The following is a 72,089-nucleotide window of genomic DNA, read 5'->3' on the forward strand; positions in this document are numbered from 1 at the left end:
GCCCTCATCTATTATTTGTAGCGTAATGTTTAGAATTTGCTACATTTTGACCCAGGCGCCAGCATGCAACGGCCTACTCGTTTTGAATGACGCAACAATAGTACGTTGTACATACACTGTTAAGCAGACGGTGCGTATTTGTAAAATAACTTCTTGTTAATACGATGTAACGTGATGCAGTCAATTTCGCTGCAGTAATTCAATGTTGTTAATATGCCTGTCAATGATTTAGAATGAATACTTGTCTGATTGTGCGCGTACATATAACATTTTGTCTGAGGGTCAAACATTGAATAAGTGATGTTAGGACAAAGTGTGTCTGGAAGTAACCTGTACAGAGAACTCGGGTGAGACCCGTTGTTCTTGTGATGCAGGTCAAAGGGTACTTTTGTGTTTCACGAAGCGTCTGCCTCTGGAGCAACTCATCGTCTTTGAAATATGGAGCACGCTCGGATCATTCATCAGTTACAAGGCATACCACTTGAAAGTTACACGTATAGGAGGAGGTACATTCTCTACAACACGAATTGTAGTTTTGTCTTACGTGTTGACGTAGAGTTTGTCTAACTGGGACTAGAAATGCTCCTTGCTGATTGACGTCTGGATGTTCGTACCTATCGGTTGAAGCAAACCCCACTGCTGTTGTTGAGACGCTGGGCACCAATAAGGGTCCAACACATTGACGACCTTCAGGCCAGGAAAGTCACAACATTTGCACACGAAGGACGCATTCACGCAAGTACCCCATGCTCCATTTTGAAGTTTTAAAATTAAGCATCTTTGAATTGTGTTGTGTTTTGAATTTGATTATTTTATTTCTTCATTAAAAGCTTGTATCAATTTACATCTGGAAGACTTCATTGAAAAGGACATTTCGTGTGAATTTTCTCTCGTCATTAAGTAGATGGCCTTGCCGGGGGTTCGGACACACACAGTGTACACACACAGTGTACACACACAATGTACACACACAGTGTACATACACAGTGTACACACTGTACACATACACAAGGTACACACAGTGTACACACAGTGTACACATACACAGGGTATACACTACACACACACAGTGTACACACACAGTGTATACACAGTGTACACAAACAGGGTACACACACAGTGTATATACACAGTGACACACAGTGACACACATAGTGTGCACACACAGTGTATACAGTGTATACAAACAGTGTACACAGTGTATACACACAGTGTACACACACACAGTGTATACACACAGTGTACACACAGTGTATACACAGTGTATGTACATACAGTGTATATACGTACACACAGTGTACACACACACACAGTGTATACACAATAATGTCTACGTTGTTGCTGAGCTCACACACCCAAGGGTGGGAGCAATGGAAAATTTATCTAAATCAACTTAAACTCCAACTCTGTGACGTCACCACTCTGCATCACCTCATCGGCGTGTAACGCCAGTGGGAGGTGTACCTCGCTAGTGACGTCATGTCACCACGGTATTCACCCCTCCCCCGTCCACCGCGCTCTTGAGCGTGAGGTCACCTCGCTTGGGTCACTGCCGACATCGCTCCAGTGGCAATCCTTATTTGGGCAAAGCTACGCCCAGTGACTGGTTGCTCATTAACATAATGTTTTCGTTAAAGCCGTCGCGAGTTTATTGCGACGGGTTCAGCGCCCACGCCCCCATCCCTCGACATATGAGCCGGCCTCATTAACATCATTTAATCAGTCAGCCGCTCGTGGGAGGGAAGTGACATCATACTACTTCCTGCTGTCGCGAGGTAACAGGAAGCTGCCGTGTGCGCGTGTGCACTGAAATCCGAGGTGAGAAATTCTCATCGTTGTGGTGGTGGTGGTCGTTGTGGTTGTGGTGGTTGTTGTTGTTGTTTACCAAGGTAGAGCCTCGCTCTCTCTCGTAGGGATGTCAGTTGAGTAGCAGCGAGCATGGGAATCGATGTCCAGGTTGGAACTTTACAACGCGGGGCCTAGCCACGCGGGGCCTTGCCTCCTGCCCTCGCCTGATTGCATTCACTTTAATTATCTCGCTTAAGTTTAATTTGCCTTCACCCGGCTCGCCACTTTGTAACTTTGTTTTATTGTAAATATTCACGCAGTTTTTATTTTCGTTCTTTTGTTAGCAGGCCAAGCCCGCTTGAGCTGCTATACCGCTCTTGTTATCAGAAGCGACCTGCCCACAACAACACAAGGTGAGGCTTTGTCAACGTGTGTGAATGTTTTGACTTAAAACTTTCGTGATTGCAGGAATTCATATTCTTGGTTTATTCGGTAAAGTCACGTAGATAGAAAATTAAATTAAAATAACATTGTAAAAATAATTAAGAATTGTAAATAAATCAAAAACCACGTCGTTTTGATCGCAACACAAGTGGTCTTTATCTTATTAAATTTAATCTGTTATTTTTATTTTCTATCTACGTGACTTTACTGAAAGAACCAACAATACGTGCGTCAATGTATCTATCGGTCAAAGACGCTAAGCGCGTGCCGCTGTTGACTCTGAATGTGTGGAGGGGAACACCTTCACGGGGAGAGAGAGACAGAGACACGGATAGCCTCGGCTATGTTGATTGATCCTCGATTCATTACTTGGTGGAGTGAGGAAGAATTAATGCTGAGCAGATGAAGGTGGCCAGGCATGGTGCTGGTCACACCACCACCTGTTTACTCATGGCAGTGTGTGACAGTGTGAAGTTTGTGTTTGCAGTAAAGTCTGTTAACTCTATTGCACACGGAGGTTATATCAAAACAATAGTTTATTTTTGTTTTCCTCTGGAACTCTTAATAAGAATGGAAACAGGAGGTGAACACAGCACACACATTCAGCTGAAGTCGGATCTGTTCATCCCAGCATTCAAGGACATCTTAGCCTGGATTCACACCTCTAAGTTGCGATTGAACATTAATTCATGCATTTATGCAAAACACAAATAGTATTGTTTTCAACACCCTTTGCTATGTCAGCTGAATTTAGCTTTCATAAATATTCATTTTGTAGTAAGACAGCCGAAATTGTGTGCTTAAGAGTTTTGGGTTAACATTCATCTTGAAGATATGAAGGCTTCCAGGCATATTTATGACATTTTCCCTCTCAATGCGTGCCATAACAGCCCGTTGAGAGAAACCCTTCAGGTGCACTCTGTACGTGAAGGCGTTTTCACGTTCATCAAATCTGATTAATTTGGGAAACTTTTTCACTACATCATGAATATATTAATAAGTATAGACGTGTAAGTCACGTGTGCATTCCTCTGTGCCTGACGTGTAGATGGTGTGGATATTCTTTTTTTCTGTCTGCAGCTGACGCTTCCTCTGCAGAATTGTTCTGATGGAGCAAAGGCACTCAGCGCAGCTTGGCACGACAAGTCAACAATGCGACCAGTGTGCATACAGCACGGACCGAACTGGAAATCTAACACGGCACCAGAGAAGTCACACAGGAGAGAAACCCTTCAAATGTACTGTGTGTAACAAGGCATTTTCATGGTCATCTGCTCTTAAAAAACACCAGAGAACACACACTGGAGAGAAACCCTTCAGGTGCACGATGTGCGGGATGGCGTTTAGACAGTTATGTAATCTTGTAACACACCAGAGAACACACACGGGAGAGAAACCCTTCAGGTGCACGATGTGCCGGATGGCGTTTACACAGTCATATAATCTTGTAACACACCAGAGAACACACACGGGAGAGAAACCCTTCAAGTGCAGTGTGTGCGTGAAGGCATTTGCACAGTCATCTGCTCTTGTAAAACACCAGAGAACACACACAGGAGAGAAACCCTTCAAGTGTACTCTGTGCGGCAAGGCGTTTTCAGATTCATGGCATCTTGTAATACACCAGAGAACACACACGGCAGAGAAACCCTTCAAGTGCACTGTGTGCGGGATGGCGTTTGCACAGTCACCACATCTTAAAGTACACCAGAGAACACACACGGGAGAGAAACCCTTCAAGTGCAGTGTGTGTGGGAAGGCATTTGCACAGTCATCTGATCTTGTAAAACACCAGAGAACACACACAGGAGAGAAACCCTTCAAGTGTGCTCTGTGCGGGAAGCTGTTTGCAGATTCATCAAATCTTCGAAGACACCAGAGTACAGCTTGTGAAAGTCAAAGTGCTGCAATGAGCCCATCCCTCATGAAACAAGAACCAGACGAAAATCCCAGCTTGGACACTTTTAAAGGTATCGAGGTGAAATATGAAGAGGTGATGGTGAAATGTGAAGAAGTGATGAGCGAAGAAGTGAAGGTAAAATGTGAAGATGAATATTCAACTCCAAAATGGGACTTTCACATCGTGAAGCAGGAGGAGAATTCTGACTGAGGCAGAGCGAGGCAACTCCCAGCAGTTTGTGGAAGTGGAGGTGTGGGTGGACTTGCTCCTAGACAATACAAAGTCAAGTGGAGACCCGGTAGATGTGTAAACCAGAGACGATGTCGCTACAATAGATGCACCTTTGTCACAGGCCTTTAATGACTAGAATGTCAAGTTGAACATCAGTTTCTAGGTTCATCCTGCAGGGTAAGAGCGGCCAGTCTTTGTGGGCCCGTGGGTTGGGTAGATCTCTAACCAGGAGCAAGAGCCAATAAGCTCCCAAGCATTCACTATGTTATAATAATTGCTTTTACATGGTGCTTGCTTAACCGCCTCAGCAACTCGGAGTTTTGTGTTGTACCTCGTCTGAAACACTCGAAGAGCATCCCCAAGTAGCAGCTGCCCCTGTGTGGAACAAGGTGGTGGCCCTGCACCGGCCTGCATGTGGACAAGAGCCTCTCAGTAGGGGGCGATGATTGATGTGTCATCTCAGTTGTGTAGTTTGTAGGTAATGCTTAGAATTTGCTACATTTTCACTCAGACGCCAGCATGCAATGGCCTACTCGTTTTGAATGACACAATAGTATGTTTTACATACACTGAAGCAGACTGTGCAACTTTTTTTTAAAAGCTTCTTGTTAATACGATGTAACGTGATGCAGTATATTTCACTGCAGTAATCCAATTTTGTTAATATGCCTGTCATTAATTTAGAATGTATACTTGTCTGGTTTTGTGCATACCTGTAACATTTGATCTGTAAGGGTCAAACATTGAATAAGTGATGTTAGGACAAAGTGTGTGTGTGTGTTTGAAAGTAACCTGTACAGAGAACTCAGGTGAGACCCGTTGTTCTTGTGATACAGGTCAAATGGTGTTTTTGTGTTCCACGAGGCATCTGGAGCAACTCATTGTCTTTTTAAATAGGTAGCACACTCGGATCATTCATCAGTTACAAGGCATACCACTTAAAAGTTACACGTTTAGGAGGAGGTACATTCTCTACAACACGAATTGTAGTTTTGTCTTACGTGTTGAGGCCACGTGATGTGTCGAAGGCTCTCTGCCAGCTCACAGGACAGACCCAAGTGCCGTGTGCTCAATAAGATGACTGACAGGCACCACTGCACCGACTTGGTGTGGTAGACGCTCCGCTCGTTGTCGTGAGCGTCGCTCATCCGCCCTCCGTTGTTACTGGAGGGCGACTGCCTCCAACTGCCCAGCAGTGTGCTTCACGAGCCTCCTCCACAGAGGCCGATCTTGACACCGCTGGCACCGGTCATCGGCAAGTCCACTCAGCTCCACATCCTTCTGTACAGCATCAGTCCATACATCTTTAAGAGGGTTATTGAATTGCCATGCTACAGACAGATGGGCAGATATGAACGAACAGAGCTAATGCATTAACATCTCAACCTTGGTTGGAAAGCGTTAAAAAGGAATGTTATTTGACCTGAACTGCATATTGTTTGATTTGAGTTAAGGACAATAAAAAAACTAATACAGAGATCGTGCACTCACATCAGTCTGGGTTAGCGCGTGAGAGGACCTGTAATACTATGATCTTACCAGATATGGAGACAAATTGGCATTAATGCAGATTTGAGGCTATGTGGATGGCTTTGAACCCAATGCACCCTTCAATGGTAATGCACATAATAGAGACATGCTTTGTTCACTTTTCTAAACCCATGCTTTTAAAATAATCTCAAGCAATTTTCTCTGCCAGTCATATTGCCTGATCTTATTGCACACTCACACACACAAAGATCCCCCGTACAGCCTTCAACAGACTGCTGGGGCAAGTGCTGTTGGTGAGCTCCTATAAACGCCGGCACGCACGGCACTCGAGGGGGAGGGTGGCCAACACCGCACCGGGCCGCCTTTGTCTCCCCTGATATTTACACCACGCTAGGAAGTCATTCAAGACTTCATCGATGTAGGGAAAACCCAGGACTGGTTTAAATATCTGCCACTGTTGTGTGTCATGAGCAGGAATCCAAGTTGGGTCACCGGGTTACGGAGTGCAGTGCGATAGCCACTAAATTACTGCTCCCCACTCGTACACAACAACAAGAACAAAGATAGAGATAGAGCATTAACAGACTCTAGGGGCAAGTGCTGTTAGCGAGCACCTATGAAGGCTGGCACGGCACACGAGGGGGGTGGGTAGCTAGCACCGTGCCTGGCCGTCTTTGTATCCCGAGTGGCGATGCTCACATCACACTGGGTACTCATTTTTAGGCTGAGTCGACCTAGGGAAGGCCCAGGACCGGTTCAAATAATTGTCACTGGCGGTGTTGGCCGTGAGCGGGAAACAAACCCGTGTCTCCGGGTTCGTAGCACAGCGTAGCGCTAACCGCTGCCCTACTGCTCGTACAAAGATACGTTTATACACGCGCACGCAAATATACATTCTGTTTGACTAACACTTCTTTCAAACCGTACGTAGCCAAGCATTTCCGTTGTTGAGTTTCTGGATAATGTTTGGAATTACCACAATTTTGACCGTGACACCAACATGCAATGTGCGTTGTGAGTGACACAATACTCTGTTTGACATCCGCCGTGAAGCAGAACAGCGCATATTGTGGTGAATGTTACTGGGGTAGCCAGGTGTGCCTGTCGGACTTGAACTTTGAACCTTTGCAACAAATAGAGAATGCGCTACCATATTCCTGGTTCTTTCGGTAAAGTCACGTAGATAGAAAACAAAAAATAAACAATAAAAGATAAAAAAATATACAAATAACAAATAAAAATAATACATTTTAAAAATAAATTGATAAGATGCCATGGGTCTACTGACTCAGATGACTGGCCAATGCCCCGCCTTTGCCCTCCACTACACACACTGTGTTTGTGTACATACACACACATAGTGTGTGTACGTACACACACTGTGTGTACGTACACACACTATGTGTACGTACACACACTGTACATACAATAATGTCCACGTTGTTGCTGAGCTCACACACCCAAGGGAGGGGGCAATGGAAAATGAAGCAAAATCAACTTAAACTCCATCTCCGCTCTGTGACGTCACCACTCAGCATGACCTCATCGGCATGAAGTTCCAGCGGGAGGTGTACCTCGCTAGTGACGTCATGTCACCAAGGTATTCACACTCCCCCAACCCCGTCCACAGCGCTCTTGAGCGTGACGTCACCTCCGCTTGGGTCTGCCGATATCAATCCAGTGCCAATCCTTATTTGGGCAAAGGTACGCCCAGTGACTGGCGGTCATTAACATAATGTATTCGTTGAAACCGTCGAGTGTTTATTGCGACGAGTTCAGCAGCCACGCCCCATCCCATGGACATTAGGCCCCGACTCATTAACATAATTTATTCTGTTGCAGAGCCGCTCCTTATGGGAGGGGCGTGTCTCTTACCCCGGAAGTGACGTCATGTTACCTGATTTACGCGCGTGACGTCGCGAGGTAACAGGAGGCTGCCGATCCGCGCTTGCACTGAAATCCGAGGTGAGAAATTCTCATGGTGGTCGTGGTGGTTGTTGTTGTTGTTTACCAAGGTAGAGCCTCTCTCTCTCTCTCAGGGATGTCAGTTGAGTAGCAGCGAGCATGGGAATCGATGTCCAGGTTGGAACTTTACAACGCGGGGCCTAGCCACGCGGGGCCTTGCCTCCTGCCCTCGCCTGATTGCATTCACTTTAATTATCTCGCTTAAGTTTAATTTGTCTTCACCCGGCTCGCCACTTTGTAACTTTGTTTTATTGTAAATATTCACGCAGTTTTTATGTTTCATTTTTTGTTAGCAGGCCAAGCCCGCTTGAGCTGCTATACCGCTCTTGTTATCAGAAGCGACCTACCCACAACAACACAAGGTGAGGCTTTGTCAAGGTGTGTGAATGTTTTGACTTAAAACTTTGGTGACTGCAGGAATTAATATTCTTGGTTCTTTTGGTAAAGTCAAGTAGATAGAAAATGAAATAATAAAAATAACAGATAATAATTTTTCTTTTTTACAATGAAGCAAAAAACCCCACAACGTTTCTATGTCAACATTAATGTTGAAGATGCGAGGGCTTACAGGAATATTTATGACATTTGCCCTCTCGTTGCGTGCCATGACAGTGCTGTTTGCACAGTCACACATAGTCACTGTAAGATGTTTTTCTCGGTCGTGTTTTTGTATTTTTGCTTGTTGTGGTTGCACCCGATTCAAGAGCCGAATGGCTCAGGGAACTATAACCAAAATAAATCAAACTGAAAATCAAAAAACTGAAACCGCGTGATGAATTTGGGAAAGTTTTTCACTGCATCTCCAAATATATATAAAAGGCAAAGTTGTGATTGTGTGTGTTGTCTGTTCAAAATGTTTAGCGTACTTCCCGACATGCAACAAATTGGAAATTTGCCATATGGGTACTTTCCAGACTGTACACCGTGCAAACATTATACAAATACACTTTTGTGTGTTTTTTTGTTGGGGGGGGGGGGAGCTCAATAATGTATAGATTTTATGCACGGCAAGTGAGCTGTGACGTCAAATCTGTCACGTGACCCGCGCATGTGGAAGCGTAACGCATTGCAGTGTAGCGGTTAGCGTTGTTTGTGTGTGTGTCTGTGTGTGTCTGTGTGTGTGTGTCTGTGTGTGTCTGTGTGTTTGTGTGTGTCTGTGTGTGTGTGTCTGTGCGTCTGTGTGTGTGTGGAAGCGTAATTCATTGCAGTGTAGCGGTTAGCGTTGTCTGTGTGTGTGTCTGTGTGTGTCTGTGTGTGTGTATCTGTGTGTGTCTGTGTGTGTCTGTGTGTGTCTGTCTGTGTGTCTGTGTGTGTGTCTGAGTGTGTGTGTCTGTGTGTGTCTGTGTGTGTGGAAGCGTAACGCATTGTAGTGTATCGGTTAGCGCTACGCCGCGCTACGAACCCGGCGACCCGAGTTCGATTCCCGCTCACGGCCACCACCGGCGACGATTATTTGAACCGCTTCTGGGCCTCCCCTAGGTCGACTCAGCCTCAAACGAGTAACTGCTGTGGTGTGAACATCGCCACTGGGGAGACAAAGGCGAGCCGACGTGGTGGATCCAAGTCCCGGGCGAAGCCGGGTAGTACAGCTAGTCATGAATACATGAATGAATATAGACGTGTAAGTCACGTGTGACTGTATATATTCATTCCTCCATGGCTCGATACTGACGTGTAGATGGTGTGGATATTCTTATTTTCTGTCTGCAGCTGACGCTGGTCTGATGGAGCAAAGGCCCTCAGCGCAGCAGCTTGGTACGACAAGTCAACAATGCGACCAGCGTGCATACAGCACGGATCGGACTGGAAATTTGACACGGCACCAGAGAAGTCACACAGGAGAGAAACCCTTCAAATGTACTGTGTGTGGGAAGGCATTTTCAGATTTATCTACTCTTAAAAAACACCAGAGAACACACACAGGAGAGAAACCCTTCAAGTGCACTGTGTGTGGAAAGGCATTTTCATGGTCATTTGCTCTTAAAAGACACCAGAGAACACACACGAGAGAGAAACCCTTCAAGTGCAGTGTGTGTGGGAAGACATTTTCAGATTTATCTACTCTTAAAAAACACCAGAGAACACACACGGGAGAGAAACCCTTCAGGTGCAGTGTGTGTGGGAAGACATTTTCAGATTTATCTACTCTTAAAAAACACCAGAGAACACACACGGGAGAGAAACCCTTCAAGTGCAGTGTGTGTGGGAAGGGATTTCCAAATTTATCTAATCTTCAAAGACACCAGAGAACACACACGGGAGAGAAACCCTTCAAGTGCACTGTGTGTGACAAGGCATTTGCATGGCCATCAGTTCTTGAGACCCACCAGAGAACACACACGGGAGAGAAACCCTTCAAGTGCAGTGTGTGTGGGAAGGCATTTTCACGGTCATCTACTCTTAAAATACACCAGAGAACACACACGGGAGAGAAACCCTTCAAGTGCACTGTGTGTGGGAAGGCATTTTCAGATTCATCTGCTCTTAAAACACACCAGAGAACACACACGGGAGAGAAACCCTTCAAGTGCAGTGTGTGTGGGAAGGCATTTCCAGATTCATCTACTCTTAAAAAACACCAGAGAACACACACGGGAGAGAAACCCTTCAAGTGCAGTGTGTGTGGGATGGCATTTTCATGGTCATCTGCTCTTAAAACACACCAGAGAACACACACAGGAGAGAAACCCTTCAAGTGCACTGTGTGTGGGAAGAAATTTTCAGATTTATCTACTCTTAAAAAACACCAGAGAACACACACGGGAGAGAAACCCTTCAAGTGCAGTGTGTATGGGAAGGCATTTCCAGATTCATCTAATATTAAAACACACCAGAGAACACACATGGGAGAGAAACCCTTCAAGTGCAGTGTGTGTGGGAAGGCATTTTCACGGTCATCTGCTCTTAAAAAACACCAGAAAACACAGACGGGAGAGAAACCCTTCAAGTGCAGTGTGTGTGTGAAGGCATTTTCAGATTCATCTGCTTTTAAAAAACACCAGAGAACACACACGGGAGAGAAACCCTTCAAGTGCAGTGTGTGTGGGAAGGCATTTCCAGATTCATCTACTCTTAAAAAACACCAGAGAACACACACGGGAGAGAAACCCTTCAAGTGCAGTGTGTGTGGGATGGCATTTTCATGGTCATCTGCTCTTAAAACACACCAGAGAACACACACAGGAGAGAAACCCTTCAAGTGCACTGTGTGTGGGAAGAAATTTTCAGATTTATCTACTCTTAAAAAACACCAGAGAACACACACGGGAGAGAAACCCTTCAAGTGCAGTGTGTATGGGAAGGCATTTCCAGATTCATCTAATATTAAAACACACCAGAGAACACACATGGGAGAGAAACCCTTCAAGTGCAGTGTGTGTGTGAAGGCATTTTCAGATTCATCTGCTTTTAAAACACCCCAGAGAACACACACGGGAGAAAAACCCTTCAAGTGCAGTGTGTGTGTGAAGGCATTTTCACAGTCATCTGCTCTTAAAACACACCAGAAAACACACACGGGAGAGAAACCCTTCAGGTGCACTGTGTGTGTGAAGGCATTTTCACGGTCATCTGGTCTTAAATCACACCAGAGAACACACGGGAGAGAAACCCTTCAAGTGCAGTGTGTGCGGGAAGGCATTTGCACATTCATCAAATCTTCAAGTACACCAGAGAACACACAAGCAATAGAAGATCCACAAGGAGTGCAGTCTGAAATCAGCTTGTGAAAGTCAAAGTGCCGCAATAAGCCCATCCCTCATGAAACAAGAACCGGACGAAAATCCCAGCTTGGACACTTTTAAAGGTATCGAGGTGAAATATGAAGAGGTGATGGTGAAATGTGACGAAGTGATGAGCGAAGAAGTGAAGGTAAAATGTGCAGATGAAGATTCAACTCCAAAATGGGACCTTCACATCGTGAAGCAGGGGGAGAATTCTGACTGAGGCAGAGCGAGGCAACTCCCAGCAGTTTGTGGAAGTGGAGGTGTGGGTGGACTTGCTCCTAGACAATACAAAGTCAAGTGGAGACCCGGTAGATGTGTAAGCCAGAGACGATGTCGCTACAATAGATGCACCTTTGTCACAGGCCTTTAATGTCAAGAATGTGAAGTTGAACACTTTATGGGCCTGTGGGTTGGGTAGATCTCTAACCAGGAGCAAGAGCCAATAAGCTCCCAAGCATTCACTGTTATCATAATAATTTATTTTACATCGTGCTTGCTTAATCGCCTCAGCAACTCGGAGTTTTGTGTCGTACCTCGTCCGAAACACTCGAAGAGCATCCCCAAGTAGCAGCTGCCCCTGTGTGGCACAAGGTGGTGGCCCTGCACCGGCCTGCATGTGTACAAGAGCCTGTCAGTGGGGGGCGATGATTGATGTGTCATCTCAGTTGTGTAGTTTGTAGGTAATGTTTAGAATTTGCTACATTTTCACTCAGACGCCAGCATGCAATGGCCTACTCGTTTTGAATGACAATATAGTATGTTTTACATACACTGTGAAGCAGAATATGCAACTTTTTAAAAAAGCTTCTTGTTAATACGATGTAACGTGATGCAGTATATTTCACTGCAGTAATCCAATTTTCTTAATATGCCTGTTAATAATTTAGAATGTATACTTGTCTGGTTTTGTGCATTCTTGTAACATTTGATCTATAAGGGTAAAACATTGAATAAGTGATGTTAGGACAAAGTGTGTGTGTTTTGGAAGTAACCTGTACAGAGAACTCAGGTGAGACCCGTTGTTCTTGTGATACAGGTCAAACGGTGTTTTTGTGTTCCACGAAGCATCTGGAGCAACTCATTGTCTTTGAAATAGGTAGCACGCTCGGATCATTCATCAGTTAAAAGGCATACCACTTAAAAGTTACACGTATAGGAGGAGGTACATTCTCTACAACACGAATTGTAGTTTTGTCTTACGTGTTGACGTAGATTTTGTCTAACTAGGACTAGAAATGCTCCTTGCTGATTCACGTCTGGATGTTCGTACCTATCGGTTGAAGCAAACCCCACTGCTGTTGAGACGCTGGGCACCAATTAATGGTCCAACACATTGACGGCCTTCAGGCCAGGAAAGTCACAACATTTGCACACGAAGGACGAATTCACGCAAGTATCCCATGCTCCATTTTGAAGTTTTAAAATGAAACATCTTTGAATTGTGTTGTGTTTTGAATTAGATGATTTTATTTCTTCATTAAAAGCTTGTATCAATTTACATCTGGAAGACTTCATTGAAAAGGACATTTCGTGTGAATTTTCTCTCGTCATTAAGTAGATGGCCTTGCCGGGGGTTCGGTTCGATGCGGACTTTCACCTGTTTGGGATTGCGGGATCGAGATAAGGTGACACGGAGCTGGCCGTGCGAGAAGACCGCCGTCTGCAGATCGATTCCAACGTAATCGAACGTCTGTCCCTGCGCCTCCGTTGTCCATGCAGGGGGTGCGTAGGTTTACAGCGCCCCCTGCATGAAAACAACGGAAAGTTCAGCGCTCATCACAGATGAAAGTTGTGCGCTTATATTTAAAATGTTATTATTTTATAAGTTGATGTTGAAATCGAAAAGTGTTTAGCCAGTTGATGATTTCAATCAGATTGATTCATTTATTATGCACCACATATCTGAGCTTTTGTTGTCCTGTTGAGCTAAAGTTGGAAAAAGTCCGTGACTATAACTTCGCTCAATAGTGTAAACGTGTTTCTATTATTTAGTTATTGTTTAATACAAACTACTTCAGATAATGGGTTTCAAGATGTACTTGAATGGCACGTTCGTTGTTCCGGTGTTTAATGGCTTGGACGTCATGGCAAATGGCTTCCATCGATGTGGAAGTCAATGGTGGATGATAATTTGACATTTCGGTGTTGATTTGGAGTAGATTGTTTAACTGTTGCATATCGGGTGGTGAAATGCTTTGCCGAGTACCTGAACTGTTTGACAGAGTGAATTCATGAAGAGTTCGATACGAGTTTGAGCGTTAATATTCTTGCGGAACGACAAAGGTCGGATATTTTAAAGATTCCTGATCATACGTTTATTGCGACAATGTTCACGGGGAACACGTGTGGGGGAGAGTTCCGGGTGAAGTCTCCCCTTACCTGGCAACCATGGTGGCTGTCTCACTCCGTCACAGCTACGAGCTGTAGGGACGGGACTCTCCACCCTGACGCTGTTTTAATTCACAGCACCAAGAGCGGAGAGCCTCATCCCTGCAGTTCCCTCCTGTTGTGCCGCAGCATTTACCGCGTAACGAGGCAACGTTTTCATGAGCAGTGCGTTCCACTACACACCCACACGAGCGAACCACGTGCAACAGTGTGCGTACATACAGACACGAACAAACACGCTGGTGCACATACACACACGAGCGCTTACTTGCAAACACGGACGAGTGGAGATGCACGCACGAGTGTGGTCACCACCTGGCTAGCTACACTAGTCACGTGATAACTAGTATACGAAACTATACACTACACTATACACTACTATACACTACACTATACACTACACTATACACTACACTATACACTACGCTAAACAATATTATACACTTCACTATACACTACTATACACTACACTATACACTACGCTACTATACACTACACTATACACTACTACTACACTATACACTACTATACACTACACTATACACTACAATATTCACTACTATATACTACACTATACACTACACTATACACTACTATACACTACAATATACACTACAATATGTACTACTATACACTACACTACTATACACTACACTATACACTACACTATACACTACACTACACACTAGTGCTGCACTTGTCCCCAAACTGCAAAGACAAAGGCTCCCCAATGTAGACTGACGCATCCACAGACCCACACATGGACCCACGGACTCGCACAGAAACCCACGGACTCATCGACTCCCACTGGGCGTGCGCTGTTAGCGAGCACCGGTGAGGGTCGCAATGGAACACCACCAGGGGCTGGTGTGGACAGAACCACGGCTGGCCGCTCGTCTCTCAAATTCTGATGTTAGCACCCCCACCCACCTCACCACCTCCTTAATTATGGCTGAGTCCACCTAAGTGACGCTCAGGACTGCTTCAGGTCAGGGGCCGACCTTAAATGACGTCACGCGATTTTAGAGGATTTTTGACCCCCGCCCCCATCGTCACACGACGTCACAAAAAGTCAGACCCCTCCCCCCTCAATTATGACGTCACAAAGCTCTGCCCCCGCCCCCCACAAAAAAATAAAACATGCTTCAAATCGCTTTCAACTATTGTTGTCATTGCAGTGCGTTGTTAATGTGGCGCTGCACTCTGATGTAGGTAGAAAACATTAAGTCTAATTAAGTAGAACATGTTTATATTTATTTAAAGTTGCGCAATTTGATGTGACGTCACATTTCTCAACCCCCCCCCCTTGTCACATCGTCACAAACGTCTGACCCCGCCCCCCCCCCCCAGGTGCGTGACGTCATTCACGGACGGCCCCAAATTGTCGCTGGCATTGGCCGTGAGCGAGAATGGCGCAGCGCCACTAACCGCTACGCCGTGATGGTGCCCTTACCTGCATGAACGGAGACGCGGTCAGACGATGGGTGAGCCGCTGGTGCGGGCAGGACGATTAATCTCGGGCGTACCTCCTGACGTGGAAGGCGAGGGAGGTCGGAGTGCGCGTGTGAAGAGAGACGGCAAGGGGCGGGAGGAGAGGGGGGCGATCGGACGGAGCGGAAGCAGGAGGACGAGGGCAGGAGAGGCAGCGGAGCCGTGGAGGAGTCTGGGCGCGCTTGATGGTGAAAGTTGACGTGGACGCACGCTGCAGAAGAGAAGAAAATCTTCACGCTCGGCGCCACACACAGCCAGACCTAGCTCACCTCATCCGTCTTGCTGACGATGTGTAGGACGACTAGACTCTGATTGTCTTGGAGCTCTGTGGAAAGAAGGAGAGGTGTCTTGGGTCAAACAAGGCCCTCTGTCACCGGGGGGTGGGGGGGTTACCCTAGTGGAGGGTTGAGCATGGGAGTGAGTCGAGGGGAGGGTGAGTGGTGGTTGACATGAATTTGAATTCTTATACATGCTATGTCTTGTAACATTTATTGTCGTATGGGTTTACATATGGTAGAACATATAGGCTATTAGACGAGGACCAATTCAGTGCTAACATCATTAACATGGACCCACATCGTCATCAGGGACCAACATCGTCAACAGGGATGCTCACCTCATCAATAGAGACCCACATCAAAAGGCACGCTCACCTCTTTAATCCGGACCCATATTTTCAATTGGGACCCACATCGTCAACAGCGACCCACAACATGAATATGGACACTCACCTCGTCAGTAGGGACCCACATCGTCAACAGTAACCCACAACATGAATATGGATACCTCGTCAGTAGGGACCCACATCGTCAACAGTGACCCACAACATGAATATGGACACCTCGTCAGTAGGGACCCACATCGTCAACAGTGACCCACAACATGAATATGTTCATGTTTTTGTTTGTTGCGGTTGCACCCGAGTCAAGGGCCGCACGGCTCACAGGGCTCTACACCTAACACATGAAACTTAAATTAAACTGAAGACGACGTCTCGCCAGCATGCATCTATCCTCCACGCGTGGCTTCTGTCACGCGACTTCCACGATTTCGCCTGAGAGTCTCCCGCCGCGTGCCCCCATAGGTCTACTCTATCGGTCGCTCGACTCGCGTAGACCATTCATCCGCGTGGTCCATGTGGTCAAAGAAGAAGTTGGTACCAGCCAAGGCAGCACAACGCCAGTCACAGACTTATGTAAATGGTCGACAAGAGTGAAGTACAGTACGTCATAACCCACTCATTTCAAATGCTTGCCACATTATTCGTTGCTATTCGTCACATAAAGAACTTGGAATTGCTAATGCTGTGCCACGTCAGGTTCTAAGGCAAAGGGAAATGTCTGCTCTGGGCCGGTCAAGGACACCATTTCTGGGATGAAACTATCACATTCACGACACGTGATAAAGCATTTAAGCAGTATGCATTGCTGTAACCTTAGCAGGTACCACCACGGTCAGTATGCACTGCTGTAGTGAAAGTAGGTACCACCACAGTATGCACTGATGTAATTATAGCAGGTACCACTAGTAAGTATGCCTGCTGTAATCATAGCAGGTACCACCACAGTATACACTGCTGTAATCATAGCAGGTACCACTACCGTCAGTATGCATTGCTGTAATCATAGCAGGTACCACCACAGCCAGTATGCACTGCTGTTATAGCATAAAAAATATAGTTCATTTAGTTCATAGTTCATTTATTTGGTATAGCCCTGTGAGCCATTCGGCTCTTGAATCGGGTGCAACCGCAACAAACAAAAAACATGAACAAGAAAACATCTTAAAGTGACTTTGTGACTGTGCAAACAGAAAATACAGGAAAAAATTTAAATATTCCTGAAATAGCACCGTACACCAACGCTGTGTGCAAAAATCCCAGTGGGATGGGAGTCAAATAACAACAACAACAACCACAAGACAACTAAGATTAAGGCCATCAGTCTAACTCCGTACTACAATAAACAAAAATATGGCCAAAACAAAAAAACTTTTCGAATCACCAAAATAAAAGCCATAAATCCAATGTAACAGTGATCATAGGGACTGTGACCGAATTTTTAACAATAAGCTACATAAATAAATTATAACACCAAAATCTAGAGCCATATTTTAGGCCACTGAATAGCAGTGGCAGCTAGGGGTGTACAACTCCTCTAGAGCAGTTTTGATCTCATAGGTAGTGATTCAAGTTGCAGTTTATTGGCAATAGCATTCCAGACCCTGGGGGCATCAATAGCAAAGGCCCTTCCTCCAGTTTTTGCACGGCAATAGGGAATGTGAAGCTGGTAAATGAGCGAAGACCTGAGGTCAAATTTGTTCTTTGAAACAGAGAGGAGATCCAGTAGGTAGTCTGCGGAATTTTTTGTAAGTACATCGTGAATAAATAAGATCTGGTGCACAAGCCGTCGAACATTAAGAGATGTTAAGTTTGACCCAATGTAGAGATCACAGTGGTGAGTCCTATATGGGCAGTTCAATGCAAATCTTAAGGCCGAGTGATAGATGGAATCAAGCTTCTTCAGTACAGTACTTGGGGCTGATTTATACACGATGTCACAGATAGTATATAACGATACTATCATAGAATGTTAACTAAACGAGCATAAATTTTTAACTAATTTAGGATAAACATTAAACTTAATGAGTATGGATAAATATACTGCATTAGCATTCAGATTAAAATTAATTAGCATACCAAAATTAGCATAGGACAACCGTTGACCAATCGCTGCGCACCATCGCCAGAGACGCTCCCAGGTTTGCCTCTCGACCAATCGGATCGCTGGCCCTCCCCCCCTCCCCACTTTGGCACGCGGCGACCAATCAGATCGCGGGAGGACGCTACCATTTTTAATGCCCTATACGCTGAACGCCGCGCGCCCATGTGCGTGTGAGTGTTTAGTTTTGTTTTAATTATTTTAATCATTAAAGTTCGCAAGTGTCAAGGTAAGCTACGTTGACTTTATTTTAAAGAATTTTCTCAAGAGAACCGTTGTTGCTGCTGCTGCTGCTGTTATTGTTGTGAAACGCCCGGTACACCCTGAGGCCTTGCCTAGACTAGGACAGCCTTGATGGCACGTGGGTCCACACTCTTTGCGTCTTTCGGTAAAGTCACGGAGGTAGAAAATAAAATTTATTTATTATTTAGTTTAATAAAAATTTATTTTATACCTAGGTTAAATTTAATTTAAAATTTTAATTAAGTTTGATTTTATACCTACGTATTTTTTTTATAAATTAATGAGTTTTTTTAATAATTTAAATTAAATTAATTTTATTTTATACCTACGTTAAATTTAATAAAAAATTGTAATAAATTAAATTTCATTTCATACATACGTTAAATTAAATTGAATTTTTAAAATAAATTAAATGAATTTTATTTAAATTAAATTTATTTTATACCTACGTTTAATTTTTTTTTATAAAATACATTTATTTTATTTAAATTAAATTAATGTTATTTTATACCTACGCTAAATTAAATTTTTAATAAGTTACATTTATTTCATTTAAATTAAATGTACTTTATACCTACGTTAAATTAAATTAATGTTTTTGGTAAATGTAATTAATTTAATTTAAATTAAAATTGATTGTATTTTATACCTACATTAAATTAAATGTTTTAATAAATAAAATTTATTTTATTTAAATTACATTTATTTTATTTAATACCTACACATGTACAGTCATTTTAATTGCTCTGACTGCTACAAGCTAAGTGCGACCTGGAAGCGTATTATTAAGTAATACATTTTACAATTCCTTATAGAGGAACCCCATACTAATGAACTGACTACGTATCTATATAATTAAAAGACCGCACGCAGATACCGCAAAAGCGGACCCCGTTGTCAGTGATATAATTTGATGTACGTTCAGCAGTTGCTGTACGTACATCATTAAAATTACACCGATTGCAATACGTCTCCAAAGACAATTTTAATTTGACCCCGGGTCTGATCGCGTTAACTGTGCAGGTGGCGGGTCGAGAGGTGACTTGCACGTGTGTGCAGCTTGTTGAATATTGACGTGCGATGACTTGTGGAGAGGAAGAATGATGATGGCGATGCAAGTCTTCAAGTCTGACGTTGTTCTCCGAGTCGTGTAGCCTACCGCGTGCGACTTTGGGGATTGCGTAATGTCATTTTAGTTTCCTCTGGAACTTTTTATTTTGTTGATTCTAACGATTTAACTGACGTAGGGCGGGCTTGGGAGCGGCGTTGACGATGTGTTTTGGCGTTACACCAACCAGCACCTTTGCATCAGAAGTTGGAGGTGCTTTGATTGTTACAGCGAGAGGTGGAATCATCACCGCCATCGTCATGGGTTTAAGTGGGCACGGAGCCCGTCAAGGGAATGGGTAGGTAGAGGAATGGGGTTGGAGAGTATACACAACTTGCATTTCTAGTCATTTCAACAATTTATGGGCATGCGCATCATTAACAGTGTCCTGATTGATGAGCTAAACAAAATCGCAATTTAATCGTGAATCTATTGTCATAAATGAGTCCGAAATATCAATAGTCATGCTCAAAACCACATTCCTATTATAAAAAAAAATCATTGTACCCCCATTCATGATGACAATTCCAATGTGGTCATTATGATGCTCAGAATTACACTTATATTCTCAGAATCATGAACATTTATTAAAACAGCAGTGTGCTCAAAATGCTCATTTAACAATTTCAACATGTACACAATCAATTCCAAGATTCTAATCAAAGTAAGTCCTATGTATCGTGGTGTTTTCATGCTTATCCATTATTGCGCCCCAAAAAAAATAAACAAAAGTCTATTTTGATTTAAAGCTTTCGTGACTGCAGTAATTCATATTCTTAGTTTTTTCGGTAAAGTCACGTTGAAGAGAAACAACAAAATAACAAAATATATATAAAACAATAAAAAATTCTCACGACGTTTCGACCATAACTCAAACGGTCATCATCAGGTGTGTTGGTTTGCATAAATTTATTTTTAAACGGCACATTTATTTATTTATAAAAAACGTTGGCGTCACGCGCAGCGATTGGCAGTTTGCCCAGGACTAGTCCATCTATTTTTTTTTGAAAAGAGGAGGGGGGAGACGAAATTTTTATAATGTATGCTGTCTGAAAGCCACTGTAAGCATGAACAATCAATCAAGAACTGAAATGATTTATCAAATCTTTCCAATGATTGCTAAGACAGAATCCATCTTCTCGGTTGAAATTGTCTCTGTGCTTGTATATGTGGATAGCCTCATGAACGAATCTCTCATGGAAGCCAGATGGCTTACAAAGAACCTCCGTCTTGGAAAAGTCAATGGCATGTGAGCCTACTGAATTAGAACAATGATCTGCTACGGCCGAGGTGTTGGTCCTACCTTGTTTAAGGTCTGCTTTATGTTCACGAATGCGGTCCGAGACATGGCGTTTGGTTTCTCCAATGTAACTACTACCACAGAGCCAACTTAGTTTGTAGACACCAGGGTATTGTATGTCCGGAACCACATCTTTTACAGACGGAACCAGATCACGGATTTTCTGTAATGTGTTGAAACGGACTTGGATCTTGTGTTTATTCAAGATTTTGGAGATCTTTTTTGTGATCCCAGCAATGTAGGGTAAAGTGATGGTTTTGAAAGGCTCCTCAAGAGGGTTCTTCTTCATGGTTTGAGTGATAGCTTTGCGGATTGTATAGTCGGAGTAACCATTAGCCCTAAGAGCTTGGTGTACGTGCTTGAGTTCACTGCTTATGTGTTCCTGGTCGGATATGCATTGGGCTCTATGATACAGAGTCTTGATGAGAGAATTCTTCTGTGATGGATGGTGGTGGGAATCCGGTTTCAGATAAGCATCCGTATGGGTAGCTTTCCTGTAGACAGAGTGGCTCATTGAACCATCAGGTCTCTTTTTAATTAGGACATCCAAAAAAGGTATCTTGCCATCTATTTCGACTTCCATGGTAAATCTGATGGCTGGGTGTATGGAATTGATGTGGTCGAAGAATTGGTCTAGAGCAGGCCGGCCATGTGGCCAGATGACAAAAGTGTCATCCACGTACCTCTTCCATAAGGTTGGGTGCAGAGTGGCAGTCTGGATGGCATCAGTCTCAAATTTCTCTATGAAAATGTTAGCTATAACTGGAGAAAGGGGGGAGCCCATTGGGGTGCCCTCAGTTTGTTTGTAGAAAGTTCCATTCCAAGTGAAGTATGTATTGGTTAAACAGTGTCTCACCAGGGGGGGTACCTCAGTGTTTAGTCCTTGATGAACCAAGTCTTCAATGATTGCAATGGTGTCAGGTACAGGAACCTTGGTGAATAAGGAAACTACATCAAAACTGACAAGCAGGTCGTCTGGGGACAGGGAAATACCCTTGATTGTTGATACCAGGTGAGTAGAATTTTGTACCGCAGAGGTGGTCTTTCCAGTGAAAGGACGCAGTATTTCAGACAAAAAACGAGCTAGTTTGTAGGTGGGGGAGCTGATAGTAGAGACTATGGGACGAAGAGGTGTATCAACTTTATGTATTTTTGGTAAGCCGTATAATCTTGGTGGCCTGGCAGCAGAAGGTTTCAACGAAAACTGTTTAGATTGATCAATTAATGCGGTTGAATCAGAAATTATTTTGTTGGTTTGTGTGACGAGGCTGTTGGTGGGATCTCTTTTTATTTTTGTATAACTACCATCGTCGAGTAATTCTTTAATTTTGTTGTTGTATTCTATTTTATCCATGATGACAGTAGCATTGCCTTTGTCAGCTGAGAGAACTACAATATCATTCCTCTTTTTTAATTTATATAATTCAAAACGCTCATCTTTGCTGAGGTTGCTAGCTGGCATCTTAGCGTTTTTGAGGGTTGCAGCGATTTCAGATCTTGCTACGTCTGCAGCGATGTGACCCAGGCCCCTGAGAGCAACGTCTACTTGGGAGGTTCTTTGTAAGCCATCTGGCTTCCATGAGAGATTCGTTCATGAGGCTATCCACATATACAAGCACAGAGACAATTTCAACCGAGAAGATGGATTCTATCTTAGCAATCATTGGAAAGATTTGATAAATAATTTCAGTTCTTGATTGATTGTTCACGCTTACAGTGGCTTTCAGACAGCATACATTATAAAAATTTCGTCTCCCCCCTCCTCTTTTCAAAAAAAAAATAGATGGACTAGTCCTGGGCAAACTGCCAATCGCCGCGCGTGACGCCAACGTTTTTTTATAAATAAATAAATGTACCGTTTAAAAATAAATTTATGCAAACCAACACACCTGATGATGACCGTTTGAGTTATGGTCGAAACGTCGTGAGAATTTTTTATTGTTTTATATATATTTTGTTATTTTGTTGTTTCTCTTCAACGTGACTTTACCGAAAAAACTAAGAATATGAAAAGTCTATTTGTATAATGTTTGCATGGTGTACAGTCTGGAAATTACCCACATCGCAAATTTCAAGCTTGGTGCGTGTCGGGAAGTACGCTAACCATTTTGAACAGACACACACATTCACAACTTTGCCTTTGATATATATGGAGATTAGTAATAAATTGTTAATTTAACTACTTTCATGTTGACGGATTGGAAATAGGAATAGCACTGGCTCACCACAGGGCTTATCGCGTGGTATCTGGGCACTTTATTTGAAACGTAAACCCCACAGTTTGTGAGTACAATTCCTCGCAAGTTGCGTCCACAGAGACAGACAGACAATGACGTTTCTAGGTAAGAGCAAGAAATGAATCTACGTGTCGAGGAGAGACGAGAGAGCCAAGAGGTCACCTCGGGAGACGGGGCGGCGCGTCAACCTTAGTCACGTGACTGAAGGAGTGTGGGCGTGCCGTGCGTACGCGTGTGTACTGTGTGTGTGTACTGTGTGTGTGTGTACCGTGTGTGTGTACTGTGCGTGTGTGTGTACTGTGCGTGTGTGTGTTTACTGTGTGTCTACTGTGCGTGTGTGTGTACCGTGTGTGTGTACCGTGTGTGTGTACTGTGTGTGTGTACTGTGTGTGTGTACTGTGAGTGTGTGTGAGTACCGTGCGTGTGTGTGTACCGTGCGTGTGTGTGTGTGTACAGTGTGTGTGTGTGTACCGTGCGTGTGTGTGCGTGCGTACCGTGCGTGTGTGTACCGTGAGTGTGTGTGTACCGTGCGTGTGTGTACCGTGCGTGTGCGTGTAACGTGCGTGTGTGTGTGTAACGTGCGTGTGTGTACCGTGCGTGTGTGTGTACTGTGTGTGTACTGTGCGTGTGTGTACTGTGCGTTTGTGTGTGTACCGTGTGTGTGTGCACCGTGTGTGTGTACTGTGCGTGTGTGTCGTGCGTGTGTGTGCACCGTGTGTGTGTACTGTGCGTGTGTGTGTGTACTGTGCGTGTGTGTGTACTGTGTGTGTACTGTGTGTGTGTGTACTGTGTGTGTGTGTACTGTGTGTGTGTACTGTGCGTGTGTGTGTGTAACGTGTGTGGCGGTAGTCTAGCGGTTAGTATGCTGCTCTACGAACATAACGACCCGAGTTTGATTTCCGCTCACAGCCAACACCCAGTGACGATTATTTGAACCGGTTCTGGGCCTCCCCTAGGTCGACTCAGCCTCAAATGTGTGTGTGTACGTACACACACTGTGTACGTACACACAATCATGTCCACGTTGTTGTTGCTGAGTTCACGCACTCAAGGGAGGGGGCAATGGAAACTGAATCTAAATCAACTTAAACTCCATCTAGATTTAAAGCTTTCGTGACTGCTAGGATCCATACTCTTTGGTTCTATTGGGTAAATAGAACCAAAGAGTATTAAACTCCATCCCCATGACCTCATCGGCATGAAGTAGCAGCTAGTGACGTCATGTCACCAAGGTATTCAGCCCTCCCCCGTCCACAGCGCTCTTGAGCGTGACGTCACCTCCGCTTGGGTCACTGCCGATATCAATCCAGTAGCAAGCCTTATTTGGGCAAAGCTACGCCCAGTGACTGGCGGTTCATTAACATAATGTGTTCATTGAAGCCGTCGAGAGTTTATTGCGACGGGTTCAGCAGCCACGCCCCTTCCCTCGACATATGGGCCGGGCTCATTAACATAATTTATTCAGTTACAGAGCCGCTCGTTGTGGGAGGGGCGTGTCTCTTGCCCCGGAAGTGACGTCATGTTACCTGCTTACCCGCGTGACGTCGCGAGGTAACAGGAGGCTGCCGATCCGCGCTTGCACTGAAATCCGAGGTGAGAAATTCTCATGGTGGTGGTTGTTGTTGTTTACCAAGGTAGAGCCTCTCTCTCTCGTAGGGATGTCAGTTGAGTAGCAGCGAGCATGGGAATCGATGTCCAGGTTGGAACTTTACAACGCGGGGCCTAGCCACGCGGGGCCTTGCCTCCTGCCCTCGCCTGATTGCGTTTACTTTAATTATCTCGCTTAAGTTTAATTTGTCTTCACCCGGCTCGCCACTTTGTAACTTTGTTTTATTGCAAATATTCACGCAGTTTTTATTTTCTTTTGTTACCAGGCCATGCCCGCTTGAGCTGCTATAGCGCTCTTGTTATCAGAAGCGACCTGCCCACAACAACACAAGGTGAGGCTTTGTCAATGTGTGTGAATGTTTTGACTTTAAACTTTGGTGATTGTAGGAATTAATATTCATGGTTCTTTCGGTAAAGTCAAGTAGATAGAAAATTAAATAAAAATAACATGGTAAAAATAATTAATAATTGTAAATAAAGCAAAAAAACTCACGTCGTTTCGATCGCAACACAAGTTGTCTTTATTTAATTCAATTGTATTATCTGTTATTGTTATTTTCTGTCTACGTAACTTTACCGAAAGAAACAAGAATACGTGTGTCAATGTCTATCGGTCAAAGACGATAGACGGAGAGACGCGCAAACTCCAAATATACAGCAGGCGTCAGGGTCGGGATCAAACCCACGACTTCCTGTACACCAGGTGAGGTAGTTAAAATCTCACCACGGAGAGAGACACACAAACTCCAGTTAGCCTCGGCTATGTTCATTGATCCTCGATTAATTACTTGGTGGAGTGAGAAAGCATTAATGCCGAGCAGATGAAGGTGGCCAGGCATGATTCTAGACACCCCACTGCCAGTGTGTGACAGTGTCAAGTTTGTGTTTGAAGTAAAGTCTATTAACTCTTTTGAACACGGAAGTTATATCAAAACAATAGTTTATTTTTGTTTTCCTCTGGAACTCTTTGTAAGAATGGAAACAGGAGGTGAACACAGCACACACATTCAGCTGAAGTCGGAACTGTTCATCCCCAGCATTCAAGGACATCTGAGCCTGGATTCACACCTCTAAGTTGCGATTGAACATTAATTTATGCATAACACAAATGGTATTGTTTTCAACACCCTTTGCTATGTCAGCTGAATTTAGCTCTTATAAATATTCCTTTTGTAGCCAGACAGCCAAAATTGTGTACTCGGAGTTTTGAGTTAACATTCATTTTGAAGATACGAAGACTTCCAGGCATGTTTATAACCATTTTCCCTCTCATTGTGTGCCATAACAGCCCTGTGATGAATTTGGGAAACTTTTTCACTACATGAATATATGAATAAGTATAGACGTTTAAGTCACATGTGACTGTATATATGCATTCCTCTGTGCCTTGATACTGACGTGAAGATGGTGTGGATATTCTTATTTTTTGTCTGCAGCTGACGCTGGTCTGATGGAGCAAAGGCCCTCAGCACAGCAGCTCGGTACGACAAGTCAACAATGCGACCAGCGTGCATACAGCACGGATCGGACTGGAAATTTGACACAGCACCAGAGAACTCACACAGGAGAGAAACCCTTCAAGTGCACTGTGTGTGACAAGGCATTTTCATGGCCATCAGTTCTTGAGACCCACCAGAGAACACACACAGGAGAGAAACCCTTCAAGTGCACTGTGTGTGGGAAGGCATTTTCACAGTCATCTACTCTTGTAAAACACCAGAGAACACACACGGGAGAGAAACCCTTCAAGTGCACTGTGTGTGGGGAGGCATTTTCACAGTCATATAATCATAAAGTACACCAGAGAACACACACAGGAGAGAAACCCTTCAAGTGCAGTGTGTGTGGGAAGGCGTTTGCACATTCATCTGCTCTTGTAGTACACCAGAGAACATACACGGGAGAGAAACCCTTCAAGTGTACTCTGTGCAGGCAGATGTTTGCAAATTCATCAAATCTTCAAGTACACCAGAGAACACAGAAGCATCAGAAGATCCACGAGGAGTGGAGTCTGAAATCAGCTTGTGAAAGTCAAAGTGCTGCCATGAGCCCATCCCTCATGAAACAGTAACCGGAAATCCCAGCTTGGACACTTTTAAAGTTATGAAGGTGAAATATGAAGAGGTGAAGGTGAAGAGGGAAGAAGTGATGGTGAAGAGCAAAGAAGTGAAGGTAAAATGTGAAGATGAAGATTCAATTTCGATTTAAAGCTTTCGTGACTGCAATGATTCATCTTCTTTGGTTCTTTCGGTAAAGTCTTCTGGGATGCCTCATCAAGACTCTATACCATAGAGCCCAATGCATTTCCGACCAGGAACACATTACCAGTGAACTCAAACACGTACACCAGGCTCTCAGGGCTAATGGCTACTCCGACTACACAATCCGCAAAGCCATCACTCCAGTCATGAAGAAGGATCCTCTTGTGGAGCCACTCAAAACCATCACCTTACCCTACATTGCAGGGGTCACTAAAAAGATCTCCAAAATCCTGAATAAACACAAGATCCAGGTCCGATTCAACACAGTACACAAAATCCGTGATTTAGTTCCATCTGTAAAAGATGCTCTTCCAGACATACAGTACCCGGGCGTTTACAAACTAAAGTGCCTCTGTGGTAGTAGCTACATTGGAGAAACCAAAAGACATATCTCGGATCGCATCCGCGAACATAAAGCAGACTTGAAACACGGTAAGACGAACTCCTCTGCCGTGGCAGATCACTGTTACAATTCAGTGGGCTCACATGACATTGACTTCTCCAAGACGGAGGTTCTTTGCAAACCAACTGGCTACCATGAGAGATTCGTTCATGAGGCCATTCACATATACAAGCACAGAGACAATTTCAACCGAGAAGATGGATTCAGGCTCAGTAACCACTGGAAAGATGTGTTAAATCATTTCTGTTCTTAATTAATTGTAATTTTACGATGACCTTCAGACCGCAGCTCTTTCGCCAGCATTGCCTCTTAATACCTCTCACACCACGGTTAATGGTATGGTTTACAACATGGAGTATACTAGGGCTTCGCAGCTGTCTCTCTCCCCCTCCTCTGTTCCGACCATGGACGAACTCGTCCGTCTGAACGGGGCCCGTAGCTATCCGTGGTACGGAAATTTGAGGGTAAGAATCCACCCATTTTTTCGCCATATAGCATTGTGATATATAACGACTTATGGTTGGTAGCTTAGCTGATTGGAGAATATAGAGTTTATTGATAACATGAAGATAATTTATATTTTAGTTTTTATTGGTTCACTATATAGTACTGTGAATAGCTCAGTTTTGTAGTCATTTCTGTGACCAGTCACTAGCAAATCACCCAGTTATTTCAATGCTAAATTCGCCTAGTTATTTCAATGCTAAATTCTCCTGTTTTGATTTGTACTAAGTGCCTCGGTGAATGTGTATGCTCTGACTTCAACGTAACTATTTCTGTAGCAGTTACAAGCGAATGCCTTAATTTAGCTATTTCAATGCTAAATTCTATGCTAATTCCTTTTAACAATGGGTGCCTCTGCGGATGTGTATGCTTTAACTTTTAACATAGCTATTTCTGTGACCAGTCACAAGCTAATCATTCAGCCTTTTCAATGCTAAATTTTATGCTAATTCCTTCGTCAAGGCTCTTTGTTCCTCTCACACAGCTTAAAAGCCGTGATCTGAACGTGGCTCTCTCACTCCAGCGCTGTCCTACCAGACAGTCTCACTCCCTTCACCTGATGAAGGCCGCTTGTGTTGTGGCCGAAACGTCGTGAGAATATTATTGTGTTATTTTATTTTATCAATTTATTATTTTATTCTCATTCTACGTGACTTTACCGAAAGAACCAAAGAAGATGAAGATTCAACTCCAAAATGGGACCTTCACATCATAAAGCAGGAGGAGAATTCTGACTGAGGCAGAGCGAGGCAACTCCCAGCAGTTTGTAGAAGTGGAGGTGTGGGTGGACTTCCTAGACAATCCAAAGTCAAGTGGAGACCCGGTAGATGTGTAAGCCAGAGACGATGTCGCTACAATAGATGCACCTTTGTCACAGGCCTTTAATGACAAGAATGTGAAGTTGAACACTCAATTCCTAGGTTCAACCTGCAGAGTAAGAGTGGCCAGTCTTTGTGGACCTGTGGGTTGGGTAGATCTCTAACCAGGAGCGAGAGACAATAAGCTCCCAAGCATTCACTATGTTATAATAATTGCATTTACTCGGCGCTTGCTTAACCGCCTCGGCATCTCCGAGTTTTGTGTCGTACCTCGTCTGAAACACTCGAAGAGCATCACCAAGTAGCAGCTGCCCCTGTGTGGCACAGGGTGGTGGCCCTGCACCAGGCTGCATGTGGACAAGAGCCTGTCAGTAGGGGGCGATGAATGATGCGTCATCTCAGTTGTGTAGTTTGTAGGCAATCTTGATTCGAAGCTTTCGTGACTGCAGGAATCCACACTCTTGAGTTCTTTCGGTAAAGTCACCACGTAGTAGAAACATAACAGATCACGGCGTTTAGATCACAACACGAGCAATCGTCATCAGGTGGGACAACCACAGCAAGAGAAACTGCTGAAGTAGTAGGCACCTACTCCAGTAGTTTCTTCTTCTTGTTGCTTGCTTGTCCCACCTGATGACGATTGCTTGTGTTGCCATCGAAGCGCCGTGATCTATTATTTGTAGCGTAATGTTTTAAATTTGCTACATTTTGACCCAGACGCCAGCATGCAACGGCCTACTCGTTTTGAATGACGCAACAATAGTACGTTGTACATACACTGTTAAGCAGACGGTGCGTATTTGTAAAATAACTTCTTGTTAATACGATGTAACGTGATGCAGTCAATTTCGCTGCAGAAATTCAATTTTGTTAATATGCCCGTCAATGATTTAGAATGAATACTTGTCTGATTGTGCGCGTGCATGTAACATTTTGTCTGAGGGTCAAACATTGAATAAGTGATGTTAGGACAAAGTGTGTGTGTGTGTTTTGGAAGTAACCTGTACAGAGAACTCGGGTGAGACCCGTTGTTCTTGTGATACAGGTCAAAGGGTACTTTTGTGTTTCACGAAGCGTCTGCCTCTGGAGCAACTCATCGTCTTTGAAATATGGAGCACGCTCGGATCATTCATCAGTTACAAGGCATACCACTTGAAAGTTACACGTATAGGAGGAGGTACATTCTCTACAACACGAACTGTAGTTTTGTCTTACGTGTTGACGTAGATTTTGTCTAACTGGGACTAGAAATGCTCCTTGCTGATTAACGTCTGGATGTTCGTACCTATCGCTTGAAGCAAGCCCCACTGCTGTTGTTGAGACGCTGTGCACCAATAAGGGTCCAACACATTGACGGCCTTCAGGCCAGGAAAGTCACAACATTTGCACACGAAGGACGCATTCACGCAAGCACCCGGTGCTCCGTTTTGAAGTTTTAAAATGAAACATCTTTGAATTGTGTTGTCTTTTGAATTAGATGATTTTTATTTCTTCATTAAAAGCTTGTATCAATTTACATCTGGAAGACTTCATTGAAAAGGACATTTCGTGTGAATTTTCTCTCGTCATTAAGTAGACGGCCTTGCCGGGGGTTCGGGTCAATGCGAACACAAACAGTGTACACACACACAGTGTACACACACAGTGTACACGCACACAGTGTACACGCACACAGTGACACACACAGTGTACACACACACAGTGTACACACACAGTGACACAGTGACGCACACACACAGTGACTGTACATACACAGTGACACACACAGTGACACAGTGACACAACAACAACCGCCATTTGCTACTAAGTGGCGGTGACGTCACCACGACGCTTGTGCCAAGCACAGTGACACACACAGTGACACACAGTGTATACACACAGTGTACACACACACAGTGTATACACACAGTGTACACACACACAGTGTATACAAACAGTGTACACACAGTGTACACACACACAGTGTACATACACAGTGTGCACACACAGTGTATACACACAGTGTACACACACAATGTACACACACAGTGTACACATACACAGTGTATACACAGTGTACACACATAGTGTGCACACACACACAGGGTATACACAGTGTACACATACACAGTGTACACACGGTGTACATACAGTGTATACACCCAGTGTACACACACTGGATACACACAGTGTATATATACACACACACAGTGTACACACAGTGGCACACAGGGTATACACAGTGTACACACACACACAGTGTATACAGTGTACACACACACACAGTGTACACACACACAGTGTACACACACAATGTACACACAATGTACACACACACAGTGTACACACACTGTACACACACACAGTGTACACATACGCAGTGTACACACACACTGTACACACACTGTACACACACAGTGTACACATACGCAGTGTACACACACACAGTGTATACACATAGTGTACACACACAGTGTACACACACAGTGTCTGTACACAGTGTACACACACACAATGTACACACACAATGTACACAATGTACACACACAGTGTACACACACACAGTTTACACACACATTGACGGCCTTCAGGTACTTTCCAGACTGTACACCGTGCAAACATTATACAAATACACTTTTGTGTTGTTTTAGGGGGGGGGAGCTCAATAATGTATAGATTTTTTGCACGGCAAGTGAGCTGTGACGTCAGATCTGTCACGTGACCCTCGTATGTGGAAGCGTCACGCATTGTAGTGTAGCGGTTAGCGTTGTCTGTGTGTGTGTCTGTGTGTGTGTGTAAGCCTAACGCATTGTAGTGTAGCGGTTAGCGCTACGCTACACTACGAACCCGGCGACCCGAGTTTGATTCCCGCTCACGGCCACCACCGGTGACAATTATTTGAACCGGTCCTGGGCCTCCCCTAGGTCGACTCAGCCTCTAACGAGTAACTGCTGTGGTGTGTGAACATCGCCACTGGGGAGACAAAGGCGGCCGGGTGTGGTGAATCCAAGTCCCGGGCGAAGCCGGGTAGTAACAGCTAGTCCTGGATATACCTACACAGCCTACATACAACAGAATAAGTAGTATCTCTTGACCCTGTAGTTGTATCTACTGACTGTACAGTAGTATCTACTGAGCCAGTAGTAGCTACTGACTGTTTAGTAGTATTTACTGACTGTAGTAACTACTGACCGTAGTAGTATTTACTGGCCCTACAGTAGTGTCTACCGACTCTATAGTAGTAACGACTAACTGTATAGTAGTATCTGCTGACTCTATAGGAGTATTCACTGACTATAGTAGTAACTACTAACTCTATATCAGTATCTACTCACTCTATAGTAGTGCCTACTGACTCAAGTAGCTACTGACCGTAGTTGTATCTGCTGACTGTAGCAGTATTTGCTGACTGTAGTGGTATAGTCTGACTGTTTTAGTATCTACTAACTCTATATAGCGGTATGTACCAACTCGATAGCATTATTTACTATTACTACAGCAGTGCATACCGACTGTGGTGGATCCTGCTCTCACTACAGCAGTGCATACTTACTGTGGTGGTAACTGCTATCCCTACAGCAGTGCATACTGACTGTGGCGGTACTTGCTATCACTACAGACCAATTTACTCTGACAGAGACCCACAGACTCACACATAGACCCATAGACTCGCATAGAGACCAATTTACTCTGACAGAGACCCACAGACTCACACATAGACCCATATACTCACACAAAGACCAATTTACTCTGACAGAGACCCACAGACTCACACAGAGACCCATAGACTGATAGACTCACACAGATACCAATTTACTCTGACAGGCCCACAGACTCACACAGAGACCCATAGACTCACACAAATACCAATTCACTCTGACAGAGGCCCACATATTCACACAGAGACCCATAGACCCACACAGAGACCAGTTTACTCTGACAGAGACCCACAGACTCACACAGAGCCCCATAGACTCACACAGAGACAAATTTACTCTGACAGAGACCCACAGACTCACACAGAGACCCATAGACTGATAGACTCACACAGATACCAATTTACTCTGACAGGCCCACAGACTCACACAGAGACCCATAGACTCACACAAATACCAATTCACTCTGACAGAGGCCCACATATTCACACAGAGACCCATAGACCCACACAGAGACCAGTTTACTCTGACAGAGACCCACAGACTCACACAGAGCCCCATAGACTCACACAGAGACAAATTTACTCTGACAGAGACCCACAGACTCACACAGAGACCCATAGACTGATAGACTCACACAGATACCAATTTACTCTGACAGAGGCCCACAGACTCACACAGATACCCATAGACTCACACAGATACCAATTTACTCTGACAGAGGCCCAAAGACTCACACAGATACCCATAGGCCCACAGACTCACACAGAGACCCACAGACTCACACAGAGACCCATAGACTCACCACACAGGCGGTCCCCACGAGGTGGTCGTCAGCCGTGCCCGGCAGCTGAGCGTTACTCACCCCCCCCCCACCACGTCGCTGTCTCCACAGCTGCCGTGACGAGTGTCGCTGTCTTCCTGCTGTCTCCACAGCTGCCGTGACGAGTGTCGCTGTCTTCCTGCTGTCTCCACAGCTGCCGTGACGAGTGTCGCTGTCTTCCTGCTGTCTCCACAGCTGCCGTGACGAGTGTCGCTGTCTTGCTGCTGTCTCCACAGCTGCCGTGACGAGTGTCGCTGTCTTCCTGCTGTCTCCACAGCTGCCATGACGAGTGTCGCTGTCTTCCTGCTGTCTCCACAGCTGCCATGATGAGTGCCGGTGACTCCAGGTTGTCTCTGGCCGCTGCCGTGATGAGTGCCGGTGACTCCAGGTTGTCTCTGGCCGCTGTTGGAGCTCACAGGAACATTCTGGTGAGTCGCTTTTAGGGGGGGCTCACCGGTGCTCTGTGTACTACTATACACTGTACACTACTATACACTGTACGCTATACTATACGCTATACTATACACTGTACACTATACACTGCACACTATACACTGTACACTATACTATACACTGTACACTATACTATACACTGTACGCTATACTATACACTACTATACACTGTACACTATACACTGTACACTATACTATACACAACTATACACTACATTACTATACACTACACAACTATACACTGTACACTATACACAACTATACACTACATTACTATACACTACACAACTATACACTGTACACTATACACAAATATACACTACAATTACTATACACTACACTACTATGCACTACATTACTATACACTACACTACTATACACTCACTATACCCTACACTACTATAAACTACAGTACTATACGCTACTATGCACTACTATACACTACAATGTAATATACACTACTATACACTACAATCGGTACTGGGCCTCCCCTAGGTTGACTCAAAAGAGTAGCTGGTGTAGCGGTGTGTCGTAGTAAACAAAGCCACTGGGGAGACAAAGGCGGTTCGGTGTGGTGCTGGCCACCCACCCCCTCATGTGCCACAGTGCCGGCAGCTTTGATAGGTGCTTCTCTTCGCTAACAGCACTTGCCCCTATAGCCTGCTGTGGCTACACGGGGGACCTTTGTGTCTGTGTGAGTGATGACATGTGGCTCCGTGATGCCTCTGTCCGCTGGGATGCAGCTGAAGCTGGTGCCTGCGATGCTTCGTCTGCTGCAGTCGGTCGGTGTCGAGGGCGACACATTCACGTGGGAGCAGGTGGGTCCCATCACTACCACCAACACCATCATCATCTGCGTGGCTAGGAGATGTTGACTACCTCGCCTGGTGTACAGGAGGTCGTGGATTCCATCGCGACCCTGACACCTGCTGTATAATTTGGATTTGCAGGATTATCACACATGGCTACGTGCGGTGCGAAAGAAGTTCAACATAGTACAGACGTTACACTCACCCACCCACTCACCCAACCACTCGTCCACCCACTCATTCACTGACCTACTCACTCAGCCACCCACTCACCCAACCACTCACCCACTCTATTTACCCACACACTAACACTCACTCATCCAACCACTCACTCATCCACTCACTCACCCAACCACTCACTCTACTCACCCTCTAACCCATCCACTCACCCTCTAACCCATCCACTCACTGACTAGTCCATCTCTTCCGCCCATGCCACTAAATCACTGATCCACCCACCCACTCACTGATTCTCTCACTGATCCACACACCCACTCACTCACCTACTCACTCACCTACCCACCCACTCACCCACTCAATCACTCAACCACCCACTCACTCACCTACCCACCCACTCAATCACTCAACCACCCACTCACTAACTCATCCACTCACTCACCCACTCACTTATCCACCCACCTACTCACCCACTCAGTCACCCACTCGTGTGTGTGCATGCGTGTGTGTGTGCATGTGTGTGTGTGTGCGTCCCACGTAGGCGCACCACTACGTGGGACAATACATCAAGCGGAGACAACTTTACGATGTAGAGAGGCCGTACCTGGTGAGGTGTGGCGGGGACCCCCTGGGGGAGGTGTTTGGTGTGGAGGGATTCTCACTCAGAGATCCCAGGTGAGGGAGATACAAAGAGGGTGGAGAGAGAGTGGGTGGGTGAGTGAGTGTGGGTGAGCGGATGAGTTATTTAGTGAGTGAGTGAGTGGGAGGGCGAGTGGGGGAGTGAATTATTGAGTGGATGGGTGAGCTGTTTAGTGAGTGGGCGAGTGATTGAGTGGGTGAATATTCTTTGGTTCTTTCACTAAAGTCACATAGATAGAAAAATTCTAATAAAAAAGTGAAATAAAAATAAACAAGCACAAGAGAGAGAGGGGTGGAGAGAGAGAGAGAGGGGCGGGAGATAGAGCCTGCATCCAAACCCAGCCTGGATCTCCCTGTCTCTTTCTTCCAGACACTCGGTGGCAGCGCTGTTCGTGAAGTCATTCTCCATAGTGACGGCCGACAGCAGGCGAGGTGAAGTTCCCCTCACTCCCTCCTTCTCACTCCCTCCCCGGGTTCATAGCGCGGCGTAGCACTAACTACTACTACACTACCGCTACCCATATACAGTCACACACTCACTCACACACTCACACATTCACTCACTCACTCTCTTCTTTTTCTTTCCCTTCAGCCGGTGTCAACGTCACCACCACCTCCACCACTTCCTCTCCATCTTGCGCTCCAACCGGTGGCGGTGCTGTTGGTGTGGGTGGTGGTGGTGGTGGTGTGGGTGGTGGTGTGGGTGGTTGTGGTGGTGGTAGTGGTGTGGGTGGTGGTGGCGGTGGTGTGGGTGGTGGTTGTGATGGTGGTGGTGTGAGTGGTGGTGGTGGTGGTGTTGGTGTGGTTGGTGGTGTTGGTGGTGGTGTTGGTGTGGGTGGTGGTGGCAGTGGTGGTGGCGGTGGTGTGGGTGGTGGTGTTGGTGTGGGTGATGGTGGTGGTGTGGGTGGTGGTGTTGGTGTGGGTGGTGGTGTTGGTGTTGTTGGTGTGGTTGGTGGTGTGGGTGGTGCTGGTGGTGTGGGTGGTGCTGGTGGTGTTGTCGTGGGTGAGTGCGTGGTGTGCCGGAGTGAGCCGCGTAGCTGCACGTTAGTTCACGGCGACAGCGGCCACCTTGCCACGTGCCGCCGCTGCGCCTTGGAGCTGCAGCGGCGTGGCATGGCCTGCCCACTCTGCCGCAGGGAGATCCACTCTGTGGTGCACACGTTCCTGTCCTGACACGACACACACACAGACACACACAGACACACACACAGACACAACAACAACTGCCATTCGCCACTAAGTGGCGGTGACGTCACCACGACGCTTGTGCCAGGCTATGTGTACCCTGAGGCAACGTGAAGTGCAGAACGCCCGCTGGCAGGTCACGGGGCAGACCCAGGTGCCACGGGTCGACTGACTGAGATGACTGGCTGATGCACCACCTGTGCCCCCTACTGTGCCAACCTGCTGTGCTTTAGCCACCCGGCGCTCCGCTCGTTGTTCTGAGCATCGCTCCTCCGCCCTCCATTGTTGTTGGAGTGCGACTACCTCCAACTGCCCAGTAGCATCCTTCACGAGCCTATTCCACAGAGGCCGATCTTGACACCGCTGGTACCAGTCATCGGCAAGTCCACTCAGCTCCACGTCCTCCTGTACCACATCACTCCATCTCTTCTCTAACCCGTGCCGCACCCGCTTAGCCCCCTCAATCCGGCCGAACAAAAGCTGTTTCGGCATGCGGTGGCAGGGCATGCGGGCTACATGACCCAGCCATCGCAGCCTTGCCCGCTGGAGGAGCTCACCGATGGGACCTTGCCCAGATCTTTCAACGATTTGTGAGCTCCTCACACAATCCAGTCTGGTTAAACCCAGGATGGATCGTAGGCAGGCCAGCCTAAATGTTTCTAACCGGCGAAGATGTTCCATTAGGGGGGTCCACGTTTCGCAAGCGTAGAGAAGGGAGGGAATGACCGTGGCCGAGAGGACCTGAAGCTTAGTGCGGAGCGACAGACCAGGTAGCTTCCACACAGCGTTACGCAACCGATGAAAAGATATTGCCGCTCGACTGATTCGGAGTGAGATCTCTGCTGTTAAACTGGAGCCAATCATAAGCACACTGCCCAGGTACGGGAAACTCTCCACTCTCTCCACAACTGCCCCATCACCGATTGGGAGTTGTGGGGGTGGAGTGTCCGATGGTACAAAATACACAGACACACACACACAGACACACACACAGACATGCACAACAATAACAACAACTGCCATTCGCCACTAAGTGGCGAATCGCGTCACCACGACGCGTGTGCCAGGACATGTGCACCTTGAGGCCACGTGAAGTGTCGAACGACCGCTGGCAGGAGGTCACGGGGCAGACCCAGGTGCCACGGGTCGACTGACTGAGATGAGATACACACACAGAGACACACAGAGAGACAGATACACAGACACAGACACACAGACACACACAGACACAGATACACAGAGAGACACAGAGAGAGACAGAGAGAGACAGATAGATACACAGAGAGCGTTTGTTAATTTATGTCTCCTTAAGGACAATTTAATGTTCATGTTTTTACCTCAGAATGTAAAAAAAAATGTTCCTCGTAATGTTCAAAATATTTTTTTGTCTACCTCAGAATGTTTATAACAAAATTAACCTCAGAATGTTATTTTTTTACCTCAATGTAAAAAAGATTTGCTTTTACCTCAGAATATAAAAAAATGTTTACCTCAATGTAGAAATTCTATTTTTTTACCTCACTCGCACTCTTGAATGCGTTTATTGCCGTTTAATATATTAAACTTTTGCACATTTTACCTAATCGTTTCCTGTCATCACTTTACGAGTTACGTGTGTGCGTGTGTGTGGGGAGCGTTGGTGCGGCAAAGCAAACCCCTCCAGTGAAGGCCCCCCGTGTGGCATCTAACAGACTGTAGGGGCAAGTGTCTCTTAGCAGCTCGCAGCAGCGGCGACCACCGTCACGACAAAATTATCTTACATCCACGTCCACCCTCTGTGAATATTCACACGCACGTGGGAGACGCGCTAACCCATCCCTAGCGATCTGAGCGGTGCGTCTTAAGAGTGCGAGGATTATTCTCCTGGCCGCTCTAACGCCGTTTCCACGTGACGAGCGACCGGACGGAGCTGCTTTCACTTGGTGCAGGGCAGGCCGCTCGCGTGGACCAAGATTGGCACAGCAGCTCAGTGGGGGGCCCCTTACACCCTGGTGGCAATACACTTAGTTTAGTTTTACTTAGGTCTCTGTTAGTGTGGGTCTCTGTTAGTGTGGGTCTCTGTGAGTCTCTGTGAGTGTGGGTCTCTGTGAGTGTGAGTCTCTGTGGGTCTCTTTTAGTGTGGGTCTCTGTTAGTGTGGGTCTCTGTGAGTCTCTGTGAGTGTGGGTCTGTGTGAGTGTGAGTCTCTGTGGGTCTCTGTTAGTGTGGGTCTCTGTTAGTGTGGGTCTCTGTGGGTCTCTATGAGTATGGGTCTATGTGGGTCTGTGTGGGTCTCTGTTAGTGTGGGTCTCTGTGGGTCTCTGTGAGTCTCTAAGAGTATGGGTCTTTGTGGGTCTTTGTGAGTGTGGGTCTCTGTGGGTCTATGTTAGTGTGGGTCTCTGTTAGTGTGGGTCTCTGTGAGTCTCTTAGTGTGGGTCTCTGTTAGTGTGGGTCTCTGTGGGTCTCTGTTAGTGTGTGTCTGTGTGGGTCTCTGTTAGTGTGGGTCTGTGTGGGTCTCTGTGGGTATCTGTGAGTATGGGTCTCTGTGGGTGTGGGTCTCTGTGAGTGTGGGTCTCTGTGGGTCTGTGTGGGTCTCTGTTAGTGTGGGTCTCTGTGAGTCTCTGTGAGTGTGGGTCTCTGTGAGTGTGGGTCTCTGTGAGTGTGGGTCTCTGTGGGTCTCTGTGAGTGTGGGTCTCTGTTAGTGTGGGTCTCTGTGAGTGTAGGTCTCTGTGAGTGTGGGTCTCTGTTAGTGTGGGTCTCTGTTAGTGTGGGTCTCTGTTAGTGTGGATCTCTGTGGGTCTCTGTGAGTGTGGGTCTCTGTGAGTGTGGGTCTGTGTGGGTCTTTGTGAGTGTGGGTCTGTGTGGGTCTCTGTGGGTCTCTGTGAGTATGGGTCTCTGTGGGTGTGGGTCTCTGTGAGTGTGGGTCTCTGTTAGTGTGGGTCTGTGTGGGTTTTTTTATGAATATGGGTCTCTGTGGGTGTGGGTCTCTGTGAGTGGGGGTCTCTGTGAGTGTGGGTCTCTTGTGAGTGTGGATCTGTGTGGGTCTCTATGAGTATGGGTCTCTGTGAGTCTGTGTGGGTCTCTTTGAGTGTGGGTCTATGTGGGTCTCTGTGAGTGTGGGTCTGTGTGGGTCTCTGTGAGTGTGGGTCTCTGTGGGTGTGGGTCTCTGTGAGTCTATGTGGATCTCTATGAGTATGGGTCTATGTGGGTCTGTGTGGGTCTCTGTTAGTGTGGGTCTCTGTGGGTCTGTATGGGTCTCTGTGAGTGTGGGTCTATGTGGGTCTCTGTGAGTATGGGTCTCTGTGGGTCTGTGTGAGTGTGGGTCTCTGTGAGTGTGGGTCTCTTGTGAGTGTGGGTCTGTGTGGGTCTCTATGAGTATGGGTCTCTGTGAGTCTGTGTGGGTCTCTGTGGGTCTGTGTGGGTCTCTGTGGGTGTGGGTCTTTTGAGTATGGGTCTCTGTGGGTCTATGTGGGTCTCTATGAGTATGGGTATATGTGGGTCTGTGTGGGTCTCTGTGAGTGTGGGTCTCTGTGGGTGTGGGTCTCTTGAGTATGGGTCTCTGTGGGTCTATGTGGGTCTCTATGAGTATGGGTATATGTGGGTCTGTGTGGGTCTCTGTGAGTATAGGTCTCTGTGGGTCTATGTGGGTCTCTGTGAGTATGGGTCTCTGTGAGTCTGTGTGGGTCTCTGTGAGTGTGGGTCTATGTGGGTCTCTATGAGTATGGGTCTATGTGGGTCTGTGTGGGTCTCTGTTAGTGTGGGTCTCTGTGGGTCTGTGTGGGTCTCTGTGAGTGTGGGTCTATGTGGGTCTGTGTGGGTCTCTGTGAGTGTGGGTCTCTGTGAGTGTGGGTCTGTGTGGGTCTCTGTTAGTGTGGGTCTCTGTGGGTCTGTGTGGGTCTCTGTGAGTGTGGGTCTATGTGGGTCTGTGTGGGTCTCTGTTAGTGTGGGTCTCTGTGGGTCTGTGTGGGTCTCTGTGAGTGTGGGTCTATGTGGGTCTGTGTGGGTCTCTGTGAGTGTGGGTCTGTGTGGGTCTGTGTGGGTCTCTGTGAGTGTGGGTCTCTGTGGGTGTGGGTCTCTTGAGTATGGGTCTCTGTGGGTCTATGTGGGTCTCTATGAGTATGGGTATATGTGGGTCTGTGTGGGTCTCTGTGAGTATAGGTCTCTGTGGGTCTATGTGGGTCTCTGTGAGTATGGGTCTCTGTGAGTCTGTGTGGGTCTCTGTGAGTGTGGGTCTATGTGGGTCTCTATGAGTATGGGTCTATGTGGGTCTGTGTGGGTCTCTGTTAGTGTGGGTCTCTGTGGGTCTGTGTGGGTCTCTGTGAGTGTGGGTCTATGTGGGTCTGTGTGGGTCTCTGTGAGTGTGGGTCTCTGTGAGTGTGGGTCTGTGTGGGTCTCTGTTAGTGTGGGTCTCTGTGGGTCTGTGTGGGTCTCTGTGAGTGTGGGTCTATGTGGGTCTGTGTGGGTCTCTGTTAGTGTGGGTCTCTGTGGGTCTGTGTGGGTCTCTGTGAGTGTGGGTCTCTGTGGGTCTGTGTGGGTCTCTGTGAGTGTGGGTCTCTGTGGGTGTGGGTCTCTTGAGTATGGGTCTCTGTGGGCCTATGTGGGTCTGTGTGGGTCTCTGTGAATGTGGGTCTGTGTGGATCTCTGTGGGTCTCTGTGGCTGTCTGTGTGGGTCTCTGTGTGTCTTTCCCTCCCCCCCCTTTATCCCCTGGCCGTCGCCTCCCCCTCGGGTGCGGCCACGCCCACACCTCATCCAATCAGGAGTCCCTGGCTCACGGATGACGCGTCACCTCCGGCTTCCGGCGCTCAGCAGCACTTCCGAGGCGTGGAGAGTCCTGGGAGTCGGCGGCTGCGTCACGTGACGACTCCCACGTGGCTGCGTGCTGCCCGCTCCGTCCGTAGTTACCGTGAAAGACTTGAGACTTGCTGTATTTAGACTATATCGTGACATATTGAGGCGTTAAAACAATCACGGTTTGTTACTTGAACGATTTCCCTTCCCGCCGTGTAATAATGGACAGTGTTTGGTAAGACTTTGTTTTGTTTTTCATCATAACGGGACACATTTTTTACATTATTCCACATGCATAGCGGGGGGTAGGGTGTGAGCTTGAGACGTTTGGAAGCCGGTAAGCATGAGCACTTTTAAGATTTCGTCAATAATGTTATCGGTGTTGCTCAAGCAAATACATTATGAAGTTTGCACACGTGTCAATAATTGATTTTTTTTTTACGCGTGGAAAAATGTGTTACTTATTTTTGCAAAAAATTGCAAATGTAGTTTCTTTTCCAAGTGTTGTGAAAATTCTGCCTTTAATCTTAATGCTCTGTTGAGCACGAAGTGTCCGTGGCATAACCTGTGGTAATCTCCATATATACAAAATGCAAAGTTGTGAATGTGTGTGTTCTCTGTACTTCTCCGCATGCAACAAACTGGAAATTTGCCATGTGGGTACTTTCCAGACTGTACACCATGCAAACATTATACAAATACACTTTTATTTGTGGGGGGAGCTCAATGCATTTATTTTTTGCACGGCAAGTGAGCTGTGACGTCAAATCTGTCACGTGACCCTCGCACGTGGAAGCGTCACGCATTGTAGTGTCGCGGTTAGCGTTGTCTGTGTGTGTGTCTGTGTATCTGTGTGTGTGTGTCTGTGTGTATATGTGTGTGTCTGTGTGTGTCTGTGTGTGTGTGTGGAAGCGTAACTCATTGTAGTGTAGCGGTTAGCGCTACGCCGCGCTACGAATCCGGCGACCCGAGTTCGATTCCCGCTCACGGCCACCACTTGTGAACACTTGTGTGTACCCAGCACGTGCCTGTCCGAGTAATAAACTCCACTCGTGATCACTTGTGTGTACCCAGCACGTGCCTGTCCAAGTAATAAACTCCACTCGTGAACACTTGTGTGCACCCAGCACGTGCCTGCTCAAGTAATAAACTCCACTCGTGAACACTTGTGTGTACCCAGCACGTGCCTGCCCAAGTAATAAACTCCACTTGTGTGTACCCAGCACGTGCCTGTCCAAGTAATAAACTCCACTCGTGAACACTTGTGTGTACCCAGCACGTGCCTGTCCGAGTAATAGACACCAATCGTGAACACTTGTGTGTTCCCAGCACGTGCCTGTCCAAGTAATAAACTCCACTCGTAAACACTTGTGTGCACCCAGCACGTGCCTATCCGAGTAATAAACTCCACTTGTGAACACTTGTGTGTACCCAGCACGTGCCTGTCCGAGTAATAATCTCCTGAGCACGAGGCGCGAGCGACGGACCAAGACATGGACAGAAGCGAGTGGTGGCAAGGCGAGTTGGCAGATGACATCTACCGCGTCCTTCGAGAGAAGGTATCCGCTTCTCTCATCAATAGGCCTCCTACACGCAGACGCAAATCCTACGAACTGATTTACACGGCACGTACGTTCGAGTGCTCGACTCGCAGCGAGGAGGTTGCAAGTTCAATCCTGGCCAGCGGGTCGACCCGGCCCCCTATCTCTCCGGGGACTATAACACGAGTGATACGGTACCTTGTGGAAGAATAAAAGTGGCTGTGCTTTGGAGGTACGGATCTCCACACCTCGTGGTTTTTTTTCATCGTAGGCTGAGGACTACCGAATGAGTTCTTCGCCATCTTTCACTCGCTTGAACAGAGAGACAATTTTGGCCGTGGCTTTTGTCATTCTTGGTTTGCGTGACGGCTAAAGTTAAATGCTGTGGCCCACCGTAACCGGGCGCGTCGCCTCCTTAGACCCCCAGAATAATCTATTATCGTTTCAAAACACCTCTTGACCTCTTGACCCAACTCCACAGCGTCCCAACTGCCCTCCCAACCCCCGCGTCCTCGTTTTTTTTTCCCCCTCGCAGGAGCTGTCGCTGCCTCGGTTTTGCGCACGCTCGCCCCAGCTGCACCTCCGTCGCCACTTCGTCGACCTCCTGGCAACGCTGAGCGAGCGCCTGCAGCTGGGTGTGGCCACGCACCACCTGGCCATCGCAATGTTAGACGTGTTCATGGACCGCCACGACATCACCGTCCGCTGCCTCTACACCTGCTCAATCTGCTACCTCATTATAGCAGGTCGGTCAATCGGTCACGTGCCCACCCACCCACCCACCCGATCACTCGCTCATCTCTCGATCCCCCGATCACCCGCCCGATCACTCGATCACTCGCTCATCTCTCGCTCGTACGCTTCGTCGCTTGTTCACCGTCGCCATGCGTGTCCCTGACACCCTGCGCAGCCAAGTTCGAGGAGATGGATGAGCAGGTGCCGCGACTGGACTGGGTGAACCGGCTGGAGGTGATGACCAAGCAAGGGTTGAGTCTGTCCAAGGAGGAATTGCAACAGACGGAGGTAGCTGCATGCCCCTATTAATTCGGCATGCAATGTTTCACCCCAGAACCGTTCCGTGCATTGTCATGATTCAAGGTCGCGATTTGATTCAAGGAACCAATTGTTTTGTCTTGCTACTTTACAATCTTACTCTGTCGGTCTGTCGGTAAAGTCACATAGATGGAAAAATAATGCAAAAAATCACGACGTTTCGATGGCAACACAAGCAGTCGTCTTCAGGTGATTGATTGTGTTGCGATCGAAACATCAAAGACCCAAAGAGTATGAACACATCATCTCTGTTTCATGCCAACTAATTATTATGTAGACAATTTGAATGTACAGCCTGAATTTGAATATAGAAGCGTGTCTTCTTACTAGATAACAGGAAGGCAAAAGCTGCGGAATAACATTACCACAGCAGACCTGACAAATTAACGTGGAGTGGTGCTCATTTATTTGCACGATGCTGGAACAAGTGCAGGAAATTCTCCCTTCCTATGGTGGGGCTCAGTCTCTCCATAAAACAATCACCCCGTGACGATTTGCTTGCGTTGCGATGGAAACGTCGTGATATTTTTTATTAATTTTTCAGATCTACGTGGCTTTACCGAAAGACTCAAAATAATATGATGGTCTTCTTTGGTTCTTTCGGTAAAGTCACGTAGAATGAGAATAAAATAATAAATTGATAAAATAAAATAACACAATAATGAGAATATTATTGTGTTATTTTATCAATTTATTATTTTATTCTCATTCTACGTGACTTTACCGAAAGAACCAAAGAAGATTAATCCTTGCAAGTCATGAAAGCTTCAAATCGAAATTTAATATGATGGTCATTGCAATTACCCGTGCAGACGAAGGGGCCGAGTTGACTCCTTGACCAGACATTTGAACTGTTTTGCGAGCCATGCACCAAACCCGACTAGTTAAATAAACCCTCCAGGCAACACACAGCAGCGTGGCGGACTGAATGCTTCACGGAGTGGTGGCAGCTGTGCCGTGCCAGCCCACTCTCCCGTCTGCCTCCCCCCTGCACAGTTCCTGCTGCTGCGTACACTCGACTGGAACCTGTGCACGCCCACAGCGGCGCACTTCGTGGACTACTTCCTGTGGCTGTCGCGGCGTGAGGACGCCCCGGCTGGAGGCTCGTCCTACCGGCACGCGTACACGACCAAGTACACGGCCCACTTCCTTCAGCTCGCTCTGCAAGGTGCTCGCAGAGCTGTAGAGGAGCGTTTCGTAGGCACCGGCCTTGCAGCGCTAAGGTGACCGGCGACAGAAGGGGCAGTGCCTGAAACGTCACCGAATATTTTTTTTTTGTCCAACGTCAGAATGTTGATATTCTTAGCTCTTTCGGTAAAGTCACGTTGAAGGGAAACAATAAAATAATAAAATGATATAAAACTATAAAAATTCTCACGACGTTTCGACCATAACACAAACGGTCATCATCAGGTGTGTCGGTTTGCATTAATTAATTTATTTTTAAACAGTGTTTTTATTTATTAAAAAACGTCAGCGCCACGCGCAGCGATTTGGCAGTTCATCTATGTTCTGAAAAGAGGAGGGGGGAGACGAAAAATTAATGTATCTTGTCTGAAAGCCACCGTAAGCGTGAACAGGTCTTAATTGATTGTTCACGCTTACTGTGACTTTCAGACAGCATACATTAATTTTTCGTCTCGCCTCTCTTTTCAGAACATAGATGGACTAGTCCTTCTAAATAAACTGCCAAATCGCTGCGCGTGGCGCTGACGTTTTATAAATAAATAAAACAAACACCGTTAATAAAATAAATAAATTGATGCGAACCGCCACTTCTTTCAAATGTTTCTTGCCGTTGGTTTTCACACCTGATGATGACCGTTTGTGTTATGGTCGAAACGTCGTGAGAATTTTTATAGTTTTATATGTTTTATTATTTTATTGTTTCCCTTCAACGTGACTTTACCGAAAGAGGTAAGAATATGAATTACTGCAGTCACGAAAGCTTTAAATAAAAATTTTAGTCGGAATGTTGTTCAAATGTTCAGGGTGCCGTTGGCCCAACGTTCCTCGTTCACTGGGTGCTTGTGCGTTTAAGCGTCTGTGTGTGTGCCTGCCTGTCATTCCTGTGTGCAGGGTAGAGGTGGCGTAGCGGTTAGCGCTACGCTGCAGCTACGACCCTGGACACCCTGGTCCAACGCCTGCTCACGGCTATCACCGGTGACGATTATCTGAACCGGTCCTGGGCCTCCCCTAGGTCGACTCGGCCTCAAATGAGTAACTCAATGCGGTGTGTAAACATCGCCAGCACTGTGGAGACAAAGGCGGCCGGGCGTGGTGCTGGCCACCCACCCCCTCGTGTGCCACAGTGCCGACCTTCATAGGTGCTGCTACTCGCTAGCAGCACTTGCCCCAACAGTCTGTTAAGGCTAAACGGAGGGTTTTTGTCTTTGTTTGTGTGTATGCAGACCACGTATTCCTGAGTTTCCGTCCATCCGTGGTGGCGGCTGCAAGCATAGCATTGGCCCGTATAGAAGTGAAGCTGCCCTCTGCGTGGACTCTGTACATGCAACACTTCACTGGCCTTGCCTGGGAGGTGATCCTGCCGTGCGTGGAGCAGCTGATTTGGTGATTTGCACGACAAAACAACACAAAGCTCTCCTAAGTGACCGTTTAAGAGACCTATTAAGGCTGAGTTGTGGCTCACGAGGTAGCAACGTGCTCTTTTCTCTCCACAATTTATGTTTACAAACCAATACCGGTTACTCGTTAAAGCCGAATTTACCCAAGGGAAATTGAATACAGGTTATGCGTCGCTGCCCAAACCATCACTGCTGCCCAAACCATCACTGCTTTAAGATTAACTGTTAGTCAAAGTGAAAGTTGTCTCCCAGATCAAATGAGGGATGTCGGTGGGACCGAGGTAGTCGTGTCAATTCAACATTCACACGGTGGAGGCCAGTATCTCCAGAGGACAAATACTGTTGTCAAGTTGGCATGACGAGAGGCTACTAAAAACAACGAGTATGCCATTTTCTTTGGTTCTTTCGGTAAAGTCACCACCACCACGTAGAGTGAGAATAAAATAATAAAATAAAATAATAAAATTCTCACGACGTTTCGGCCACAACGCAAGCGGCCGTCTTCAGGTGAATGGTACAGACCTGTTTGCGTTGTGGCTGAAACGTGGTGATAATTTTATTTTGTTATTTTATTATTTTATTCTCATTCTACGTGGTGGTGACTTTACCGAAAGAACCAAAGAAGATTAATCCTTGCAGTCACGAAAGCTTCAAATCGAAAAGAGTATGCCATTGTGCAACAGATGGCAAATATTTTAAACAATATCCATGACGACTAAATGAAGCTGATATGTGGATTCCTGTGCGTGCGAATTTCACGTCCTAGTCCATCACGGATGCCCTGAGACTCGGTGAGGCGCTCCAGCATTACCCATGGTGCCTTGTGACTCATTGGTAGATGGGCCCTTATGGTTGAGGTTTCTCATCACCTTGCTGAATTAAATAAGCAGATGAACGCTAAACGATTAGACATTCTCACGGTGCTGTTGCTGGCTTCTTAGTATTTTGGGCCTGTGCTTAGCGACCGTTATTTAAACATAACAACATTAAGCTGCACGCTCTTAATTTTTAGAGATTGGGGAGTACGGTTTTCAGATTTTGCCCCAGGGTTGTTTCCACTTATGCTATATTGAGAACAAACTACTACAAACGACAGTACTATGCGGCGGTGTTAATTACTGCAGTACATCCCATGTGTTTTTATTGATGTTAAATTATTATATTGCTGTCAAGGGCACGGTGTGATATTGGGTTCAAGGATCACAAGATGGGCGTGAACCTAACATGATTAGACCCACAGGCATGGACCTGTGTGTGTCAAGATGGGCTTGAACCTAACATGATTAGACCCACAGGTATGGACCTGTGTGTGTCAAGATGGGCTTGAACCTAACATGATGAGACCCACAGGCATGGACCTGTGTGTGTCAAGATGGGCTTGAACCTAACATGATTAGACCCACAGGCATGGACCTGTGTGTGTCAAGATGGGCTTGAAGCTAACATGATTAGACCCACAGGCATGGACCTGTGTGTGTCAAGATGGGCTTGAACCTAACATGATGAGACACATAGGCATGGACCTGTGTGTGTCAAGATGGGCTTGAACCTAACATGATTAGACACACACAGGCATGGACCTGTGTGTCTGTTCTAACTCTACGTCCTCCCCCTGTGTTCGAACTCTTCAGTAAATACAACTTCAACAGGAAGCAGGTCATGGAGCTTCAGGAAAATCCTGCTGTCCACTCTGAGCAGCCCTCCCACTCAGCCTCAGCCATACCACGTGTGCCTCTTCACCAGTCAACTCTACAGCAGCAGCAGCAGCAGCCACAGCCACTACAGCAGCAGCAGCAACAGCCACAGCAGCAGCAACAGCAGCAGCAGCAGCCACAACAACAGCAGCAGCCACAGCAGCAACAGCAGCAGCAACAGCAGCAACAGCAACAGCAGCAGCAACAGCAGCAACAACAGCAGCAGCAACAGCAGCAGCCACAGCAGCAGTCACAGCAGCAGCAACAACAGCAACAAATGATGCAGCAGCAGCAACAGCAGCAGCAGCAGAAACCACAGCAACAGCAGCAGCAGTGACAACAACAACAGCAGCAGGAGCAACAGCAGCAGGAGGAGCAGCAGCAGCCACAGCAGCAGCCACAGCAACAGCCACAGTAGCTGCAGCAGCAGCCACAGCAACAACAACAACAGCAGCAGCAACAGCAGCAGCCACAGCAGCAGCAGCCACAGCAGCAGCAGCAACAACAGTAGCAGGAGGAGCAGCATCTGGTGCCCAAGTCGGTGCAGACGCCACCTGTGGAGGTGGGTCAGGAGATGGAGTCGTCGTCGCCGCCGCTGCCGCCGCCGTTCAGCAAAGAGACCCTTGGCAACATTTGGGATGACCACGTTTTGGCCGCGCAAGCCGCGTGTCAGCAGGAACCTGGCCATTGAGCCGCACAACAGATAGATCGGCAGGCTGTGCGGCGATTGCTGTTGCGTTTTCGGCAGGGCACCGATTTCAGGAATGCAGAACACGGAGCGAGTTGTCGGTCAAAGCTGAGCTCGTCAGAGCTTTGGTCGGCAAGCTGTGGGGGGGGTGGGGGGTGTTCAAGGAGGCTGTAGATTACCGGCAACGAAAGCGTCGCAGAATCTTTGCGACGGTTGCAAATTTCTATTAATGAGGCGTCGTGCCGCACGCAATCCTGTGAATATCGCAAACCGACTTCCGCTGGTCAAGAGGCCAGCCGAACGCCGACAAATAGTGGGTCGGCCTGCAGTTAAAAGCCACGCTGTTGGGGCCCGGCTCCGCTCTGGCCATTTTATGTTTGGCCATGAATTCAAATGGCCAAAGAGACATAGTAAGAATTGTCTTCAAGCCTAAGTGAGCATTGGTTGATGCTTATTTTCACGGGAGTTTCTCAGCTAATGAAGGTATTTTTTAAGGACATGTCTGTGAAGCGATCGTTGCCGTTCCACAAAGCGGTACTTACTGCGTCAATCCCGGAGGAATAATTGGTCGCGAAAGCCTACGTGTTAAACTGGAATAATTGTAGAATCCACCTCTGTGTGCGAATTGAACTGGCGACTATCTGGTTATAGGTTGGACACTTTTATCACTGCGCTACACTGAACAACATTACCAAATACACGGAACATAATGTGCCATCTGTTTAGCCGTTAAAAGAATTGAGGAGAAAAAAATAACCATGCGTGGAATTTGTACCAATCTCATGTCTCTGTTGCGGGGCATAGTGTTAGCCCAAAGCCACCCAGACACTTCCATTAAACCAGGGGTCGGGAACCTTTTTGACTAAGAGAGCCATGAAAGCAAAAAATTTGGAAATTTATTTCAGTGAGAGCCATATAATATATTTTAAAAGTGAATTCAACTAAATGTCAGTATAATAAGCCTCTGAATTTATTCTTTTAAATAATGTTGTTATAACACTCACCATTAATGCGACTTCTGGTGCTGCATGGATTTGCTGATGTCTTTGTAGTCGGGTTGGTACTTGGTGAGGTTAAGCTTCATGCAAGCGTTGAGGCTTTCATCCGTTAAACGTGATCGTAGGTTGGACTTGATGTTTTTAAGATGTGAGAATGACTGCTCACATGCATACGTAGATCCAAACATGGTCAATACAGCAATACTCACACGCTGCAGTGTGTGGTATGTGACAGGAAGCGCGTTCCAAGTTTTGAGAATCAGCTGGTCTTCGGGTTGGAGTTTTTTCATTTCTGTCCACATGTGCTTGCTCGCCAACTCCGCTTTCTGTCGTGTGATTCTTTCCAAATCTTCATTCAGTGACTTGAACTTATTCACCCACATGTCTGAGGCCTTCAGGTCAGCCACTTCTGCTTCAAAATCTCTGACGGAGACACCAGGGATGTAATTCAGGTCGGCTGTGTTCAGTGAACACTCGTTTGGATGGGTGATGAACTTAAAAAGACGAGTGTGCTCACGAAATTCTCCAAAGCGTGCTTTGAAGGACTGTAGGAGACTGGATGTGCAGCCAGCTAGCTGGTGGAGATCAAGGTTTTGAATGGGCTCACTTGCTGTGCATGCATCTTTAAATTGGCTCAGTTTTTCAAAATGTAGTAAACGACCTGTTTCAAGATCCGTGATGAAAAGCTCCAGCTTGTTTTCAAAAGAAAATACAGCTTGTTGAAGGGATAACACTGTATTTCCAATGCCTTGCATTTTCACGTTGAGCTGGTTCAGATGTTCAGTCAGATCTACGAGATAGTAAAACTTGAGGAGCCACTCGGTGTCGGCTAGCTCAGGATGCCCGACGCCTTTCATTTCAAGGAAAGTCCGGATTTCGTTCAGGCAAGCCGCAAAACGGCTAAGCACCTTCCCTCTTGACAACCAACGCACATTGCTGTGCAAAAGCAGACCAGGATAGTTATTTACAACTTCATCCAGCAGTGTTTTAAACTGGCGATCATTTAAGGCTCGGGCAACAATAAAGTTGATCACACGAATGACCAGCGACATCACTTCGCCAAACTGCCTGTCACACATCTGAGCACAAAGTGCCTCCTGGTGTATAATGCAATGGAAACTTAGGATGGGTCTATTTTCATGTTCACAGAGAAGCGCCACAAATCCTTTGTTTTTCCCCACCATACACGGAGCACCATCAGTACACACTGAGAGAAGTTTATCCATAGGTAGACTTTTTTCTTGAGCAAACGCCATGAAAGACTTGAATAAATCCTCACCTCTTGTGGACCCTTTTAATGGCAGAACAGCAAGACTTTCTTCGCGCAGTGTGTCACCAACAGCATATCTTGCAATCATGCTGAACTGCGACAAATGGCTCACGTCTGTTGACTCATCCAAAGCCAGAGAAAAGAACGGCGCTGCATTTATGTCCTTCACTTGCGTTTCCTCCACTTTGTTTGCCATCACGATGGTACGATCATGAACAGTTCTTGCCGACAGAGGCATGTCTTGTATCCGTTTGATTATCTTGTCTTTGTTCGGAAGATCATCAAAAAGTTCATTGGCTACATCCAGCATGAACGTTTTAGCATACTCGCCATCTGTGAATGGTTTTCCGTTCCTCACTATTGCTAAAGAACCAGCAAAGCTAGCCGAATTATAGTCACCTTGCCGGGTCCATACGCGGAGTTGCTGCTGGCTAGCTTGCACCCTGCTCAGAAGCTCTTGGCACGCTTTCTTTCTGCTGTCTCCCGCAGGGTATTTTGATGCAAAGGTAGCGTGGCGCGTGTCGAAGTGCCGCTTTACATTCGACCGTTTCAACGATGTAATTTTGTCATTGCAAATTAGACACACCGCAGAACCCGCTCTCTCCACAAAGGCGAATTCTTCGGTCCATTCGTCCTGAAATGTACGATACTCGTCGTCTTTTTTTCTTTTCGCCATCTTCTTCGTCGAAGGGTTAGCTTTGAGCTAATGACCGAGCAGACGCAGTCTCAGACTGATTCAAAAGGGGGCGTTTACCTGTTTTACCCAGCAACGGCAAACGTAGGCCAGTATCATCCAATTAAAATAATGGACAATTGCTCCTGCAGCCCTGAACAGGACATGCGCAGTGAAAAATCGATGGATGGATTAAAACAAGTGAGAATATTTTGTTTTATCTGCGAGCCATATGCAATCATCAAAAGAGCCACATCTGGCTCGCGAGCCATAGGTTCCCGACCCCTGCATTAAACAGTGCGAACTGTGTCTGCTACTTGTTTTTATATATTGCGACCTTGTCACTTATGCATCTCTCAGAAAGAATGTGTATTAATGAAATTACGTGTAATTGTAGGGATGGCAAAGTCAAGTTCGCAGTTTTCTGCATCGACATGTGAAAGATGCTGCTACGGACAGGTGTAATGCTGTAATTTCATTGTGGATAATTATGTACACTTTAAATGGGCACATTTAATCCTGTGTGTGACTGGGTGACAGCATTTAGATTCAGAATTATCTCTTGCATGTGAGACAAGGGAATCATTCATTGTTTTAGACTATTAATTTAGAAAAAAATTATGTTACTGATAAAACTGTCTTCCTGCTCAAACGATCATGGCATGATATTCGTATTTATGGTCCTGATCCAGTGTTGGTAATTCCTTTAATATCACCAACAAATAGTATTTAAACCTGTAATTGACTAAAAAATCCGATCATAACAGCGCAGGTTGTAAAATCATGTTTTACTTGCAAATAAACACGAACGGTTTCTTCTTAAGCAGTGCATTGTGGTTCTCTTACCTTTGGTCACTGTCAAAATAAATCTGAGCAAATCTGACCGACTGTCAGGTAGCACCAATACAGAGATGGGTAACTCTAGGCCCATGTAGTCATTGATCAGACTCATCAGTGTGGTATCATCACCAATACAGAGATGGGTAACTCTAGGCCCATGTAGTCATTGATCAGACTCATCAGTGTGGTATCATCACCAATACAGAGATGGGTAACTCTAGGCCCATGTAGTCATTGATCAGACTTATCAGTGTGGTATCACCACCAATACAGAGATGGGTAACTCTAGGCCCATGTAGTCATTGATCAGACTCATCAGTGTGGTATCATCATCACCAATGCTCACTGCAGTGAAGACTGCCTCTGGCAAGCCACACATGTAGAGTTGCCACTTTCACACCGCGGGGTCAATTAGCTGGGCTAATTCAAAGCAGCTCGAGAAAAACACAATACAAACTCAGCGTCTGATGCCACGATACTGCTAAGGCAAGATGAGCCCATCATAATAGTAACACTGTGTGTCTGTGTACACCATGTTAATTACACTGTGTGTGTACACCATGTTAATCACACTGTGTGTGTGTGTACACCTATGTTAATCACACTGTGTGTGTGTACACCTATGTTAATCACACTGTGTGTGTACACCATGTTAATCACACTGTGTGTGTACACCATGTTAACCACGCTGTGTGTGTACACCTATGTTAATCACACTGTGTGTGTACACCATGTTAATCACACTGTGTGTGTACACCATGTTAATCACACTGTGTGTGTACACCATGTTAATCACACTGTGTGTGTACAACATGTTAATCACACTGTGTGTGTACACCATGTCAATCACACTGTGTGTGTACACCTATGTTAATCACACTGTGTGTGTACACCTATGTTAATCACACTGTGTGTGTGTGTACACCTATGTTAATCACACTGTGTGTGTGTACACCTATGTTAATCACACTGTGTGTGTACACCTATGTTAATCACACTGTGTGTGTACACCATGTTAACCACGCTGTGTGTGTACACTATGTTAACCACGCTGTGTGTGTACACCATGTTAACCACACTGTGTCCACCTATGCTAATCACACTGTGTGTGTACACCTATGTTAATCACACTGTGTGTGTGTACACCTATGTTAACCACACTGTGTGTGTACACCATGTTAATCACACTGTGTGTGTAGACCATGTTAATCACACTGTGTGTGTGTACACCTATGTTCATCACACTGTGTGTGTGTACACCATGTTAATCACACTGTGTGTGTACATTTATGTTAACCAAATGCCAACGTTGGCTCAGCGTTGCATGTTTACTGGGTTTGAATTAAAATGTTGTGTTCTCGATGGAGTAATTTCTGCCCTTCTAAATTTTTCAACGCTTTTACCGAACTTGATTCCTCTGTCTGTCGTGGTCAAATTCTTGTAATAAAAATGTAGTCTACTACATTTAATACAGGCTATGACAATTCATATCCTGTATTAAAATCGGCATCAATTAATCAATTCATTGCCTCCTTTCCAGCAATTAAAAATAAGATTTATGGACGGCATCTTTAAAAATGTTTGTGCAGGTGGGAAAAACGCCGCGGTCCCTAAACTGCGGAATCGTCTCGCGCGACGAGCAGGCGCCGCGTGTCTGAGGCGCGCCTGCTCCGTGTGCGTGGTGTTAACGAGTTACGGACAGCATCACACACACAAAAAAAAGTAGCACGTTGAAGATTAATTTATAAAGTAAACAATCAATTAAACGGCTCTTTTAAAGCAATTACAATTTTTTTTATGGACGGATTATTTAATTTAATGTTTTTTTTGGCTAGGTCAATGAAACGCCGCGGTCCCTAAATTGTGGAATCGCCTCGCCGGGGAAGTAGGCGCCACGTCCTTCTCTCACGGCGGTGAGTTATAAACTATTTAATGATTGTTATTATTATTAATCTTTAAAGCTTGTGATCAAAACATCGTCCACTTCCCGTTGCCCACTCGACTTCGTCTTCCTCTTCTTTACCTTTTAGCGCACTTTAAAATAAGAAGGCGTTGTTTAAGAATAAAACGTTGTTGTTGTTATTGTGTGTAAGGCGTTTCCAGGGTAGTCCTCGACTTACGACGGAGTTGCGTTACAGCCACCAACACCGTAACTCGAAAATATCGTCCTTAGCCTATCCGGGAGTCTTACAGAATGGTGATAATTTAGCAAAAACAGAGAAAGTTTACAGTAGTACTGTATAAACTATATACCGCATGTATTTATTAAAATACTGTATTGCACAGTGAAATGTAAAGTTAAACAAACAAGGTTAATTCTTAGACTATGAGCTGCAATTTAATATAAAGTTTTTTCCAGGAAACAATCCTATCTAAGCTATAACAACTTTAAACATGCATTGAACGTAGCGTATCGTATGTTGTACTGTACTCGCCAAGATTCGTACGTCGCACGTCGCTGCGTTTGCCTGCCGCGCGAAATTTAAAATATTTTAACAATTTTGTCTTATCGTAAGATCGTAAGATCGAAATAGCGTAAGTCGGGGATCGTCGTAAGTCGGGGACCTCGTGTGCTGCCCTGCAGGCTGTCACCACGTGTGATGTCACCACCACGTGTGTTGTCACCACCTCGTGTGTTGTCACGACCACGTGTGATGTCACCACCACGTGTGATGTCACCACCACGTGTGATGTCACCACCACGTGTGCTGTCACCACCACGTGTGATGTCACCACGTGTGCTGTCACCTGTTAATGAACTCCGCGTTCAAATCCAATTAAAATTAGTTTTATACATTTGTGGCGGCCCATTGTAAAACCTCAACACACTGAGATGTCTCAGAATATTGAAGTCAGCAACCCCCCCCAAAGTCAAAATCCTGGCTCCTAGCCCACTGACCCTCCTCCACCTACAACACGTGGAGATCCCTTTATACAGCAGTGGCTTGGCAAAGAGTTGCAAATCATAATTGTTTTATATTTTTATTATTTTATTGTTTCCCTTCTACGTGGTGACTTTACCGAAAGAACCAAGAATATAATAAAACAATAGTAATATAATAATACAATATTATAATAACATTTAATATATAATATAAAATATATCATATATAATAATTACATATTTTAATTAAATATTATAATAGTAATATAATAATATAATAATACATTTTGATTTAAAGCTTTCGTGACTGCAGGGATTCATATTCTTGGTTCTTTCAGTAGAGTCACCTGCACGTAGAAGGGAAACAATAAAATAATGAAAATATAAAACAATAAAATTGTTCTTGCTGTGGTTTTTCTTGCTGTGGTTTTCACACCTGATGATGATTGCTTGTGTTGCAGTCGAAACGTCGTGATAATTTTATTGTTTTACATATTTTTTATTGTTCCCTTCTACGTGGTGACTTTACCGAAAGAACCAAGAATAATATAATATAACAATAATAGGGGTTATTCCTCTTTTTTTTCTGGCAATAAAAAGAAAGCCGTCCCTTGGTGTGGACCAATCAGTTTGAAGGACAATGCATCAAATATTATCATAGTATTTGTGTTTTGTTTACATTTTGACTGCAGGTGTTGTGGTTAATGCAGTAACATGAATCCTTGTTAAAAGGTTTCAGTTTTGTTGCCAGAAAAAAAGGGGAAACCCCCCTCCCCCTATTATTGTTATTATTGTTATTATTATTGTTATTATTATGATGATGCAGTGATCACCTTTGTGTTGGGTGGTTTTGACTGTAGCCGCGGCGAGGATGACCCAGAGTCTGCGTGAGGATTTTATGGTCCTCCTGCATAGACCCAGATGTTGATGAGGCCTGTCAACCCCCCTGCCAGCACCACCACCACCATCACCACCACCATCATCACCATCATCACCACCACCACCATCACCACCCTCACCATCACCACCATCATCACCACCCTCACCACCATCATCACCACCATCACCACCACCATCACCACCATCATCACCACCATCACCACCATCACCATTACCACCACCCTCACCATCACCATCACCTCCATCACCACCATCACCACCCTCACCACCACCACCACCACCCTCACCATCACCACCACCACCATCACCACCATCATCACCACCATCACCACCATCACCACCACCATCACCACCATCATCACCACCATCACCACCATCACCATTACCACCACCCTCACCATCACCTCCATCACCATCACCATCGCCACCACCATCACCACCCTCACCACCACCACCACCACCACCCTCACCACCACCATCACCACCATCACCACCACCATCACCACCCTCACCACCACCATCACCACCACCCTCACCATCACCACCACCATCACCCTCACCACTGTTGTATACGGCCCCTTTTTCCACAATTAATATCCATAAGAATATTTACGGATGCATACACATAGATTTATTTTTCCCTTCTTTCGTGACAAACAATATATATTTTTTAATAATGAATAAAACCCGCAAGCCAGAAAAACGAAAAACCAGATGTCGGTCATAAACAGGCCATATATATAAAGAAATAATAAAACTCTCAAGGCGAGGATGTAACAGCTATCGGCGAAAATCGCCAGATGAACAAGAGTTTGATGGGCCCCTTAGGAAAGGTCCCTCCGAGGTCAGAACACCAAGAGAGTAGACACGGAGACGCCAACAGGGTAAATCGTATACAATTTTTTTTGTTTCTTATTTGTCAGTAAAACAAAAATATATAATTAAAAGGCAACAACAAGAATAAGATCAAATTAACGGTCCTAACGCTCACTCCAATTAAGACCAGGCCACCAGATACATCAGTGAATTATTATCCGATAATTAATTCGCTATCAAATGATTTTCACCTTTAATACTTACTGTTAAAACAAAGCTTGGAGACAAATACCGAGTCACATCAAAGGTTTTCGAGAAGGAATGAGACAACGGGCAAACTTGCGAAAGAGTTTAAACAATATCCCAAGCAACCCCGACCACCTTTGTCTCTTGCAACGCGGAGAAGCAGGAATTACACCTTATCACGAGGGGCCATCTGGAAAAGCCGGCCGGGTTTGATGAGGAGGCACACCCCACCCCACACACGGCAATCAGGCAAACAAAGTTTTAAAGAAATTGCAATATAACATTAATAATAACGTGTTCACCTTACACGACATTCCATTATAGAACCTTACAGAACCAAGGGATATGGATTCCAACAATCAAGAAACGGACCTCTTAAACTCAGGATGATAATTATTTTTCTTTTTAATAATTCCATCATAACAATTCGAACCTCGGTAAAACCGAGAGGTGTCGGGAGGACGTAGTTACAAACACGAGTCTTGGCAAACATGGGAGCAAATGGTATTTGAGAAATATAAGTCGAAAGTATAAAGAGATAGGTGCTCCCGACCACCTTTGTCTCTCCCGAAGAGCGCGAGAGAGGAATTTCACGCCAGGGCAAACAGATCGTTATCGCAGGAACCATCTGCCACACACGGGACTTAGTAGTGGCCCCACCCCACCCTGCACACGGGCAGCAAAAGAGCGAGCGTGCTTTAAGTTAAATAAACTGTCACACATTTATAAACACAAAGTGACGAAAATTAAAAAAAACTAAGTAAGAGCCAAGGTAACGGGGTGGATTAGGCTGTTAGAATGTGGAGTCGAAATGATATTTGCAAAGTATAGAGAGATGGGAAGATCCCGGCCACCTTTGTCTTTCCCTGCAGCACGTGATAAAATGCATACGCTCGGAAGAGCATCTTCACTTGGAAACAAATCAAATACTATGAATCACAAGCATGATCATAACTGTGTATGATAAGATACCAACTGTGATGTGAAATGTTAAACTAAAAAAAATCGTAACCATTTCTTTGTGCGTCGAAAACGTGTACGAAAAGGGGGGGGGGGAACCCGCCCCTCTCTCTGGGTGGATGGAGTAGACAACCAGACGCCTTCAAGATGAATCGAAGTGTCTGTTGTCTTGATGTTTATGGCTTGAGGAAAGACCCGAACAGAACCGTGTCATAAATGACACACACACAAACATACACACTGACACACGAACCCCCCCCCCCCCCCCACCACCGACACACGAACCCCCCCACCGACATACGATCAGATCAAAGATAGCTCCGCCTCGTGAGGGGGAGCCGAGAAGGAGAGAGATTTTTGGCATAAAAAGGAGCCGTTTCAGCATTGAAATCAACTCATCAGCCCTCGGGGGCAGCTCAACAGAAGAAGACTCATCTCAACTCAGCTCAACAGAAGAAGACTCATCTCTACTCATCTCAGCAGAAGACCCGCTCAACTCATCTCAGCAGAAGACCAGCCATCACCGACGCCGGAGACGCCTCTACAACTCGCCGAATTGGCGAGTGTCGCCGATTGGCGACCCGCTGCCGCTGTTAGCGGCCAGCGCCACCACGAGCGAATCGTGAGCCTGCAATCTACAACCGCCGACGACGGAACACCAGCGTGCCAGCTGCTCGCAGACGCACTGCGCGCATTACCTACCGTCCGCGTACAACCGCGCCGCTGCGGGCATGCTTCTATCGCCATCTACCAGACGGTCATCGCAGCTACAACAACGTATCTACTCGTTCACCAACATCCGTCGAGTCCGAACCAACTACTGAAAGAAGAATCAACTGATACGTATGATACACTGCCCCCCACTACACGACAAACCAGACGTCTGCTTGACGCAAAGAATCGATTCTGAACATTGGCCTACTCTTTCACCACTCATACCATTCAACACACACACGGGTCATTAACAAAGCCTAAAACCTCAAGCCATTGAATTATCCGTGATTGTGGAAACATCGCAACGACCGAGTGAATAATCCATCGTTTTTAAGAGTGTTCATAATTTTCCTCTGTAATATTGTGCTGGGGCTGTACTTCTAACCGCATAAATTACCAACTGACCCATTAACAAGGATTAATTCTTGGCACCTCACCACGGAGCGCCCTCGCGGGGGTGAAGAGCGGGTTCAACCGGTTCCCTGTCAAGGGTCTGGCCACAATTAATTAAAAGATTTGCCCGAGATAAGGATCTCAAAAGGAAACATCGCCACCCATTGAGTTGCGTTGAAAAGTCGATTAGAAATACTTGAGTCGTTCGTTAATATTTTTCTTTCTACATAATCTTGCTGGTATCCACGAATGAAATAACGAATTCAAACGCATATTTGTGCCTCCAAGAATAATACTGGTTGGAGTGCCCTTTCAACGAGTAGCGTTGCATAATAATCAGTCATCCTATTGTTAACAACGTGACAATAATTGCATTAAGGGCCGCGCATGATCAATGACCGAATACTGTGTTGTGTGACAATTCAAGTAACGAAGCATTGCGGCCATCGAGTGGTGTTGATAAGGCAATTAGAAGTATTTCAGTCGAACGCTTTAAATTCATAATCGTTATGAATCAATGAACGAACATCAACGTGGTACTGTGCTGACGATTTCAAGCATAATAACTTCGCATATCAGAATGTATTAAGGATTGGATACGAATCAAAGACCAAGTGCCGTGTTGTGTAACAATTCAAGCATACGAGTTTGCATATTATAAAGTTAAGGTTTGATAGAATAGTTCGCATGTTTTTAATCTCTCTCTCAACAACCGATCGATTGCGTTACGCGTCGGGAATTAACCACAGGTGCCGCTATCGAGGTGAAACAACGCAATCGTGATGGTATCATGTTAATGCTGTGTTGAAATTCCAAAATCCCGAGATTGAGTTTTTATATTATCCAAAAATTAAAGTTAGCTAGAAATAAAATTGACTAAAGCAGAAGGTTTGTGTGTGATTCTTCCTGAAATTCTGCATAATATTGTTCTGCGTATGAGATCTGAATCCTGGGGATCTATCATAAGCACGCTATCACCACACATAATCCATAACACATAATTCATAATGTTCAATCGAGAGTAATCGTATCCTTATCGATAATACGGAATTAAAGAGCAGAGTCGAATCGACTCTCTCATTCACGCTCACAACGCCTGCGTCACTGCATACGATTAATTGCGTTATTCCAATTCATAACACAATCCTCGTCACCGAGGCCCGACCTGATAATCCATAACGACCTGCATTGTCCTAACCACGCCCACTCGCATAAATTAATACGATTATCTCTCGAATCAGCATAATTTATGCGCATAATTTCCGATAAATTATGTAAATCTCAAATTTCATTTAATTTTAATTATTTTCATCAATTTTCATAACACCTATATATACAACATATTGGGGGCGTCGTCCGGGATCTCTCGCAGACAGTTTATGCTTGAACTAAGGAACAAATCACTGTTGTATTAACCAAGGTATTATGATCTATATATACAACAGTGTACTATAGTGTAGTGTTTACTGTAGTGTAGTGTGTACTATAGTGTAGTGTATACTATAGTGTAGTGTGTACTGTAGTGTAATGTATACTATAGTGTAGTGTATAGTGTAGTGTGTACTATAGAGTAGTGTATACTATAGTGTGTACTATAGTGTAGTGTATACTATAGTGTAGTGTGTACTATATACTATAGTGTAGTGTGTACTATAGTGTAGTGTATACTATAGTGTAGTGTATAGTGTAGTGTGTACTATAGTGTAGTGTATACTATAGTGTACTGTATACTTCAGTGTAGTGTGCACTATATACTATAGTGTAGTGTGTACTATAGTGTAGTGTGTACTATATACTATAGTGTAGTGTGTACTATAGTGTAGTGTGTACTGTATACTATAGTGTATACTATAGTGTAGTGTATTGTATACTACAGTGTAGTGTGTACTATATACTATACTGTAGTGTGTACTATAGTGTAGTGTGTACTGTATACTATAGTGTAGTGTGTACTATAGTGTCGTGTGTACTATAGTGTACTGTAGTGTGGTGTGTACTGTAATGTAGTGTGTACTGTAGTGTGGTGTGCACTATAGTGTAGTGTGTACTACAGTGTAGTGTGTACTATAGTGTAGTGTGTACTATAGTGTAGTGTGTACTATAGTGTAGTGTGTACTGTAGTGTAGTGTACTGTATACTACAGTATAGTGTGTACTATAGTGTAGTGTACTGTATACTACAGTGTAGTGTGTACTATATACTATAGTCAAGTGTGTACTGTAGTGTAGTGTGTACTGTAGTGTGTACTATAGTGTAGTGTACTGTATACTACAGTGAAGAGTGTACTATATGCTGTAGTGTAGTGTGTACTATAGTGTAGTGTGTACTGTATACTATAGTGTAGTGTGTACTGTGTACTATAGTGTGTACTATAGTGTAGTGTGTACTGTATACTATAGTGTATACTATAGTGTAGTGTGTTCTATAGTGTCGTGTGTACTGTAGTGTGGTGTGTTCTATAGTGTAGTGTGTACTGTAGTGTGTACTATAGTGTAGTGTACTGTATACTATAGTGTAGTGTGTACTATAGTGTAGTGTGTACTGTAGTGTAGTGTGTACTGTATACTACAGTGTATTGTGTACTATATACTATAGTGTAGTGTGTACGATAGTGTAGTGTGTACTGTATACTATAGTGTAGTGTGTGCTGTATACTATAGTGTATACTATAGTGTAGTGTATACTATAGTGTACTGTATACTACAGTGTAGTGTGTACTATATACTATAGTGTAGTGTGTACTGTATACTATAGTGTACTGTAGTGTGTACTGTATACTATAGTGTAGTGTGTACTGTATACTATAGTGTATACTATAGTGTAGTGTATACTATAGTGTACTGTATATTACAGTGCAGTGTGTACTATATACTATACTGTAGTGTGTACTATAGTGTAGTGTGTACTGTATACTATAGTGTAGTGTATACTATAGTTTAGTGTATACTATAGTGTGTACTGTATACTATAGTGTAGTGTATACTGTATACTATAGTATAGTGTGTACTATAGTGTAGTGTATACTATAGTGTGTACTGTATACTATAGTGTAGTGTATACTGTATACTATAGTATAGTGTGTACTGTAGTGTAGTGTGTACTATAGTGTATACTATAGTGTAGTGTATACTATAGTGTAGTGTGTACTGTAGTGTAGTGTGTACTATAGTGTGTACTGCAGTGTATAGTGTAGTGTGTACTGTATACTATAGTGTATACTATAGTGTATACTATAGTGTAGTGTATACTATAGTGTAGTGTGTACTGTATACTATAGTGTATACTATAGTGTAGTGTATACTATAGTGTAGTGTGTACTATAGTGTGTACTGCAGTGTATAGTGTAGTGTAATAACGCGGGTTTGTGACGGTGTCAGGGCCGCTGACGGCAGGGGGCAGTGCACACGTGGGCGTGAGGAGATCACGTGCGTAGTTAATGTGGCGCTGCACTCTGATGTTGTAGGTAGAAAACATTAAAAAGTCTATTTAATTAAGTAGAACGTGTTGTCTATTTAAAATTGCGCAATTTGATGTGACGTCACATTTCTCAAACCCCCCACCCCCCCCCCTTGTCACACATCGTCACAAATGTCTGACCCCCCCCCCCCCCTAGGTGCGTGACGTAATTTACGGACGGCCCCTAACTGTCAACAGCCTCCACACAGAACAGGCAGTGACGTCACGCGTAACAGACCCAACATAGTGACGTCACGCGTAACAGACCCAACATAGCAGGACGTCACCCAAGGGAGGGGGCAATGGAAAATGAATCTAAATCAACTTAAATTGCATCCCCGCTCTGTGACGTCACCACTCAGCATGACCTCATCGGCATGAAGTGCCAGCAAGAGGTGTACCTCGCTAGTGACGTCATGTCACCAAGGTATTCACACTCCCCCAACCCCGTCCACAGCGCTCTTGAGCGTGACGTCACCTCCGCTTGGGTCACTGCCGATATCAATCCAGTGGCAATCCTTATTTGGGCAAAGCTACGCCCAGTGACTGGCGGTTCATTAAGATAATGTGTCCGTTGAATCCGTCGTGAGTTTATTTCGACGGGTTCAGCAGCCACGCCCCATCTCTCGACATTTGGCCCGGACTCATTAACATAATTTATTCAGTTACAGAGCAGCTCATTGTGGGAGGGGCGTGTCTCTTACCACGGAAGTGACGTCATGTTACCTGCTTACACGCGTGACGTCGCGAGGTAACAGGAGGCTGCCAATCCGCGCTTGCACTGAAATCCGAGGTGAGAAATTCTCATGGTGGTGGTTGTTGTTGTTGTTTACCAAGGTACAGCCTCTCTCGTAGGGATGTCAGTTGAGTAGCAGCGAGCACGGGAATCGATGTCCAGGTTGGAACTTTACAACGCGGGGCCTAGCCACGTGTGGCCTTGCCTCCTGCCCTCGCCTGATTGCATTCACTTGAATTATCTCGCTTAAGTTTAATTTGTCTTCACCCGGCTCGCCACTTTGTAACTTTGTTTTATTGTAAATATTCACGCAGTTTTTATGTTCTTTTGTTACCAGGCCAAGCCCGCTTGAGCTGCTATACCGCTCTTGTTATCAGGAGCGACCTGCCCACAACAACACAAGGTGAGGCTTTGTCAACGTGTGTGAATGTTTTGACTTAAAACTTTGGTGACTGCAGGAATTAATATTCTTGGTTCTTTCGGTAAAGTCACGTAGATAGAAAATGAAATTAAAATAACAGATAATAATTTTTCTTTTTTAAATGAAGCAAAAAACCCCACAACGTTTCTATGGCAACATTAATGTTGAAGATGCGAGGGCTTACAGGAATATTTATGACATTTGCCCTCTCATTGCGTACCATGACAGTGCTGTTTGCACAGTCACACATAGTCACTGTAAGATGATTTTCTTGGTCGTGTTTTTGTTTTGTTGCTTGTTGTGGTTGCACCCGATTCAAGAGCCGAATGGCTCACGGGACTATAACCAAAATAAATAAACTGAAAATCAAAAAACTGAAACCGCGTGATGAATTTTGGGAAAGTTTTTCACTGCATCTCCAAATATATATAAAAGACAAAGTTGTGATTGTGTGTGTTGTCTGTTCAAAATGTTTAGCGTACTTCCCGACATGCAACAAACTGGAAATTTGCCATGTGGGTACTTTCCAGACTGTACACCGTGCAAACATTATACAAATACACTTTTGTGTTTTTAGGGGGGGAGGGGAGCTCAATAATGTATAGATTTTTTGCACGGCAAGTGAGCTGTGACGTCAAATCTGTTACGTGACCCTCGCATGTGGAAGAGTAACGCATTGTAGTGTAGCAGTTAGCGTTGTCTGTGGGTGTGTGTGTCTGTGTGTGTCTGTGTGTCTGTGTGGGTCTGTGTGTGTCTGTGTGTGTGTGTCTGCGTGTGTGTGTGTCTGTGTGTGTGTCTGTGTGTGTGTCTGTGTGTGTGTAAGCGTAACTCATTGTAGTGTAGTGGTTAGCGCTACGCGGCGCTACGAACCCGGTGACCCGAGTTCGATTCCCGCTCACGGCCACCACCGGCGACGATTATTTGAACCGCTTCTGGGCCTCCGCTAGGTAGACTCAGCCTTAAACGAGTAACTGTTGTGGTGTGAACATCGCCACTGGGGACACAAAGGCGGCCGGACGTGGTGGATCCAAGTCCCGGGCGAAGCCGGGTAGTACAGCTAGTCATGAATACATGAATGAATATAGACGTGCAAGTCACGTGTGACTGTATATATTCATTCCTCCATGCCTCGATACTGACGTGTAGATGGTGTGGATATTCTTATTTTCTGTCTGCAGCTGACGCTGGTCTGATGGAGCAAAGGCCCTCAGCACAGCAGCTCGGTACGACAAGTCAACAATGCGACCAGCGTGCATACAGCACGGATCGGACTGGAAATTTGACACGGCACCAGAGAAGTCACACAGGAGAGAAACCCTTCAAATGTACTGTGTGTAACAAGGCATTTGCATGGCCATCAGTTTTTCAGACCCACCAGAGAACACACACGGGAGAGAAACCCTTCAGGTGCACGATGTGCGGGATGGCGTTTGCACAGTCATCTAATCTTGTAACACACCAGAGAACACACACAGGAGAGAAACCCTTCAAGTGCAGTGTGTGTGGGAAGGCATTTTTACGGTCATCTTCTCTTAAAAAACACCAGAGAACACACACAGGAGAGAAACCCTTAAAGTGTACTTTGTGCAGCAAGGCGTTTTCAGATTCATGTCATCTTGTAACACACCAGAGAACACACACGGGAGAGAAACCCTTCAAGTGCACTGTGTGCGCGAAGGCATTTGCACATTCATCTGCTCTTGTAAAACACCAGAGAACACACACGGGAGAGAAACCCTTCAGGTGCACGATGTGCGGGATGGCGTTTACACAGTCATATAATCTCGTATTACACCAGAGAACACACACGGGAGAGAAACCCTTCAAGTGCAGTGTTTGTGGGAAGGCATTTTCACGGTCATCTGCTCTTAAAAAACACCAGAGAACACACACGGGAGAGAAACCTTTCAGGTGCACTCTGTGCGGGAAGGCGTTTGCACGTTCATCAAATCTTGAAGTACACCAGAGAACACACACGGGAGAGAAACCCTTCAAGTGCAGTGTTTGCGGGAAGGCATTTGCACATTCATCAAATCTTCAAGTACACCTGAGAACACAGAAGCATCAGAAGATCCACAAGGAGTGGAGTCTGAAGTCAGCTTGTGAAAGTCAAAGTGCCGCAATGAGCCCATCCCTCATGAAACAAGAACCGGATGAAAATCCCAGCTTGGACACTTTTAAAGGTATCAAGGTGAAATATGAAGAGGTGATGGTGAAATGTGAAGAAGTGATGAGCGAAGAAGTGAAGGTAAAATGTGAAGATGAAGATTCAACTCCAAAATGGGACCTTCACATCGTGAAGCAGGAGGAGAATTCTGACTGAGGCAGAGCGAGGCAACCCCCAGCAGTTTGTGGAAGTGGAGGTGTGGGTGGACTTGCTCCTAGACAATACAAAGTCAAGTGGAGACCCGGTAGATGTGTAAGCTTGAGATGATGTCGCTACAATGGATGCACCTTTGTCACAGGCCTTTAATGACAAGAATGTGAAGTTGGACACTCAGTTCCTAGTTCAACCTGCAGAGTAAGGGCGGCCAGTCTTTGTGGACCTGTGGGTTGGGTAGATCTCTAACCAGGAGCGAGAGACAATAAGCTCCCAAGCATTCACTATGTTATAATAATTGCATTTACTCGGCGCTTGCTTAACCGCCTCGGCATCTCCGAGTTTTGTATTGTACCTCGTCTGAAACACTCGAAGAGCATCCCCAAGTAGCAGCTGCCCCTGTGTGGCACAGGGTGGTGGCCCTGCACCGGCCTGCATTTATTATTTTTTCCGCCTCAGGACGACCGCTTGTGTTACGATCGAAACGTCGTGATCTATTATTATTTTTTCTGCCTACGTGACTTCACTGAAAGAACCAAAGAGTATGTGAACAAGAGGCTGTCAGTAGGGGGCGATGATTGATGTTTCATCTCAGTTGTGTAATTTGTCACTAATGTTTAGAATTCGCCAGCATGCAATGGCCTACTCGTTTTGAATGACACAATAGTATGTTTTACATCCACTGTTAAGCAGACGGTGCATATTTTTTTTCAAGTAGCTTCTTAATCAGATGTTATCTGATGCAGTATATTTCTCTGCAGTAATTAAATTTTGTTAAAATTCCTGTGTGTACATGCAACATTTTATTTATAAAGGTCAAACATTGAATAAGTGATGTTAGGACAAAGTGCGTGTGTGTGTGTTTTGTAAGTAACCTGTACAGAGAACTCAGGTGAGACCCGTTGTTCTTGTGATACAGGTCAAACGGTGTTTTTGTGTTCCACGAAGCATCTGGAGCAACTCATTGTCTTTGAAATAGGAAGCACACTCGGACCATTCATCAGTTACAAGGCATACCACCTTAAAGTTACACGTAGCGGAGATACATTCTCTACAACACGAATTATAATTTTGTCTTACGTGTTGACGTAGATTTTGTCGAACTTGGACTAGAAATGCTCCTTGCTGATTAACGTCTGGATGTTCACAACCATGGCTTGAAGCAAGCCCCACTGCTGTTGAGACATTGTCCACCAAAACCGGTCCACAGTTGGCTTCCACACACAGTGTACACAGTGTACAAACACAGTGTACACACACACATAGTGTACACACAGTGTACACACACACACATAGTGTACACACACACAGTGTACACACTGTTGTATATATAGGTGTTATGAAAATTGATGAAAATAATGAAAATTAAATGAAATTTGAAATTTGCATAATTTATCCGAAATTATGTTAATTTGTGTAATTATGCGCATAAATTATGCTGATTCGAGAGATAATCGTATTAATTTATGCGAGTGGGCGTGGTTATGATAATGCAGGTCGTTATGATAATAAGTCGAGCCTCGGTGACGAGGATTGTGTTATGAATTGGAACAACGTGATTAATCGTATGCAGTGACGCAGGCTTTGTGAGCGTGAATGAGAGAGAGTCGATTCGACTCTGCTCTTTAATTCCGTATTATCGATAAGGATATGATTACTCTCGATTGAACATTATGAATTATGTGTGTTATGGATTATGTGTGGTGATAGTGTGCTTATGATAGGTCCCCAGGATTCAGATCTCATACGCAGAACAATATGCAGAATTTCAGGAAGAATCACACACAAACCTGCTTTAATCAATTTTATTTTCTAGCTAACTTTAATTTTTGGATAATATGAAAACTCAATCTCGGGATTTTGGAATTTCAACACAGCGTTAACATGATACCATCACGATTGCGTTGTTTCACCTCGATAGCGGCACCTGTGGTTAATTCCCGACGCGTAACACAATCAATCGGTTGTTCAGAGAGAGATTAAAACATGCAACTATTCTATCAAAACCTTAACCTTATAATTTGTAAATTCGTGTTTAAACATTGCCCACACAGTACCACATCCATTCATAGACCTTCAAGTCAATTATCACGTTGTTAACAGTAGGACGATTGGTTATTATGCAACTCATCAATGACAGCAGTATTTTCCTTTATGAATTGATTTTTAATGCACCACCTTGGAGTGGCACCCTTCTTGATTATCCCGATATGCGTATCGTGTGTCTTCTTTATCAATGGTTCAATTCCTTGCGTAAAGCAGACGCCGAGGTTAGCATCTCTTGTGTCCAAAATGTGTTTCCTGTGTGTTGCGGCGCGGTGGGGGAGTGAGGAGGGAGTGTGGAGGAGGGGTTGCATACGAACGGCTGCCAGTTTCTGTCCACTGCTGGCTGGATGAGTCAGCACGACGCTCGCCGTCGTCGCGCCGATGGGTGTTGAGTGCGGGGCCGCTGCCCTCTCAGCCCTGGTGATGCGAAGTTGCGCGCTGTGGCACGCTGGTGGTTAATGTTGGCACGCGCTGGTGCTGATGCTGGTGCTGATGGCACGCTGGTGGCGCGCGCTCCCTCTCCTTGAAGATGCGCGAACGCGCCCGTGCTGGTTCGCTGACAGTAGTTTCTCTCCACTGCTGGTTGAGCTGCTGCACGCTCTTGCTTGGCGTTGCTGGCCGCGCTCTTTCCGCTGCTGTAGTATCTGACGCTGCGCTCGCGGGCGACAGGTCAAGTTTTCTTCTGCTGAGTGAGCCGAGTCGCACGTGCTCTCTTTGTTGAGGTTGTTGGCGGCTCTCTGGCAGCAGGTTTCCTCCACTGCTGTATGACTCAAGTCGCACGCGCTTGGTCGCTGGTTTGCTGAATTTGTTGGCGGCTGTCCAAGCTTTTCCGCTGCTGGTTCAGCTACGTTGCACGTGCTTTCTCTGTGGAGATGCTCGAGCGCTCTCAGCGCTGATTCGCTGATAGCAGTTTCTCTCCACTGCTGTATGACTCACTTTCGTTGATACATGGCGACTCATGCGATCCTCACTACTCAGCGAGGCTCGGAGCCAGCCGCTCCATGCGACTGCTCGTCCTGTGGACGTCTTGACTCGCTGATCTGTCTTGACTCGCTGCTTCACTCTTGACTGACTTTTGAAAATGCGGCTGACCGTTATATTCAAAGACAATTCTCTTCGCGCAGTGGAAAAGGGGGGGGGGGGGGGGGCGTGGTCTGTGTGTGTGTGTGCGTTCGTGTTTGTGTCCTGGTTCTGTTCGGGTCTTCCTCAAGCCATAAACCATCAAGGAAACAGACGCTTCGATTCATCTCGAAGGCGTCTGTCTGTCGACGCTGTTCGTCCAGAGAGAGGGGCGGGTTCCCCCCCCTTTTTCGTACACGTTTCCGAAGCACAAAGAAATAGTTAAGATTTTTAAAGTTTAACATTTCACAACAATGCATTGCGTTGTGACCAAAACGTCGTGAGAATTTTATTGTGTTATTTTATTATTTTATTCTCATTCTACGTGACTTTACCGAAAGAACCAAAGAAGATTACTTAGAACTGTTTTTGTCCTTCCCCCCCCCCCCGCCGCTCCCGCATCTCCGACTCACACGCACCTACGTGTACGCACCTGGCCGAGTCGGCGGGACACCCTTCACCAAACACACACACCCCGCGCTGTCACGCGCCACGCGGGGAGGAGCCGCATGCCGCGGCGGTCTCCGCCAGCACGGCCTGCAGCAGGCCGACGTAGCGAACCGTCGCACGCAGTGTCGCCACCCGCGACGGCCGGAGGCGGTCCAGCGGCAGCAGGCGACGCAGCAGCAGGAACGCGCGGTTCAGGTATCGCACCTGAGGGCACGGACACGCAGACGGACGGACGCGCGCGGACACGCCGTCAGCGCCGGGGATGGACGCCGCTTGGCCCTTGAGCGACAGCGCTCGAGGGCCAAGCGGCGTCGAAGGCGATCGACGATCCGGTGAATCGCCGATCGGCTTCCGGTCGCTCGCTGGCGGTCAGTCGCCCTCCCTATCGCTCTTCTCTCGCCACCAGCACGGGATTTTTGTTCCCATGAATTTAACTCGTTCCGCCACCCGTGGGCGAGGACTCGGTTCGACCAGACTTAAACCGTCTCGCGTCACCCCGTGCCGTGTTGCACGATAACGCGAAGTCACTCAAAAGCACGGGGAGAGAAACGGGCACGCGGGAGGATGGACACACGGACGGACGGATGGTTCCGAGTTTTAAGTTAAATAATTATTTGTTTCTATTCTTAGCTCTTTCGGTAAAGTCACGTTGAAGGGAAACAATAAAATAATAAAATATATATAAAACAATAAAAATTATCACGACGTTTCGACCATAACACAAACAGTCGTCATCAGAATTTTTATTGTTTTATATATTTTATTATTTTATTGTTTCCCTTCAACGTGACTTTACCGAAAGAGCTAAGAATATGAATTACTGCAGTCGCGAAAGCTTTAAATCAAAATTATTTGTTTTACGCGGCGTCCTCGTCGCGGGCCATCTCTTCGCGCGACGATGAGCGACTTTACGTTTTACACCTCAGACGTTTGAAAGGGCACCCGCCAGCTCTCCCAGTGGCAGCTGTCCTCGTGCTGCACCACGTGACGCCCGGCCTGCAAGTGGGGGCCAGTCGGGAGGAGACTGTCGCTGCTACGTGCGGTCCCAACTGATGTAGGCGCAGTGTCAATGTTTAAAACATCACTCACATGGACCACGATGGGCTACTCTTTTCACGTAATCGCTGGGGTGGCCTGCGAGATCCGAACCGAATCTCGAACATGCCACCGCCGGGCCATATCACCCCCCCCTCCCCTCCCCCCCCTCCCCCCCCAAGTTTTATTTTAGTCTGAGTCAACCTAAGGGGATCGTGGCCTCTCACCCGGAGCCTTTCGCGCGCGTTCGCTTTGCTCTTCCGAGCTAACGCGGCAGCAGCCGCTGTCCTCGGGGAGGCGGAGGAGCACCAGCGGGAGGAGCGCGAGGAGGTGGAGCAGACGGCGGTGGAGGAGGTGGAGCAGACGGCGGTGGAGGTGGTGGAGCAGATGGCGGTGGAGGTGCTGGAGCAGACGGCGGTGGAGGTGCTGGAGCAGACGGCGGTGGAGGTGGTGGAGCAGACGGCGGTGGAGGTGCTGGAGCAGACGGCGGTGGAGGTGCTGGAGCAGACGGCGGTGGAGGTGGTGGAGCAGACGGCGGTGGAGGTGGTGGAGCAGACGATGGTGGAGGTGCTGGAGGTGCTGGAGTTGACGGAGGGACCCGTGAGAGTCCTGCAGAGCCCAGCTGGAATCTGAGACCCCTTGAGAACCACGCAGGACGACCCCGCTTGCAGCACCCGCTGCTGTTGCTGCTGCTGGTGGTGGTGGAGGTGGTGGACCTGCTGCTGGTGGTGGTGGTAGTGGACCTGCTGCTGCTGCTGCTGTGGCTGCTGCTGCTGGTGGAGGTGGTAGACCTGCTGGTGGTGGTGGTGGACCTGCTGCTGGAGGAGGACCTGCTGCTGCTGGTGGTGCTGGTGGTGCTGCAGGAGGACGATATCGACGAGACTTGGCTGGGAGTCGTCTCGCAGCTCGCCGCGCTGCACGGCAGAGAAGAGCTCCGGTGCCGGGGTGCGGAACAACCGGGGGGGCGGCACCGGGGGGCACCGGGCCACCGGGCCGGCCCGGGGGCCTGACGCTCGGCGCTGCGGAAGGAGAAGCGCAGGGCGAGAGCGAGCGACCCCATCTCGATGGGGGGGGGGGGGGTAAATCTGTCGGCCTGCTCTTCCACGCTGGCCAAGACGACTCGGGGAGAGGCGGCGGCC

The 72,089-nt window shown here is 46.0% G+C and overlaps 2 protein-coding genes across 2 annotated transcripts; both read left to right on the plus strand.

The window, feature by feature from the left end:
* The first annotated feature begins 34,255 nt into the window (after window positions 1-34,255).
* On the plus strand, window positions 34,256-37,754 carry LOC142915372 (protein Mdm4-like). The gene is made up of 5 exons (XM_076061205.1): window positions 34,256-34,354; window positions 35,064-35,197; window positions 35,532-35,593; window positions 35,754-35,825; window positions 37,744-37,754. Exons 1-5 carry the CDS (start codon window positions 34,256-34,258, stop codon window positions 37,752-37,754), a joined length of 378 nt encoding a protein of 125 aa, XP_075917320.1.
* Window positions 37,755-42,570: 4,816 nt separating this feature from the next.
* LOC142915373 (cyclin-J-like) lies at window positions 42,571-48,785 on the plus strand. Its single transcript, XM_076061206.1, has 7 exons — window positions 42,571-42,671; window positions 43,189-43,399; window positions 43,564-43,676; window positions 44,703-44,874; window positions 46,118-46,277; window positions 47,923-48,303; window positions 48,734-48,785. The coding sequence occupies exons 1-7, from the start codon at window positions 42,606-42,608 to the stop codon at window positions 48,783-48,785; spliced, it is 1,155 nt and encodes a 384-aa protein (XP_075917321.1). The 5' UTR covers window positions 42,571-42,605.
* Window positions 48,786-72,089: the final 23,304 nt, after the last annotated feature.

Source organism: Petromyzon marinus, unplaced genomic scaffold, assembly GCF_048934315.1.
Source record: "Petromyzon marinus isolate PM22_M1 ecotype Great Lakes invasive population unplaced genomic scaffold, UKy_Petmar_22M1.pri1.0 PM_G_Scaffold_30, whole genome shotgun sequence".
Taxonomy (NCBI): Eukaryota; Metazoa; Chordata; class Hyperoartia; order Petromyzontiformes; family Petromyzontidae; genus Petromyzon; species Petromyzon marinus.

Excerpts from the sequence above, each read along its gene's own strand:
- LOC142915372 (XM_076061205.1), top strand. The coding sequence starts at position 34,256 with ATGCCTCTGTCCGCTGGGATGCAGCTGAAGCTGGTGCCTGCGATGCTT. Across the intron at positions 35,198-35,531 it reads TTCTCACTCAGAGATCCCAG|ACACTCGGTGGCAGCGCTGT; the intron begins GTGAGGGAGATA and ends TCTTTCTTCCAG. Across the intron at positions 35,594-35,753 it reads GACGGCCGACAGCAGGCGAG|CCGGTGTCAACGTCACCACC; the intron begins GTGAAGTTCCCC and ends CTTTCCCTTCAG.
- LOC142915373 (XM_076061206.1), top strand. The coding sequence starts at position 42,606 with ATGGACAGAAGCGAGTGGTGGCAAGGCGAGTTGGCAGATGACATCTAC. Across the intron at positions 43,400-43,563 it reads CTGCTACCTCATTATAGCAG|CCAAGTTCGAGGAGATGGAT; the intron begins GTCGGTCAATCG and ends CACCCTGCGCAG. Across the intron at positions 44,875-46,117 it reads CCTTCAGCTCGCTCTGCAAG|ACCACGTATTCCTGAGTTTC; the intron begins GTGCTCGCAGAG and ends GTGTGTATGCAG.